This window comes from Hevea brasiliensis, chromosome 5 (assembly GCF_030052815.1).
Source record: "Hevea brasiliensis isolate MT/VB/25A 57/8 chromosome 5, ASM3005281v1, whole genome shotgun sequence".
Taxonomy (NCBI): domain Eukaryota; kingdom Viridiplantae; phylum Streptophyta; class Magnoliopsida; order Malpighiales; family Euphorbiaceae; genus Hevea; species Hevea brasiliensis.
In genome coordinates this window covers 14,032,423-14,104,511 of record NC_079497.1, presented here as the reverse complement: position 1 = coordinate 14,104,511, position 72,089 = coordinate 14,032,423, and the positions used below count along the sequence as shown (strand labels likewise).

General features: G+C 32.9%; 4 protein-coding genes and 1 pseudogene across 4 annotated transcripts; 1 reads left to right on the top strand and 4 right to left on the bottom strand.

Annotated features, from left to right (window-relative positions):
* Positions 1–15,474: 15,474 nt before the first annotated feature.
* On the bottom strand, positions 15,475–16,559 carry LOC110642350 (uncharacterized). Its single transcript, XM_021794359.2, has 2 exons — positions 16,071–16,559; positions 15,475–15,743 (listed from the first exon to the last, which is right to left on the bottom strand). Exons 1-2 carry the CDS (start codon positions 16,459–16,461, stop codon positions 15,604–15,606), a joined length of 531 nt encoding a protein of 176 aa, XP_021650051.2. The 5' UTR covers positions 16,462–16,559; the 3' UTR covers positions 15,475–15,603.
* A 5,589-nt stretch (positions 16,560–22,148) lies between these two features.
* LOC110672611 (fructose-1,6-bisphosphatase, chloroplastic-like) lies at positions 22,149–24,512 on the top strand. Its single transcript, XM_058147069.1, has 4 exons — positions 22,149–22,915; positions 23,328–23,552; positions 23,676–24,182; positions 24,275–24,512. The coding sequence occupies exons 1-4, from the start codon at positions 22,487–22,489 to the stop codon at positions 24,344–24,346; spliced, it is 1,233 nt and encodes a 410-aa protein (XP_058003052.1). The 5' UTR covers positions 22,149–22,486; the 3' UTR covers positions 24,347–24,512.
* A 722-nt stretch (positions 24,513–25,234) lies between these two features.
* Positions 25,235–36,809, bottom strand: LOC110642353 (nuclear intron maturase 4, mitochondrial-like; annotated as a pseudogene).
* Positions 36,810–38,099: 1,290 nt separating this feature from the next.
* On the bottom strand, positions 38,100–39,161 carry LOC110642357 (uncharacterized; the record flags this gene model as incomplete). The annotated part of the gene is made up of 4 exons (XM_021794366.2): positions 38,100–38,461; positions 38,559–38,615; positions 38,707–38,813; positions 38,926–39,161. Coding segments are annotated over 4 exons (453 nt in total), but the record flags the coding sequence as incomplete, so codon positions are not given.
* Position 39,162: 1 nt separating this feature from the next.
* On the bottom strand, positions 39,163–41,304 carry LOC131180079 (uncharacterized; the record flags this gene model as incomplete). Its single annotated transcript, XM_058147684.1, has 4 exons — positions 41,069–41,304; positions 40,726–40,984; positions 39,730–39,930; positions 39,163–39,626 (listed from the first exon to the last, which is right to left on the bottom strand). Coding segments are annotated over exons 1-4 (1,098 nt in total), but the record flags the coding sequence as incomplete, so codon positions are not given.
* Between the last annotated feature and the right edge of the window lie 30,785 nt (positions 41,305–72,089).

The window sequence follows — 72,089 nt, the reverse complement described above, 5'->3', positions numbered from 1 at the left end:
ATTCGTGGTAGCTTAGAAAATTACGATTCTTTTTGCAATAGCTTAGTAATATTTCTAAGGACTGCAGGGGCAGAGTTTTATAATTTTTAGAGCTTATTTGAGCGCTTTTGCAAAAATGATCAATTATAAGGACTAAATTGAAATTTTACATATTGTGATGAATGATTGATTTGATGGGCGGGAGGGCTGTGTGATGTTATTGAGTTATGGATATAGTGATTGTCAATAGAGAAGTGTGTTTTGAGCCCTATTGCAGGTTGGGTAGGTCATAGGTATAGGGAGATTCTCAGGATTTTCGTACGACTTAGGACGTATTGGGTCTTTTCTTGATTTGTATTGAGTCATTTGTATTAAATAATTGTAATATAATTGTCAGGTGAGCCGGGACAGCCTTCTTCCTCCGCCCAGCCGCCACAGTGATTGCCGTCAAGTCTGTGAGTAAAATATTAATTTTAATTGTAATTTCGATATTATTATATGTCAGCATGCCCATGCATCACTTATATGCATATAATTATGTAGTTAAACTCTAGGCACGATTTATGTTGCATTGATAACTGTTAAAGTGCCATGAATGTTATTGCGGTAATTTGGAGCAGTGTGCGTGCGTTGGCGTGCGTGTGATGTGGTGTGGACTATGGATAGGACGGGTAGTCACGGCTTGAGTTCTTCGCTGGGACCCTCGATTTGGTTATTAAGTGGAAGTCCGAGCTGAGTTCTTCGCTGGCACCAGGTTGGATTTAAGAGAGCTGTATAGGGGATCAGCTCCCATATATTATGATTGATGTTACAGGGTGCGTGAGTGCTCCAAAATTACCTTTTTGATGTTATGATGTGAAAATGATGTTGATGTTGCATTTCACTCTACAGGGTGCATTAGTTCTAGATAGTTATAGAGATTATGGTTAAAATTGATATTTTACTCTCTGAGTCGAACGCTCACTCCTGTTCAAAAATTTTTACAGGCCACAGGAGGATATTTTGTTGCAGGTTAACTCGCTTTTCTACCTCGCAGGTTGTTTATCAATATTGTGTAATTTTAATTACTCCTAGAATTTCCGCATGTGTTAGCAGTAATTATTTGAATTTGGTCTGTAATATTATTATCATGTTGGACCTGTAAACTTAATATTTTAAGTCTGTTTTGATGGATTGGATGAGGGAGCTGAGCTCCCATTTATTATTATGTTGATGAGTATGTGGAGGGTGAGCTGAGCTCCCCAATGGATTGTTTATTGTGTTTACAGGTCGGGTGAGTCGAAAACTCCCCGTTGGAAAGTCCATTTTATGGCCGGACTCTGTCCGTTTGTTTTCTTGAAATTGGGCCCAAATGGGCCTTAGAGTTGGGTTAATGAATAGTTAAGGCTTACTACGGGCCTCGGGGGCTTTAGGCTGGCCCAGGTCCTAGTGCCGGTCCGGCCCATAGGTTGGGTCGTGACAACAATAATATTGATTAGAGTTCTAATGTTAATTATATTTGTACTCTTGTAGCAGTTGAACATGGATTCTAGTTCTAGCGGGCAAAATGATCCAATAAATACAACTGATTCCAATCAAAGTGAATAAGAAACTGCAACAAGTTCAAAATCAAAAGTGAAAAGAAAGGCAATCAGGCCAAGGTCTACAGTTTGGGATCACTTCACCAAGTTTAAAACTGATGATGGCGACACCAAAGGCAAGTGTAATTATTGTAATAAAGAATTTTATTGTGATCCCAAGAGAAATGGAACCACTGCACTTAGGAATCATATGAATATTTGCAAAAAGCATCCACATGCCATTGAGACTAGGCAAGTGCTATTGGATTTGCAACCAAATTCAAACAATGTAGAGGGTGAAGTAGGCACACTTACTACTTGAAAATATTATGAAAATGCAATTAGGGATGCTCTTGTTTCCATGCTTATCATTGATGAGTTGACATTTAAATTTGTAGAAGGTGAGAGATTTCAAAAATTTATGAGAGTTATATGTCCTAAGTTTAAAATTCCCTCTCGTTGGACTATTTCACGAGATTGTTATTCAGTGTATGTTGAGGAGAGGTCAAAATTGAAGTCTTATTTGAAAAGAAATTGTCAAAGAGTGAGTCTTACTACGGATACATAGACATCATTACAAAAAATTAATTATATGTGTATCACTGCTCATTTCATTGATAATGATTGGAAGTTACATGAGAAAATCATTAATTTTTGTCCTATTACAAGTCATCAAGGTGATGCAAATTGTAGAGCTATTGAAACTTATTTGCTAGAGTGGGGGCAAGATAAGATATTTACCATTACAATTGACAATGCTAGTTCAAATGATATAGCCATTTCTTATTTCAAAAAAAAGCTTGCAAATTGGGGTGTTACTGTTTCTAATTCTGATTACCTTCATATGAGGTGTATGGCACACATAGTTAATTTGGTTGTCATGGATGGCTTAAAAGATGTTGGTGCGTCAGTGTTGAAAGTAAGAAATGCAGTGAGATATATTAGGAGTTCTCCAGCTAGGTTGAAAAAGTTTAAGGAGTGTGTTGAATATGAAAAAATTGATGGTTGTGTTTAGATATGTCAACTAGGTGGAATTCAACTTACTTGATATTGAATACAACTCAAAAATATAAAAGGGCATTCGAGAGGTATGAGTCACAAGAACTTATGTTTAGGCTTGAATTGGGAGAGAATGGGGTGCTTGATTTTCGTGATTGGTCTGAGTGTAGGAAAATGGCTGACATGTTATCTCATTTTTATGAGCTTACTTTACGTATTTCTGGTTCTCGGTATGTCACATCTAACATGTTTTTTGTCACACCCTACTCCTCGTAAGATGTAACATGTTCCCGTAGTACACCTAATGAATTACCGTACTTCACCTACCGGTAACCCATTAAATATACTACAAGGGATTTTAAAACAATTTTCGTTCATTTTGGAATTGGTGGGTAAAAATTTTTTTCAGATATTAAAAACCTTTATTTAAAGTCCAAACATAAATCAAATTTTTGGATATTTAAAATCTCCGCAATTTTTACAAAAATTTCGGCAGAGTGCCGTCTGTATTTTGAGAAAACAGTTCTTCAAAACCTGAAAATAAAAACACTCCCAATATTTTTCTCAATCACAACTTCATTTACAACCACCAAACTTCAAATCAACAACAATGGCAACACTTCAACTCAAAATCCAAATTTCAAATCAAAAATTAATAACTCAAAACATTTCATAAACTCATGCACATTGTATTTTAAATATTTAATTTACATCCACTATTAAATTTACAAATACAAAATCTCAAAAATAATATTATTACAATTTTATCTATACAACTGCTCAAACTACAGAGATACATATGCATACTATCATATTTACATCAAACTAAACTACTAAGGTATAGACAATACCCGTACAGAAATTCTTAAACCGTGCTCCTCTCTGACTGTAGCAGCTCACTCTACTACTATGTCCTTTTCTCTATCTGCGACAGCAAGTTAAAGCTATCGCTGAGTATATAAATACTCAGTGGTACACAATAAAGCATAAAATGCAAAATATAAAACATTTATGAACAAATCATCATTCAAAAATCTCATAATCGTATTTCACAAATTTTTTCTCAAATCACATTTATAACAAATCATAATTTTCAAAACTTAATATAGCACAACTTAATCAAACAATTTAATAAATATAGTGTTTCCAAACAATAACACAACTTAGGCCATGACACAGAATTTCCGAACATGCCGTGTGTACATCACGATAAGGCAAACACCCTCACTAATCGAAATCAATGAGGGAGGTGGCTAGCTAGCTAATGAGTACTCATCCAAACTCGCCCCTCAGACTGGGAAGCCAGAGAGGGAGGAAACTGATCAAATATCAAACTCACCCCACAAGTGGATGAGGAACATATTAATATTGCCATACCAAGTGTGAATTAAAACAACTTAAATCAAGTTATTCAAATATTTTATGTAAAACACAATCAATTTCTAAAGTCAAATTTTCATTCACAAGTGGCAACACCGTAGTACTTAAAACTCATAATTAACACAAAAATTTCACAATGCAGAAAATTAAACAAGCTTCATTTCAAATCTCCATTGTAAAATAGGTAGCACAACATTCTCGAAATTCATAATAAAATAAACATATTCACAATGTATAACAAATCAATTTTCATTATGAAAACTATAATTTATAAATTTTTGTGCGCAAACCTGATGAGTCGCCTATCGGCCTTGACTCGATTCCTCGGGTTCTTTCCCGGTGTTCTTTTCCACTGAAACACACAGTTTCACAGTGTTTCAGTATCATAACTTACCATAAATCCAATAATTAATTCATAAATACTTAATTCTAGCCCAAATATGCTTAAACTAACGTTCTTAGAAATTTTCATTTCGGGGTTACTATTCACTACACTGTTCAAGTCAAATTGTTGACTTTCTAAGGCTTAATAGGTATGGGAATTCCAACTTCACCCACATACCACATTTTGGTCACCAAACTTGTTGGTTTTGGTCATTTTCTCAAAACTTAAGTCCTTTAGGCAAAGTTACAAATTTTTAGTTTTGGTGCCTTAGGTTGTACTGTTCCATTGGTCACTTTACTGTTGGAATTTGACAAAACTTCCTTCATAGAAAATGTTCCTTATTGTCTTAAGTGTATTCTCATTTTTGGATCACCCCAATTGGAGTTTTGTAGCTCAAGTTATAGCCAAAATACAATTACTATTCACGTGCACTGTTCATGTTGAAATTTTGATTCTGGCAGATTTTTTATCCAACTTCGTTCAGTAATTTGATCAAGTTAAGTCTATAATTTGGTCTAATTTCCTTCATACAAAATGTTCTACTATATCTTAGGTTTCCATCGGTTCAAGAATCGCCTAAATCAGAGTTTTCTAGAGAGAGTTATAGCCATTGGAACTTTACTGTTCAAATGGAAATCTGCAGTTTTGCAGGTTCAGTAACTCAATTTTGCTCAATAATTTGATTAGGTTAATGGCATAATTTGGGTTAGTGTTCTTCATGAAAGTTTTAGATCTATATCTTATCTAATTACTGGTAAAATTTCAGGTCAATTTGACCTGTCTAGCTCGAGTTATGACTAAATAAACAAACACTGTTCATTTGGTCAATTTGTGCAGTGGCAGCCTGCTCTTATTCAACTTTGGTCAATTGGTTCACTAAGTTTTGGTCACTTTTTGGGCATGGTTCCTAAATGAAAATTATGTCATTTTATGTCTATTTTCATCCCCAATTGGTGGCATATCAATTGGACTTGTAAAATTTCCGTTTTGGTCCTTCAAAGTTGGCTTGGTCATGCTGCCAGCAGCATGACCATACAACCTCCGAATTTGGCTTCACTTCTAATAATTCAAACACAACTTATTTGGTCACAATTGACCATTTTTCAGTTCACAATAGGTCAAACATGCCCTTTACTCATTTCTTGCTTTTTTGGTTCACAAACCCTAAGTTCAAAATCCTAATTCATGTCATTTGTTGCATTTAGCTAATTAAACACTTATAAGCATACTCCCTTAACTCAATTAAGCTTCCAACATGTTTAGCTCAAACAAATTTATACTTTGTCCAACCAAACCCTAGCTGTCCAAAATTCTATATAATCCCTCAACAAATTTTCTTTCCATTTTAAGTTTATTTACAAGCATAACTTAACTACTTAAACATAGATTCAAAGAGAAAATGAAGAAGAACACTAACCTTAATTCTTTGATTTACAATCCACCAATTCTTTCACTTTCTTCTTTCTTCTTCTCCCTCAATCTTCTTTTCTAGTGTAGATTGGAAGCTTTTTAGGGTTTAGGGTTGAAATTTATGGGGAAGAACTAAGTTTTTCAAGCTTTAAAAGCTTGTTAATGGAGGAACCTTGGGAGAGAAAAGTGAGAGAGAGATAAAAACGTTTTTTGAAGAAGAAGAAATGATTTTCTTTTTTTTTTTATGAATTTTTAAGTCTTATGGAAGACCAAAAATGTAAATAAATAAATAAATTAATTATATTCTTTATGGCATCATGCATGAGGTCATGCATGATGTCATCACCTTTTGACTTTTCCATTTTTCCCATTTCCTTTTTTTTTTCTATTTATTTTTCTATTTGTTCTTTAATTTAATTCTCAATTCCGAAATTTTCTTTTGTCCAATTTTATTTGACAGTTAGGTCAGGAGTCAGCTCTCGGGGTCAATTGACCAAATTGCCCATCGCTGGTTCATCCCGGTTTGCAATTAATTCCATATTTCTTCCGGCTCCCTGATCTAATTATTTGACTGGCTTAACAGTTCTTTTTCATGATTTTCTCTTTTCCACTATGTTTATAAGGGTCCTAAGGACAACAGCGTCACATTTTACGGTTCGAAATTTGAGTTTAAAATGACTTCGCAGTCGTTCCCGAGAAGGTCACCCATCGCTGTGACTCTCGGCTCGTTTAACTTCTTATGTTCTGTTTTTCTTATTTATACTTAACTAATTGGCAATTACTAATTATTTGTATTTATGGCTTCTCTAGTTGTCTTAAGTATGGTTCTAATCCCCTCAGTTGTCCGGACCGACTCTGGTCACCGGAATAGTAAAATATACCAAGCTATACAAATAGGGGTGATTGTGTCCATTATTTGTCCTCAAATAGTTATACATGTTGTTTTCTCATGTTTTTCTCACATTTCTACATAGCTTTATAATCGGAATAATGGTCCATAACACTTTAACAAACGCTATTTACTCATCGATTGCTTACCTTGTGTGTCATGTTCCTTATGAGCTTCTGTCATAAGTTAGATTCAAATTCATTTTAATTTTAGAGGTAAGCAAATCTGTGTGCTAGTGGATCCGCTTTTCTAGGACCTCGTGTGATCCTATGGGTGAGAACTTAGTTTTACTCTTTTCTTATCAAATCTCTTAATCATTTGATGTAACCTTCAGTTTAGTTTAGAACATTTTAGTCTTTTCTCGCTGTTGTTTTAACAATTATTTTCTTTGTAGTCTTTTCTTCCTTGGCCATAGGTCCATAACCATTATCTTACCATCTCTATTTATGACCAAGGCCTATGTGCCATTTTGCACTATCTTGTTTGCTTTGGTTTAACTTATTTCTTTCTTGATAAAATAGTTCGGAATATCGTTACGCATCTTAAGTAAATTGCTTGCCTTGGTGGCAATTCCTCATCTAGTATTTTTCTCATTTCTTACTGTTCTATTTATTTTTATCTATCGATATTCTATAGTTTATTTTGCACTGATGTGTAGTTATTATTTTCTTTTGTACTGAACTATAACCTTTCAATATTCTAACTTTAGAGTTTTAAATCCCAGGTTAGGATTTTCAAACTCCTTTCCAATAAGAAAACTTTATCTTATCATAACTGTATCAAAACAGATGCCATTTGCAACTATTCTTATTCTTGTGTACTATTGGATAGTATGTAGCTCTACACAATAAATCCCAAGTCAGTACTGTAATCTGCAGCTTACAGCACAAACATCAAGAATATTGCATAGTTACTACGATACATCCCAATAGAACAAACTTTCCTATATCTTATTTCTTTTAAATTCACTAATATCTTGAACTTATTTTGATTATGGTACCCACTGACATCTATCAGCAGTAATACCCTTGCCCGCATCTAAGGTAGCTATATTACTATAACTTACTTTTAGGTTCTCTTTCCTTACATAATTAGGCTTACTAATTAATTTTACAAATTCTTGTGTGCTAGCAAATACCTTTCACTGACAAACTCTTCCAAAATTAATTTTAAAAAAACTAGTCACTAACATATCAAAATTGATTTTTTTTTTTATACATATTCATATCTTAGTCAAGAATCGAGAAAATACCAGGAACCATGTCAGAAGTTTCATCCTCGTCCCTCTGTCGCATAGTGTATACTCTCACTGGAGCATCACTTTGTCCTGGTTGCTTCATAGTACTCTGACTTCCAGGTGTACTACCCCTACCTCTGCCTCTGTCTCTACCAACTGTTGGTGAACTCTTCGGGGTAGAAACTTGAGCTGATCCTTTTGACGTGGTAAATGATCCATAACGGCGTGGACTTACGCAATCCTTAGCAAAATGACGAGTCCCTCCACAATTGAAACATGCTCCTACAGCTCTATAACATACTCCACTATGTGCTTTACCACAAGTCTCGCAAAGTCGATCCGATAGCATTTTTCTGCGTGTCTGTTGAGTTTGCTGATCGGATTGGGGTGGTTTCTGTCCAGAAGATCCACCTCTACCTGATTTGCGCGAGCTAGACCCTCCAAAATGTTTTCTTTTCCCAGAGCCACTCTCAGTAGCTTGACCAGTAACCTTTTCAGTTTTCTCTTTCTCTTGTGTACTCTTTTTCACTGCCCATTCCGATTCTATCCTTTCCAGTTCCAGGGCTTGTGAAATCAATTCAGAAAAATTCTGGTGTCGGAACCCTACCACTTGCATTCTCAAGCTAGGCCTCAACCCAGCCTCAAATCTCTTACACCGGTCTCTGGGGGCGGTGACTAAGCTTCCAGCATAATGGCTTAGCCTTGAAAAGTCCCGCTCATATTCTGCTACAGTTCTATCCCCTTGCTTCAAACTTAAAAACCCTTGCAGCTTCATATCTACATAAGTATCGGGGACCCACTTTTGTCGAAATTCCCTTAAAAAGTCTGCCCATGTGAGGACTGGTGACTCTACAAGACTGTAGGGGATGGTCTTCCACCACTCATATGCATCCCCGTGCAAAAGTGATACTGAATATTCGAACTTCAACTCTTCAGCACACTGTAGTTTTCTGAAAACCCGTTCCATCCTCTCTAACCACTGTTCTGCTTCCAATGGATCCACTGTTCCTTTGAATTCTGTAGCCCCAAATTTCATTAATTTCTCATATTGCCGAGCCGGTGACTGTGGTTGTGCTACAGGTGCTTGCATCTGAGCTTGGGGTGGCACACTTCTCGCCATTTGCTGAAAGAATGTAGCCATATGTCAGGCAACCGAAAGGTGAAATCGCGGTGCACGAGGAGGAGCTAGAGTGGCTGACCCACTCACATTCAAGAGTGCTGGGGCTTCTCCTCGGGCCTCAGCCTCGACAGATTGCTCTACGGAATGATCTCCCTCTTCCATTCCGTTTTCCAGAAATTTTCTACTCTCTGATAACAAAACAAGGAGGTTGACCTCCGTTAGCGCATATTCATGATGTAAATATGTCATATATATCAAACATTTGAGCAGTTGTATTTACCAACAAAATATTGCAAATTCACAGTTCAAAATTTATTTAAAACCTTTGCTCTGATACCACTAAACATGTCACACCCTACTCCTCGTAAGATGTAACATGTTCCCGTAGTACACCTAATGAATTACCGTACTTCACCTACCGGTAACCCGTTAAATATACTACAAGGGATTTTAAAACAATTTTCGTTCATTTTGGAATTGGTGGGTAAAAATTTTTTTCAGATATTAAAAACCTTTATTTAAAGTCCAAACATAAATCAAATTTTTGGATATTTAAAATCTCCATAATTTTTACAAAAATTTGTGAGTCAAATCTGTATTTTGAGAAAACAGTTCTTCAAAACCTGAAAATAAAAACACTCCCAATATTTTTCTCAATCACAACTTCATTTACAACCACCAAACTTCAAATCAACAACAATGGCAACACTTCAACTCAAAATCCAAATTTCAAATCAAAAATTAATAACTCAAAACATTTCATAAACTCATGCACATTGTATTTTAAATATTTAATTTACATCCACTATTAAATTTACAAACACAAAATCTCAAAAATAATATTATTACAATTTTATCTGTACAACTGCTCAAACTACAGAGATACATATGCATACTATCATATTTACATCAAACTAAACTACTAAGGTATAGACAATACCCGTACAGAAATTCTTCAACCGTGCTCCTCTTTGACTGTAGCAGCTCACTCTACTGCTATGTCCTTTTCTCTATCTGCGACAGCAAGTTAAAGCTATCGCTGAGTATATAAATACTCAGTGGTGCACAATAAAGCATAAAATGCAAAATATAAAACATTTATGAACAAATCATCATTCAAAAATCTCATAATCGTATTTCACAAATTTTTTCTCAAATCACATTTATAACAAATCATAATTTTCAAAACTTAATATAGCACAACTTAATCAAACAATTTAATAAACATAGTGTTGCCAAACAATAACACAACTTAGGCCATGACACAAAATTTTCGAACATGCCGTGTGTACATCACGACAAGGCAAACACTCTCACTAATCGAAATCAATGAGGGAGGTGGCTAGCTAGCTAATGAGTACTCATCCAAACTCGCCCCTCAGACTGGGAAGCCAGAGAGGGAGGAAACTGATCAAATATCAAACTCACCCCACAAGTGGATGAGGAACATATTAATATTGCCATGCCAAGTGTGAATTAAAACAACTTAAATCAAGTTATTCAAATATTTTATGCAAAACACAATCAATTTCTAAAGTCAAATTTTCATTCACAAGTGGCAACACCGTAGTACTTAAAACTCATAATTAACACAAAATTTTCACAATGCAGAAAATTAAACAAGCTTCATTTCAAATCTCCATTATAAAATAGGTAGCACAACATTCTCGAAATTCATAATAAAATAAACATATTCACAATGTATAACAAATCAATTTTCATTATGAAAACTATAATTTATAAATTTTTGTGCACAAACCTGATGCGAGTCGCCTATCGGCCTTGACTCGATTCCTCGGGTTCTTTCCCGGTGTTCTTTTCTACTGAAACACACAGTTTCACACTGTTTCAGTATCATAACTTACCATAAATCCAATAATTAATTCATAAATACTTAATTCTAGCCCAAATATGCTTAAATTAACGTTCTTAGAAATTTTCATTTCGGGGTTACTATTTACTACACTGTTCAAGTCAAATTGTTGACTTTCTAAGGCTTAATAGGTATGGGAATTCCAACTTCACCCACATACCACATTTTGGTCACCAAACTTGTTGGTTTTGGTCATTTTCTCAAAACTTAAGTCCTTTAGGCAAAGTTACAAATTTTTAGTTTTGGTGTCTTAGGTTGTACTGTTCCATTGGTCACTTTACTGTTAGAATTTGACAAAACTTCCTTCATAGAAAATGTTTCTTATTGTCTTAAGTGTATTCTCATTTTTGGATCACCCCAATTGGAGTTTTGTAGCTCAAGTTATAGCTAAAATACAATTACTGTTCACGTGCACTGTTCATGCTGAAATTTTGGTTCTGGCAGATTTTTGATCCAACTTCATTCAGTAATTTGATCAAGTTAAGTCCATAATTTGGTCTAATTTCCTTCATACGAAATGTTCTACTATATCTTAGGTTTCCATCGGTTCAAGAATCGCCTAAATCGGAGTTTTCTAGAGAGAGTTATAGCCATTGGAACTTTACTGTTCAAATGGAAATCTGCAGTTTTGCAGGTTCAGTAACTCAATTTTGCTCAATAATTTGATTAGGTTAATGGCATAATTTGGGTTAGTGTTCTTCATGAAAGTTTTAGATCTATATCTTATCTAATTACTGGTAAAATTTCAGGTCAATTTGACCTGTCTAGCTCGAGTTATGACTAAATGAACAAATACTGTTCATTTGGTCAATTTGTGCAGTGGCAGCCTGCTCTTATTCAACTTTGGTCAATTGGTTCACTAAGTTTTGGTCACTTTTTGGGCATGGTTCCTGAATGAAAATTGTGTCATTTTATGTCTATTTCCATCCCCAATTGGTGGCATATCAATTGGACTTGTAAAATTTCCGTTTTGGTCCTTCAAAGTTGGCTTGGTCATGCTGCCAGCAGCATGACCATACAACCTCCGAATTTGGCTTCACTTCTAATAATTCAAACACAACTTATTTGGTCACAATTGACCATTTTTCAGTTCACAATAGGTCAAACATGCCATTTACTCATTTCTTGCATTTTTGGTTCACAAACCCTAAGTTCAAAATCCTAATTCATGTCATTTGTTGCATTTAGCTAATTAAACACTTATAAGCATACTCCCTTAACTCAATTAAGCTTCCAACATGTTTAGCTCAAACAAATTTATACTTTGTCCAACCAAACCCTAGCTGTCCAAAATTCTATATAATCCCTCAACAAATTTTCTTGCCATTTTAAGTTTATTTACAAGCATAACTTAACTACTTAAACATAGATTCAAAGAGAAAATGAAGAAGAACACTAACCTTAATTCTTTGATTTACAATCCACCAATTCTTTCACTTTCTTCTTTCTTCTTCTCCCTCAATCTTCTTTTCTAGTGTAGATTGGAAGCTTTTTAGGGTTTAGGGTTGAAATTTATGGGGAAGAACTAAGTTTTTCAAGCTTTAAAAGCTTGTTAATGGAGGAACCTTGGGAGAGAAAAGTGAGAGAGAGATAAAAACGTTTTTTGAAGAAGAAGAAATGATTTTCTTTTTTTTTTATGAATTTTTAAGTCTTATGGAAGACCAAAAATGTAAATAAATAAATAAATTAATTATATTCTTTATGGCATCATGCATGAGGTCATGCATGATGTCATCACCTTTTGACTTTTCCATTTTTCCCATTTCCTTTTTTTTTTCTATTTATTTTTCTAGTAGTTCTTTAATTTAATTCTCGATTCCGAAATTTTCTTTTGTCCAGTTTTATTTGACAGTTAGGTCAGGAGTCAGCTCTCGGGGTCAATTGACCAAATTGCCCCTCGCCGGTTCATCCCGGTTTGTAATTAATTTCATATTTCTTCCGGCTCCCTGACCTAATTATTTGACTGGCTTAACAGTTCTTTTTCGTGATTTTCTCTTTTCCACTGTGTTTATAAGGGTCCTAAGGACCGCATTGTCACATTTTACGGTTCGAAATTTGAGTTTAAAACGACTTCGCAGTCGTTCCCAAGAAGATTACCCATCGCTGTGACTCTCGGCTCGTTTAACTTCTTATGTTCTGTTTTTCTTATTTATACTTAACTAATTGGCAATTACTAATTATTTGTATTTATGGCTTCTCTAGTTGTCTTAAGTATGGTTCTAATTCCCTCAGTTGTCCGAACCGACTCCCGTCACCGGAACAGTAAAATATACCAAGCTATACAAATAGGGGTGTTACATTTTTTGGTGAGATAAGTGACTTGGCTTTTATCTTGAATCAATGGGTGGATAACACTGATATTGAGGTGCAAAATATGGGGAACAAAATGAAGAAAAAATTTGACAAGTACTGGGGGGATATAGATAAAATGAATAAATTGATTTATTTTTTTGTTGTTCTTGACTCTCGTGATAAATTTGAGTATATGGAGTTTCAATTTTGTCAAATGCATGATGAAGAAAAGGGTGAGTAGTTGTTCCAGAAGGTGAAGTCATCTTTGATTGACTTATTTAACGAGTACAAGAAAATGTACCAAACTGATTGTGAGCAAACAAGTGATAACACTAGCTCACAGCTCTTAAATGGTAGTGGTAGTACAATAAATCTGAAGCCCAAATTGTACTTGAAGCATCACTACAAGAAGCAAAAGTTAGAAAAAAATGGAGGTTTAGATTCAAAAACAGAGTTGGAAGTGTATCTCAATGAGGCAATTCAAGAGGACAAGGAAGATTTTGATCTCTTAGAATGGTGGAAAATCAATTCTGAGAGATTTCCTAGCCTTGGAAAAATGGCAAGAGACATATTGGCAATCCCAGTTTCAACTGTTGCATCAGAGAGTGCTTTCCGTAGTGGTGGGAGAGTACTAGATCTCTTTAGGAGTTCTTTCCCAGGATTGTGGAGGTTTTGATATGTGCATAAGATTGGATTCGTTCCTCAAATTGTCCAATAAATGTTGAGGAAGATTTAGAGGAACTTGAAAAGCTTGAAGATGGTATGTAATAAATACATGTATTTAGATCATTTTTATCTTTTAATATTTTCATTTCAATATGGATTGATTTTTTTTTTCCATTATATAATTCAATTTTTAGTACTACCAAGTGTTGGCCTAACCCAATTAGGGGGATCAAGTTGTTCAACTCCTACCTTAACTCTTAAATGTAAGTTTGATTGTCTAAAGTTTTATATTGTTTTATGCTTTCATTAATTATTATATACTGATTATCTTTTTTTTATATATTATATTGTTTGTGCAGGTTTCCAAAAGCTGCTGCCTCCTTATTTGAGGATGTTTTTGGATTTGGTTGGACTGCTCAAAATCAAATTGTTGGAAATTTGATGGATTTTAATATTATGTTTAATTCTGTTGTCATTTGATGGATTTTAATATGGACAGTATTTAATTTTTATTTGGTTGGAGATTTGGTATTTTATTATTATATTGTTTTATTGATTTTAATGATAACTGAATTAGATTGTATTTAGAGTATGGTTGTCATTATTTTAGCTTTTATTTCAATTATGTTTTGTTTTATGGTTTGGCATTTGGTGCTTGGGTTAATATTTAATTTAGTGGTTTTATACTTTTATTTATTTTATGGTTTATTTGGCATGGTGGCATTTTATTAAATTGATTGTTTATTTAATACTACCCAATTGATTTTATATGAATTGTATAGTATGAAGTGTGAACAAATGTAAATATGCAATTTACGGGTCAAAGCAGGTTTGACAATAAAAAAAAATTAAAATTCAGTTTTTCATTAATCGAATCGAACCAAACCGATAATGACTGATTCAGTTTGGTTTGATTTTTCTTCAACAAATGATTCGGTTCAGTCTATATTTTATGAGATTTTCGGTTATCAGTTATTTTGGCCTTTGGACTTTCTTGTTTATTAGGGCTAATTTTCGGAACCTTGTTTTTGTATCAAGTCTCTTAACTTAGTTGGGCTTGTATCTTCAGTTGGCCTCCATAGCCTGATCTTTGTATCAATCTCTTTCACTAATGCATTCCTATAAAAGAAAAAAAATATATATATATATATATATATATATATATATATATATATATATATATATATTTATTGTACTATTGTGAAAGTTTTTTTTTTTCTAAATTTATTTTTACTAACATTTCGATTGAGGTGGTTACTCTTAAACTGAATATGGTTATATGAAATGAGATTAAACTTGTTACATGAAATGAGATTAAACTATGTTTACCCAACTAATTTGAGATTAAGGCTTTTATGCTATTCCTTTTTGAAATTGAAAGAACAATTCAATTATATGTCTGAAAATGTCATGGCGGATTATTTTTTTTAAGCTTTTAAAATTTTGATTGATTGAGAGATCAACTTAATTATCATAAAATTTCAAAGTTCGTTAAATTATAAATTATTGGGCAATTAACTATGCATAATAATTTTTTTTCGAAATTAGTAAAATGTATTGGATGACATGAAAATTGAAGCAGTTTGATTTATCAAAAAAATTAGCATAAACAACACTTTTCAATGGAAATTAGAATATATATATATATATATATATATATGTAATAGTCTTGAAACAAACCCAACAACAATAAATGGAAAATCTCAAATTGCCTCTCAATCCAAATTCTCAACTCAAATGTACTATTGATTTTCTTTAACTAAATAAATTCGAATAAAAAAAAATTATTGGAAACCATGATATAGTGTGATTAATTACATAGGAGCTGAAGCAGGGGCGCCAATAAAAGACTCGCTGGAAATAGGAGCAGGGGCTGCACCTGAGCTCATCAGCTGAATCATCGAACGGCGGGGATTAGTCCTCGCGGCGTCACACAGGTCTGGCAAGAATGCGCCTGCATGTGTTCAAACACAGTATAAGAATTAGATGCTATACACAAATTCCTGGACTTGAATGTTATTTGATCATCCAATTCAAAAGTTCATTGCAAAAAAAATTATTTAAAAAAAATAATTAATAGTTTAGAGAAAATAATCAAAAGAATGAATAGTTCAGGAAGGACAATTCTTTGATTGGAGGTGAAGTTCAAGCAAGGCACCAAAATGCTTTAATTAATTAATAGTTTAGAGAAAGTAAAAGCTAAAGTAAGAATTTGTTAAAAGGGAAAAATAAAAATCATATTTCTATGAAAATACATGAACAAATGGTAAGGTGGATGTACCTTCGCCAGCAGCCAAATTGAAGTAAAGGTCGACAATGTTGGGGCATTTCTGATAACAAGCAGGAGAGCAAAGCTTTGAAGTAAACTGAGGCTCAAGAAGCGCATCAGAAGAAATACCAACAGAGTTCCTATCGACCCCACAAGCCTTTACGCACTCATCGGTCTCTATATAATCTGCCATTCGCTCAACCATAACTTCTGATGTCCTGCACTGGTACTCCACCTTCCAATCTCTCGTCGCATACGTCTCCAACAAGCACCTCTTCCCAGATGATGCAATAGAAAATGCGCATACATCCTTTGGCAAATCCTCGCAAACAATCTCACCTACAGCTGCATGGAGGAAGAGAGAGGAAAGAAATAGAAGCAAAGCCAATTTGAAAAGAGCCATGTATTGGAAATTTAAACTGCGAGTGTTTTGCTGACAAAAAGGTTTTGTGAGGGAGAGAAAGAGAGAGAGCTAACAAAGGGTGGTTGTTTTAATAGGAAAAATGGTGTCAATGGCTCATATTTATAGAATAAGCAATGGGCTTTAAGGTCATATTCGATTCATAATTATTTGAACGGTCAACTTTGTGTTGGATACGTGCTGTCAAATTGAAACTTTGGAACGAAAAGACGTGTTTGGACGTCTGTTTAGCCAAATTGACAATCCTCCAAGCCAACTCTAACAAGTTTCTGATTTCACACCATGTCAATGCCTTTTGGTAAACCTATTCGGCTCAGCCCAAATGGAATTTCCAAATCATCTTCCATTTAGTTAGGCCAATAGACAAACTGACATGCCAACGAACATTAAACTATTAGAAAATGTTTTTCTGGGCGACGCTTGCTCGACACATGTCAATTAGCCGACGCTGACAGAAATTCACCCAGTCTTTCATGGAAGAAACGAAGAAGGCGGCGTTTTAAAGCATGAATTTTCAAAATGTCTCTAGAGTTTCTCACACGCAATTTGACCAGACCAATTAATAGTTTATTTTCATGCCAAATTTTGTATTTGATTGTTGTTATTTTACATTATTATGAAGGTTCTACAACTTTCAACCAATCTTCTAAATATATAAAATATTTATTAAAATGTATTGTTTTCCTCTAAAAACTAATAATAAGTCAAAATATCATTAAAAAATGTCCTAGCCAATATAATAAAAAAAAGTTTTATTGGGTATTCATAATTTCTAAAATATATATATATTATTCATTTTGTTAACATATATTAGGATCTTGCAGTTAATTATTATTTTTTTAAAATAAATTTTAATACAAAAAATTATCAAAATTTGTGAAAGTGCTAAGATTGGAGGCTTCTTTTTGGATGTTTGAATATTGCATGTAGAAAAATTAGAATGAATATTGAAACTATTTTAATGAGTCACTCTAATGATTAAATTAGAAATTTAAAGAGAATATTTGACAGATTATTTATTTATAGTCATTATTTATTTTTCTTTAAAAGGTTCTCATTCTGAGGTGAATAATAGGTTTTATCATTTCTAAAAGTTTTAACTTATATTTGTAGGTGAATATATTCTTAATGTGTCTTTTAACTCTTATGAATTAGGCATGTTTGTCAACTGTAATTGGTCCCATCGTATGTTCTTTAATTTTATGATTCAATGTTTGATCAAAATCGAGTGGCAATCTTACGTTACATATTTCTTGTGTTTATTTGGTGAAAGTGGTCGAATGTTTAACCTTCGACTAAGTCAATTCATGCTATATATTTATGTCGTTAACTTACATATTAAGTTTCTTGTGTGTTTATTTTTCTAAATTTTGATAATTCTATTAAAATGATACTTATATATATATATATATATATATATATATATATATATATATATATATATATATATATATATAAAATTTAATATTATAATTAAATAATAAAAAATATTTTTGTGAAAAATTTTATTAGAAAATTTTCATAAAAAATATTTTTTTATATACAACTTATTTTTTTCGAAACAAAAAGAGTTTAAGAGAGTATTTGTCTTAACTTATAAACTATCAAACTAGCTTATAATAATAATTTTTAGACTTATAAATTGAGTTTACAAGTTAAAAAAAAAAAAAGTTAAGGGAATATAACTTCTCATTTAAGTGCTTATAAACTTTGTGCTTATAGATTAGATAGATCAAATATTTTACTATATTATCCTTATTTAATTTTTAAAATTTCATCATAAATTTTATTTAATATATTTTTTAATTATTTTAATAATAAATATACTTATAAGCTATATGCACTTAACACATTAATTATTTATCAATCACTTATAAGTACTTTAACCCAATATATAATTATTTAAATTTTAAATATTTATAAATTTAAACTAAGTTAATTTTGATATACTAAGCCAAACATCATCTAAAGCAATGTTTGATAATATTAGTTGTTTAAATAATTATTAGTTATTTTAATAGTCGTTAGATATTAATTATTAGTAATTAATTATTTATATGATAATTTAAAATAAAAATATTAAATATAAAAATAATGATATCATTTTATTAACCGTAATTAAAATAACTCTATTAAACAGTAAAAATAAAATAAATAATATTTTAACATCAAAATTCTAAATGTCACCTCAAAAACTGTTACCAAACAGGATTAAATAAGTCATAGTTGTCCCCCTAAAAGTGGTAAAATTTAAAATTCAACCAATTCAAATTCTACCACTTGTCCGCTGAAAGGGGATAGGTGGATTTTTTTTTTTTTTTTAACAAATGGATAGGTGGATTTCAGCCTAAATAATTTAGATTTGAAATATAAAATATAAATTAAATATTTGGTTGGGTTAAAATAAATGGGATTTGCATTTGAATCAAATTAGCATATGGATTTAAAACTCAAAAAATGATAAATTTCAAATGATAAGTTAAAAAAGCATTATTTTGAGCAGATTTCGTGTCTGTACAGGGTTCCGCTGGTGGTTCTCGTTCAAATCATTCCCACTTAGTTCAATCTTGGTTCAACTCGATTTCGATTTTCATTGTAATACCCTGAATTTTTTAAAATTTCTTTTTTTTTTTAATTCAAAATATTATTTTAATTAAAATATATATTCTTATTGATTCAATTTTACTGTTATAGCAATTTTTTTTTACAATTTCTAAAATTATTAAAAGTATTATTATTAAAGTTTAATTTGAATGTATTAAACATTTTAGACTTACTTGAAGAAGACAGACCTAACCCCTTTTTCTCTCCCCCTTACCTCACCCTCTCCCGCACTTTCTCTCTCTCTCGTTTTCCCTCTTGCCAGTGAACCAGTGATGCCAATGGTGGACAATTGACCTCTAGCAACGACCGGCAAGCTCCACGGCAACAAGAACGGCAGTGACAACATCTGGACGGCGAGAAACGAAGGCTTGAAGGGGAGATTCAATGATGCTCTTTCCGGCGTCTATTCTGCAGTTTCTAGCGCTATATCAACAGTGGCGCTCGACCCTATGTCTCCAGCTTCCTTTTCTAATCTCTCTCGCAGATTCCATGGAGTTTTTTGACAAGGGAGAGAAAAGAGAGAAAAGTGTAGGCAAAAACTTCTAGGGCTGATTCCGGTCAATCCGACTATTAGATTAAAGATTCAAGTCCTCCGCTGAGAGCAATGAAACCTTCGAGATGGGACCAACCTCGCTCCCATCGGACAGCATTTAAAAAAAGCGATCATCGAACTGTCTAGATCACTCGATAAGATTTTTAAATCTTTTCGATTCCAGTAAATTAAAAATAATTATATGATATTAACAATTTATGCACTTCGTACAGGTGCGATCGGATCAACAATAGCTCACGGGGGCTCAAGACTGAGTTTTCGGCTTAGTCTGAGTGCTTGGCAAGCTGACCTAGAAGGTGGTCATATTTACAGTCGTTTATAGCATTTTCAAATGTTTTAGACGTGTTCCAGATAGCAGAATTTACAAAGGTAGTCTCAAACTTAAATTATGTAGTTTTTACCTTGCCTAAAATAGCTGATTGATCTGTAAAATATTCCTGATTTAGAAAAATTAAGTAAAATAAATTTAATTAATACAATAAAGATGTAAAGGATCTTCTAGAATATTTTTATAATTTTTAAAGTGTTAAAAATAATTATTTTTGAGTCTGACCTGTATTTTTCTTTGCAGGTTGTGATGCTTTTTAATTAGTAGCTTTTATTTTATTTATTTATTTATTCAATTATTAGAATTCCGCTATAACACCAGTATATACATTTATTGTATTAGTAATGAAAAATTAAATGGTTTACGCATGGTGATATCAGGGTTGAACTGAGCTTCTCTAATTATGAATTTTGATGATGATTAGGTTGAGCTGGCCTAAACTAATTTATAATATTTTTATTTTATTTTGTTCTGTATTTTAGGTTTTGAATTTGGGCCTAATTATAGAATTGGAAATAGTAAGGCTTACTATAAACTTCGGGACTTTTTTGTCAGTCCAAGTCTTAGTGCCGATCCGATCTATAAAATTGATTCATGACGTTCATTTTCACTTTTTATTTCAGTTATGGTCCAATTTTAATTATGGTTCTTACAATATTGAATTTTGATCCTATGTAGTTTTTATTTTTAGTTTTAAATCAACCCGATTCAGTTCTAATTCAATATAATTTATGTTTCACTTTTCAATTTCAATTCCGATTATGTTTCAAGTCTCATGAGACTAGAGAGTAGGCGGATTATTCAATGGAGATTACAGTTTCACTTCAAGGGTGACTTTGTTTTAAGGTCGATTCAATTCTAATTTTAAATTAGTTAAATTAAATTTTTGTAAAGAAAATAAATTTTAAATAATTGATTATTTATTAAAAATTTAATGAAAAGTTCAAAAATAATTAGTGAAAGGAAAAATTGAATAAAATAAATTATATTTTATTATGTAATTTTTAAAGGTGAAAGAAAAAAAATTCAAAATCGCATGCAAAGTGATTGCCGAATTTGATCGGACTGATCCAGCCAGATTCTAAGCCCAATTTGGCCTGTGGCCAAGCCTAGTGATAAAGTCCGAGGATTCATGAAGAATGATTAGTTGTCGTCTGATTCGAATCCGTGAACCATTAATCAATTCCAAATCAAGGAATTGCTCTCTCCCTCATTCCCATCCAATAGAAGATCATGATCGGAGCTAACAGTTTTTGAAAGAGGCGAATTTCCCAAAGGTAATTTTCTTTTTTATTTATAAATTTATTTATTTATTAAAAAATGTTTTTTAAATTAAAAATATAAACTTTAAACATAATCTTAATCTTAGTAATATATATATTTTTTAAATTATAATAATTAAATACATAAAAAATAAATTATTTTAATAAAAATAATAATATATTATTATTAGAATGAGTTGCAAGAACAGAGACATTCTCTTCGTCCTGCTCCGCACAATATTAAGATCAGAATGGGATTTAAAAAAATTAATTAGGTGCAAGATGAATCGAATAGAATTAAAAACAATTACCATTCCTATCTAAATCCTAAATTTAACAATGAATTTTGATTTAATTTTTTTTGTCCGAAATCATCTCAAAAATAACTTTATTATTTTATTAAAAATTTAAATTTAAATTCCCCTCCTAATTAAACAATTAAATTTTAAATATAAAAAATTTAAATTTTTTATTTTAATCAAATAATAAAATTTTAAATAAAAAAAATCAAATGAAGAAACTTTAAATGTTAAATTTTAAATTCAGCCATCTAAATGTAATTTAAATATATATTTTAATAAATATTAACATATATTTTTCTACACCAACAAATGAATAAAGTCAAAATTACATTGAAAAATGTTATAGCCAATTAAAAAGTGTTTTATTGGGTATATTAAACTTTTTCAAATTCCCTAAAAAGATCATTCATTTTGTCAACATATATTAGGAGCTTGCAAATTATTTTTTTTATATATAAATTTTTAACACGTATTTACTTAGATAAGTAATTTAATTTATGAGAAATATGTATAAACAGAAATTATAAATAGTACGTATAAAAATTAAGATTCTATTTTATAAATATCGAGTTAATAATATTCTCCTCTGAGGATAGTAAGCGAAGATTTTGGCTCCATATCCCTGATCCAGCAAGAGAACTTGCGCTGGCTCAACTGTTATGTACAGTGTGCACCATAGCCCTCCAAAAGCCATTGGGCCAAAAGGGTATCTAATTTCATAGGCTCACCCAAGCAATTGGACCCTTCAACGAATCATGATCACAGAAAAGGCACTACAGGGACGATGATAAGTGGGTCCTCAAGGCAACGGAAATCGTTACCCACCACCTCACAATGCCTAGCATAATCCAAGCATACGCTGCTCTCAAACAAATTAAGCTGAACAAACTAAAATATCAAAAACAAGGCGGAGGAGGCTGAAAAAAGCAGTGAATCATAAGAAGCTCGAGCCATAGCCATGGTTGCTGTGACAAAACCATCATCTCACCTCCTCTTCTCAAGTTCACAATCTCTTTCTCGCCTCTCTCCTTTCCAATTATGTGTCTTTGACACCAAAACGCTAGTCTCATTCCCCAGCAATAATAGCAGTAAGAAAAAACATGGTGCTGGTGCCGTCAAGTGCATGGCTGTGGGTACAGCCTCAGAGGCAGAGATAAAAAAGAAGAATACGTTCGGGATTCAAACGCTCACAGGTTGGCTGTTGAAGCAGGAACAAGCCGGTGTTATTGATGCTGAACTTACTATTGTGCTTTCTAGCATTTCAATGGCATGTAAGCAGATTGCTTCTTTGGTGCAGAGAGCCAGCATTTCCAATTTAACTGGTGTTCAGGGTGCTGTTAACGTTCAAGGGGAGGACCAGAAGAAGCTTGACGTCGTCTCTAATGAGGTATACAAATAGAACATTATTCCTACTTTCATAAACCACGTGTTCCTAAATTTTAATATATGAAAATTGAAGTTATGAAGATGATCTCAAAATTATCTGAATTTGCAGCATCTTTTTGTTATACATTAAGTGTGAATGCTAGCAAAGTTGGAATTATTTATTTGTAAACTGTAAGTATGCTAAGCCATCACCCTGTGCTCTTTCAGCAACTTCCATAATCTCAAAAATCAATTCATTATTGTTAATTCCTGACTTGTATTTCAAAAATAATATTCCATTCTAATATGCACCATATGATGACCCAGTCTTAGGCTTCCTACCATCTCATTCTTGAATAGAACATCTTTTTGGTTTTAATCATCAGGCACAATTATTTTATTTAAATTGTTTATTTTGCAATTTGCACTTATAGGTGTTCTCTAACTGCTTGAGATCAAGTGGGCGGACAGGGATCATAGCATCAGAAGAAGAGGACGTACCAGTGGCAGTGGAAGAAAGTTACTCTGGAAACTATATAGTCGTTTTTGACCCACTTGATGGATCATCCAACATTGATGCTGCTGTGTCCACTGGATCCATCTTTGGCATATATAGCCCAAATGATGAGTGCTTAGCTGATATTGGTGACGACAACACTGTAAGAGAAAATTCATGGGCAATTATTATAGTGTTTCATTGTGATTGTTATCAAACAAAAGAGAAGATAAAATCATAAGAATATAGCTAATATCCAACTGTGTGATAATTTGGTAAATTGCAGCTTGACAATGCAGGACAGAGATGTATTGTGAATGTGTGCCAGCCAGGAAGCAACCTTCTTGCTGCTGGCTACTGCATGTATTCAAGCTCGGTAATTTTTGTCATCACTATTGGAACAGGCGTGTTTGCCTTCACCTTGGATCCAATGTATGGGGAATTTGTTTTAACTCAACAAAACATCCAGATACCCAAGGCTGGAAAAATCTATTCATTTAATGAAGGAAACTACCAATTGTGGGATGATAAGTTGAAGAAGTACATTGACGACCTTAAAGACCCTGGCCCTAGTGGCAAGCCCTACTCTGCACGATATATTGGTAGTTTGGTTGGTGACTTCCACCGGACTCTGCTATATGGTGGCATTTATGGGTATCCTAGAGACAAGAAGAGCAAGAATGGGAAGCTAAGGCTCTTGTATGAGTGTGCACCTATGAGCTTTATAGCGGAACAAGCTGGTGGAAAAGGATCAGATGGCCATCAGAGAATACTTGATATCCAACCAGTTGAGGTGTGCTCAGTTACATGTATCTTCTAATTCATATATTTTCAATTCTTCAGTTTTAAGTTAATAACTGGGGATTTTTTTTTTTTTCTAACCAGATACATCAACGTGTTCCACTTTACATTGGGAGCCAGGAGGAAGTGGAGAAGTTGGAGAAGTACTTGGTTTGATTGAACTGTAAAAGCAAAGACAATAATTTTGTTTGGAAGATAAATGACTCTTTGATAGTTTTTGAAGAAATAAATTATTGAGAGTAAGAGAGACGAAGTCATGTATTTAATATCAAGCACTTAGTTTTGTGCAATAGAAATAAATCGTTCTGGATTTAGCAAAGAAGCAAGTGGAAGAGTCAAAATAATTCTGAGCTAATTGTTTCTCAATCACGTCTAGAATCCAAAAAAATAGTACACTAATAGCAGCCCCATGGCCACCAGAATCGCTTTAGGTTTGCAATTTTAAGTTGAGTTCAAAAATTTTATAAAGAACCAGCTAAGGATTCAAAAAAGTGGCACCAGTCAAATGAAACAGAGGTGTAGAATACCACCATCTTTCTTTAGGTTGCTCGAAACACCTGGTCTATTCAAGTAATTGTTTCATCCAAACTGCAGCAAGCTGGAATTGGATTCAATTCTTAAAACTGAAAATTAAATTCAGTGTGAGAAAATGAACCATGGAAGTACTGACAGCATCCTAATATCAATGCAAGAAAGAGGCATCTGCAAATATAACATAGGGTCGGATTTTCCAGAGGCTTATCCTGCATTCCTGGAGAGGATGATACAGCAAGTGTTTGAGTTTCTGAGGAAGTCCAAGAAGAGATTTTCAGGGCACACTTGCATAGGATATCTATAATTTCTAGGCCTGTTCATGGGTCTGCAGACCTAAAGTTTGATTTTTCGAAGATATCATGAGAAGCTTCTAAGTGTAGAGGCTAGTTATCAGTAACAAATTAACACTTATAAGAGTTCAAGGGAAAAAAAATCCTAAACAAGTATCAAATATAATATATTAGCAAAAACTTAGTAGATACAATAAGATTAACGAAATACCAGAGATGCTCCCCCCTCCACTTCATCCACAAGCAGAGGCCATTTATCAGTAACAATAAGTTCCTTGAAAGTTGGAGTTGGGTTAATGCTGCCCCTTCCCTTCAAACAAAGTTAGATGAGATATAGGCAAACACAACCATCAGTAACTAGATCATCATAAAAAACAGCAACTAATGAAGAAATCTTTGCCATCGCATTTCTCAGAGAATACCCTATCAGCACTACATAGCAGCAAATGCTAAAGAACCCAGACTCCATGAGTTTGATATTAAAATGCTGAAAGAATGCCCTCCTGGAAACTTTAGTCTGAACTTACTTCTTTGCCACAGAATATTGCTAGCTTTTTAAATTTTGAAACAAAATGTTGTTGTTCCACGTGTAAATATGCAAATATAGACATGCCAACTTAAATGATATTGAGAGGTTGCAGCCGCATAGCAAATTCATTCCGAAGATGAAGAAAAAGCTCTAGTTGATGACCGGCCATCTTAATTTTATCGAATATTGAGCAGAGAAAGGAACAAGCAAGTTAATGATGGCAAGAAAATACTGTGTAAACAAACATCGATGTCATTGAATATTGGAGCAGGGATAAAGAAAACAACTATACTCTTCCATCTTCTTGTTATTTTACTGATGAATGAATGAGTAGGTTTTTGTTTACTCTTCTTGGATAGCCCTTCAGAACAAGAGATTGTACCCCGCAAACCCCTTTCTTGGCCAGTTTAATTGATACAAGCAGACACTGGCCCAAATGATGAGAAAAAACACAATAGTATGTAAATAGCAGACTAGATTGGAATTATCAAATTTTGACAAGTCCCGGCCCTGGGGTTATATCACAAAATTTAATCATACATACGGGACCAGTGGATTACAAAGTAATCAAACAAGTGATAAGTAATGTAAAATCACACTTTATATAAGTTCCAAACATATATGCAAACTTTTAAAACTTACAAATAAAAACACTAACCTGAAGATGGATTTGCAAAAGGCTTTCCGTGTTTTCGGCACAAGGTGGCCCAAGTAACATGCTGGAAAACATCAGATTTCCTGCACAACACTACAAATTTGGTACACCTACCTAGTTCCTTTGCAATTGGCACCTAAAAGCTTTGACAACAGCTTCCCTGCCTTCTCAACAATAACTCAATAACAGGCAAGCATCTATCTGCTCATTTTCTGTTACAAACTAATGAAAAGCCTTCATTTCCATGAAATAAAATCAATGGACTGAAGTGATATGCCACCAAGATAAAAATTCTTTAACTGCTGATTATACAACCCAATTCACCTTCCATTGAAGTTGGGATGCATACAAGCTGAAAACCTGAAGATGGAAAAGTTTCCAAATAATGGACTGTACTGAAACTATTGAAACCTCAAGTGATATGCAAACATTTAAAGCTTACAAATAACAATACTAACCTGAAGATGGACTTGCAAAAGGCTTTCCATGTTTTCAGCACAAAATGGCCCAAGTAACATGGTGGAAAACATCAGAATTCCTGCACAGGAACCACAAATTTGCACATCTACTGAGTTCTTTTGCAACTGGCACCTGAACGCTTTGACAGCTTTCCTGTCTTCTCAACAATGCCTCATTAACGGCCAAGCATCTATCTCCGTATTTCGTGTTTCAAATTGATGAAAAGCCTTCATTTCCATGTACTGAAATCAATGGACTGAAGTGATATACAACCAGCATAAAACTCCTTTAATGCTGGTTACACTACCCAATTCACCTTCCATTCAGGCTGGGATGTATACAAGCCGAAACCCCTGTGTTCCAGCCAGGAAATTTCTGTATTTCCATCGCATGAAGAGTATAAACAATTGGTGCTGTAGTCAAGCACCCCAAAACAAAACAATTGCAAGGGCATGATAGACTTACCAATCTTACTAATGATAGCAAACACAAGCCACATAAGAATTTCTATACATGAATGCTTCATCATTTTCAAAAGCCCGAAAATTTGATGCCTCATTTTCTATCCCTTGCTCTATCTCTCAGGTCGAAAGGATGCTACTCAGCTCTAAATCAAAATGTTTCTCCAGTCTCCACTTCACTTTCATGAATTCTATACTTCGCTGCTAAATTATGAATGCAAGATTTCCAAACTTGATTCTTAATTATGAGCTCTATATCAGCAAAGTTCTCACAATCATCATACCATCTATTCTAATGAAATACCTGAAAACCAGTCAATAATCTGATATTTATCTTCTAAAATAAGTTGAGGATTCACACAGGCATGTCCTTCAGATGTGGTCAATCCATATTGTAACAAACGTTTCTTAATGACATTAACAGGAGCAATAATCTCAGTGACGATTTCACAGCAGGAGCTGGAATCTGGCAAAAGAGCAAGAGTCATAGCTGTCTCAGAATTAATGTATTCTTTTGCACGATTTTGAAATTCATGAAAGGAATCTCGCAATTCCTGTGGAAGGTCTGGCTCTGCAACGTGCTTAGATAAGATAAATTCCTCACACTTTGCTGTTTTTTGCTTTCATTTCATGTATCCATATTCTACGTGCGTGAAATTGGCTCAAAATAGAGCTACTATCAGCTAAATGCTAGATTTCTGACTCTTTGACCTTCCTCAAACCATGAGCCAGCCATTTCTTCCCAATTCTGATTGTCCCAGCATTCCAAGCCTCAAGTTTTTGCGAAGCAAATATCTTGACTTTCTCTTCAACTTGTGAAAAGCCGTTATAGCAGCACTGTCTTTCATAAGTCGTCTAACCAAATTGCCTAGAAAGCGAATTGCTTGATGTCCTGCAGAAGGTACTATTTCTTTTCACCAGAAACATTTAACAGCAAAGAATTCTGAAAGTAACCCACAACAACAGACTTGAAACCAAGAGCAACATCTTTGGATCCAGCTACTGCAAAAAAAACAACTCATTCATGAAGCGACGACAATGAATTCTTGGACCAAAATTATCCACGGCCATTGTTTTAAGATCATTGACCTTAAGCTATCTCCTAAACCAGCTGCACAGCTTGGAATTGAAATGCTCTCCCTCAAGATGACAACCTGAATTAAGAGCTTCATATTTCATTAAAAGTCTGTAAAATTCATGGTCAAATGCATTAAGGTGTATGTTCATTAGTATAGGAGACAACACTCCCTCTTGTGAAAGACCATGGCCTTTTGGGTAACCCCCAAACTCCATGTTGAGTACCTAGGCAGAAGACAAGCCTTGAATCATACCCAGCTTTTTACTTATAATTAATGTAAACCACCAACCAGAATTAGAGATCCCTTTGCTGTATTTTAATGCTGAATGGTGCCCCCTTCTGCTTCAAGCCTTCAACAACGATAATATCTTAGAAAAGTAGGGCTTATAAACAACTTCCAAAACTATTCTCATCGCTTCTAGAACAACCTTCAACTTCAGTTTAGGAAGGACAATGATTTCTTTTTTTACATCCCCAGTTGAAAGAGAGAAAGTATTTGCACTGATATCAAAACTCCCACTAGAACAGATTGTCATTAACCAATGCTCTATATCAACGCTAGAGTTAAGCCTAATACAATTGTAAGCATCTTGAAAGGTTTCTGGATTTGCAATCATTCTCATCATTAGATCATGAACTACCCATTCAAATATTGCACCTTCACCCTCTTCTTTATGTGGAGTTCAAGAGACCACTTGAGCTCCATTCTGCTTGGGTCTTCTGTCATTAAGATTGGAAGATTCCTCAAGAGGAAAACCTAAATTTTTTTGCCAGTGTTGTTGTTATGGTGCCCATATCGATACTATCATTAACTTCTGTAAGAGTAGAATAATTTGTGCAAGTTTGCAATCTTCCTGTTGCCAGATATAAAGACTACAATGTACTAAAGAAATCGTAGATTTATGAAGACCAATGATGACAAAAAAGATTTGAAGCCAATTCAGATCCCTCCATTTTCCATGTAAGTGTTACATAACACTGACCAAGAATCCCATTAATGAAATAGTGGATTTGTGAAGTGATGCTTTAGTGAAACTTTTCAAAGCCAAATAAATCATCAACAAGAGATAATTTGAACCTATAAGGAATTGAAACAATTCGTCTCACTTCCATTACTTTTATATCCAAACCATCAGAACAACTCTTTACAAAAAGAAAAAAAAAAAAAAAAAACCTATTAAAATACATGAAACTGGGGAGCCTGGGTGCTACTTACATATCCCAGCCTCTGATGCTAAGTTTGCCCTTTGCTTTTTTAGAATAATGTTATGCAGCTTGGTCTTTGTCCAAAAGGGGATTTTCCTGGATTAGTAAACATTTGAAGGTTAATGGGCTCAAACAGGTGTTACTTTTCCTAATCCTAAACCATGAGGCAAGAACCAAGGTAATGATATGACAAGATGCCGCAATTTTCACAACCAATCATGTCGTAATAGAGGCGCAGAATGTCGTTGTATACAGCAGACTTGGTACCTGGCAGGCGTGAAGTGGCGCTGTTCATCGTTGCATGTGAGTTGCGTAGGAGTCGGTTTCCAGAGAAGTGGTGGAGGCGATGTTTCTCGCTGCTGTGGAGTCTCCCATGGGCACTAAGCAGATAAAAGGGCGAAGAGAGTTCAGCGGAGGTGAGAGAGGCGCGGGATTGAGGTGGGTGCAATGCATATAACTTGAGAAAGCGGCGAAAGTGAATTCCATTGAGAAAAATCTTTAGTTCCACGTATGACTTCAGGGATATCTAACATCGGATCAACTCCTTTCTCCTAGCAGCTGGTCATTGAATCCTTATTGGGTTTGATGATGATTTTGATGATAGAGTAATTTGTGCATTGCCTTTTTGAGGGCGTTAGTATGGCTTATAATTCAATAAATTTATTTATAATTAAAAAATTATGGCTTGGCTTCATTTAATTTATAGGTTAAGAAATTATTTTAAAATAAATAAAAATTTTAAGTAAGATTTATTTATTTATTTTAAAATTATATTATTAATAAATAAAATATTATATTATCTTATTATTTTTTAAAATATCAATATTATTTTTATCTTAACAATCACAATTTTAATGATATGTTTTTTAAAGTATTTTTAAATAATTTTTATGGAAAATTTAAATTATTTAAAAATTAATTTTAAATAATTTTATTAAATAATTAATTTTTTATTTTTAAATTAACTTATAAACGGCCAAGTCAAACACCATATTAGTCATTTTGAGTATTATATAGGACAAAGCAGGAGATTACCTATTTTGTTTAATTGTTGAATAATTGATGATAATTGATGATAGTTAATTTATATTAAGTATTTGGTAAATTTATATTAAGTATTTGGTAAAATTATATTTAGTTTTTGTTGTTAATATATGAAATGACTAATAAGGGTATATATTATATAATTTATTTTATTATTAAAATAAATATAAAATTATAAAATTTATTATATTATTTATTTTATTATTAAATTAAATATACAATTATCATATTAATATATTATATCATTTATTATATTATTAAAATAAAAATATAATTATTAATTTATTATATTATTTATTTTATTATTGAAATAAGAAAATAATTAAATTATTTTAAAAAATAAATAATTTTAAAAATATAAATAAAATAATAAAGTAATTATTATTGTTGATAGATATAAATAAATATTTTATATTTTATGTTATTAATAAAAAATATTTTAACAAATGTGAAATGTGTTAATTAAAATGTTAAAATTATAAATGAAAAATATAAAAATATTAATAATATTAATTTTTTAAATTAAATAACAAAGGATAATATGATCAAAATAAAAAATACAATCAAATCAGCTATCTGCTGATGAGAAACAATTCTAAAAATATAACTGATACAAACTGCAACTGATGGACTATCAGATTTAATTTTTTAAACTTATCAAATACTCTATCAGTTGCACCCAACAGGTGAACCAAACACCCTTTAAAAACTCTAGTCTACTATAGGGGTGTGCAAACAATCGGTTCGGTTCCGAACCGAACCGAACCGACAAAACAGAAAATCGAAAATCAAAATTTTTAAAAATCGAACCGAACCGATTGATAAGAGAAAATCAAACCGAATCGAACCGATAAATGTCGGTTCGGTTCGGTTTTAAACCGATCAAACCGAAATTTATAAAATTTCATATTTTTAACATTAAATCTAAATAATAAAAACATAAAAACAAAAAAAAATCTTAAGGTTCGGTTTTCTTTGATTTCGATTCGATTCGTTTCGGTTCGATTCAATTTGATTCAATTTTTTTTATTTCCTATATATATTAATAATTTCGGTTTGGTTCGGTTTTTTTTTTATTTTTTTATGAAAATAACCGAATCGAATCGATTAACCGAAATTATCAAAATTATAAACCGAACCGAACCGATTAAATTTTAAAACCAAACCGATTGAACCGAATTAATCGGTTCGGTTCAGTTTTTCGATTTAAACCGAAAACTGCTCTCCCCTAGTCTACTATCTCCATCCATTTAATATTTAAATTTATTATAAATCTAATTAATATTTATTTTAAATTACTTAAATTCAATTCAAATTTAATTGTTATTACTTGAACAATATTTGAATTTATTTATCAATTTATATTTTAACTAATAATATATACTTTTATTAATAATTTATATTTGATATCTTTTTAATTATAATTCTCTAAAAATATATATAATTCAATTATCTGATGTATATTAAGTAGTAATATTTTTAAATTATTTCAATAACTCAATTTTTTTTATCATAGACTTTATATGTATAATTTTTTTATTATTTAGGATTTAATAATTATGATTTCTGTTAATAAAAAAGTAAATGGAATTAAAGTTACAAAAGTTTTTTTTCAAGTAATGATATGTTTAATCATTATGGTTGTCATTTTCTTAAAAATATGCAAGCCATTTATATAATAAATTTCTTTGCAATATTTTAAATGTTTTTTTAAATTGCATATATTTTAATTATACTTTTCTATTTTAATTTATATAAAATTTTGGCAAATTAAAAGATTATAAATTTTTTATATTTTTTTAAATTTTTATGCATGTTATAAAAGCTATCATTTAGGTCCATCTAATAGCTTGTAAACTGCTGCCATATCTTTTCAGAAGTGCCACGATTTCTGGACTACAGCTGCAATGCCTGAGGGAAAAGCAATCATCCCTAATTTTTCTTTTTGGTTTGTTTTCCATGGCACTAGCCAAATATCCACTCCATTTTTTTTTATTCTCTATTTTCAAATAAAAAAAAATATTGTAACAAAAAATTTATTAAGCCATCATTTTGTATCATTATAAAAAAGAGTTTAGATGAATAGCAAATTACTTCTTTGTATAATATAGCATATTTACATTTATTATTTTACAAAATTATTTTTCTTTAATTTTTATTCTATTCTTCTAATTTGCATGCATTATTTTTGTTCTCTTGATAAATTATTGTTTTATATAATTTTTTTTTCATTTAAATTAAGTAAAATATTTTTTTTTTTTACTCACTAACTCAATTTCTTGACTTCACCCTGACTTGAATAAGAACTCCCCAAGAATTTAAATCCTCCATGTTGACAAGAATAGTGTCACAACCTTGACTAGATAGTAGGAAAAGTGACTCTCATTCAATCCAACAAGCTACATTTGTCTCATATACATGTGAGAAAAGAGAAAGAAATGGAGGCGGGAAAACAATAACTAAAATTGACTTCAACAGCCACTCAGCACCTAAAAATAACTAATTAAGACTGAAATCTGCTATTACAAAAGCAGTCAGAATTAGTTAACTAAAATAAATAACTTTATCAGTACTGAATGCTAACTCTTCATTCCTTTGAATCTTGCACCACCTGATAAATAGCTATCTTCAGAAATGTAAAATCAATGCACAAGGAATACTATTGAACCAGACTGTTAAACTAGTCGTGCTTTTAGTGTAAGTTATTATTATAATAAGCACGCAAATCTAAGTCACACAGCATAATCACACAGTATTGAAAATATAAGAAGAATAACACAGAATTTAACGTGGTTCAATCGTACGTCCACAGGCAAGACAAGAAAAAAAATTTTACTAAGATGAAAAGAACGTGTTTACCGAATATCTTACAATCAATTAGAATTCTTAAACTCTAACCTCAGCGTATTTCCCGAATATCTTACAACTTTATTGTAGAAAGAGATGATTCTCATTGATTTCAATTAATCTGTACATGGGTATTTATATACAATTGATTCCTATAATTGTGTTATACTAATTAGGAAGAAATCCTAAATAAGAAATCCTAAATAGGAATACAGAATACAAAATATACACAGAAATAATATAATGATTGACTTTCCATAACACTCCCCCTCAAGTTGGAGCATAGATGTTAATCATGCCCAACTTGTTACAAATGTAGTCAATCCTAGCTCCATTCAGAGCTTTTGTGAAAATATCTCCTAACTGCTCTCCAGTTTTGATGTCCTGTTGAGATGATCTGTTGTTGAATCTTTTCACGAACAAAGTGACAATCAATCTCAATATGTTTGGTCCGCTCATGAAATACCGGATTAGAAGCAATATGGAGAGCAGCTTGATTATCACACCACAATTTCGCAGGCTGGGGGGTCTTAAAACCTGTCTCATCTAGTAATTGAAATATCCACATTACCTCACATACTGATTGTGCCATGGCTCTGTATTCGGATTCAGCACTAAATCGAGAAACTACACTCTGCTTCTTGCTTTTCCAAGACACCAAATTTCCTCCAACAAAAATGCAATATCCAGTAGTTGACCTCCTATCAACCTTAGATCCAGCCCAGTCGGCATCTGAAAAACATTCAACATTCAAATGCCCATGATTACCATATAACAAACCTCTTCCTGGAGCTCCCTTGGATAGCACAAGATTTGTCCCAAGGCTTCCCAATGAGCAACGGTTGGGAAGACATAAACCGACTTACCACACTAACGGCATAAGCAATGTCGGGGAGTGTGATAAAGCGATTCAATTTTCCTACCAATCTCCTGTATCTCTCTAGATCTTCAAACAACTCACTATCCCCTGCTAACATTTGTAAATTTGGAGTCATTGGTGCACTACAAGGCTTAGCACCTAATTTTCCTGTCTCTGTCAATAGATCGATGACATATTTTCTTTGAGACAAGAAAATACCCTTCTTACTTCTCATAACTTCAATACCCAAAAAATACTTTAATAATCCCAAGTCTTTGGTGCAACTGGGTTTGGAGGAAGGTTTTAAGAGATGAAATACTGCAGAGTCACTCCCGGTGATGATAATGTCATCCACATAGACTACTGGGAGAATTAGACCACCTCAGTTGCTTATAAAATCTTGAGTGATCACACTTACTCTTTTGCATACCAAATTCTGTCTTGCTTCATTGAATCTCCCAAACCAGGCCCTAGGACTTTGTTTCAAGCCATAAAGAGACTTCCGAAGCCTACAAACTTTACCCAACTCCCCCTGAGCAACAAACCCAGGTGGTTGCTCCATATACACCTCCTCCTGAAGATCACCATGAAGGAAAGCATTCTTGATATCCAATTGGTGCAGGGCCAATCATATGTAGTGCTAAAGAGATAAACAAGCGACAGTAAGTTTAGCTACGGGAGAAAAAGTGTCGAGTAATCAACCCCATATGTCCGAGCATATCCTTTTGCTACAAGGCGTGCTTTTAACCTAGCCACAGAACCATCAGGGATTTACCTTTCGTAAATACCCATTTGCAACCAATAGCTTTCTTACCGGTGGGCAAAGGCAACGATTGCCATGTACCATTAGCATCTAAAGCCTCCATTTCCTCTTTCATAGCGACACACGGCCCGGGATGAGACGGTGCCTCACCAATGATATTAGGGATAGGAGCGAGTCTAAAGAAGTAACAAAACCGAGAACAATAAGATAATTGATTATAAGAAACAAAAGAAGAGATAGGTTAAGTACATGAAAGTTTACATTTACGAAGAGCAATGGGTAAATCTAGATCGGAATCATGATCGTATGAGTGCAGGATCTCCCAACGAAGTAGCTGGTGGAGGATCCAGTCGGTAATCTCAATCTCTGGAATAAACATGAACAACGGGAGGCCGAGTAGGTCTAGAGACGGAAGAAGCAGTGTGAGAGAGGACTAGACATTGGTTGGACAGTATATATTAAGATATCATCCTCCTCCCCCTGACTCTCATACACAGATGATTGAGAAAAAAATGGAGTGGACTCAAAAAATGTGACATCTGCAGAAACAAGATAACGATTAAGAGTAGGAGAGAAAGCAATGTATCCTTTTTGAATCCGGGAGTACCCAAGGAAGACACATTTGAGAGACTTTGGATCCAATTTAGTAACCTGCGGACGAACATCACGTACAAAATAAGTACAACCAAAAATACGGGGTTCAACAGGAAACAAATATTTTGTAGGGAACAAAGCAGTATAAGGAATATCCCCATTAAGGACAGAAGACGGCATACGATTGATCAAAAAACATGCCGTAGAAACTGCATCCGCCCAAAAGTGTTTAGGAACTTTCATATGAAAAAGAAGAGCACGAGTTACCTCAAGAAGATGCCGATTTTTTCTTTCGGCCACGCCATTTTGGGATGGGGTATCCACACAGGAAGACTGATGAAGAATGCCATTTTGTGTCATGTAAGACTGAAATTGTCTTTGAAAAATATTCTTTAGCATTGTCACTTCTTAATATGCGCACAGAAATATTAAATTGAGTTTTGATTTCATTACAAAAGGCACAAAAGATAGAAAACAACTCAGAACGATTCTTCATTAAATATAACCAAGTAACACGAGAGTAATCATCAACAAAAGTAACAAAATAACGAAATCCAGTTTTAGAAGTATGCAGAACAAGGACCCCAAACATCGAATGAACTAACTCAAAAGGGGATGAAGCCCGTTTATTGACTCTAGACACGAAGGCAAACGATGATGTTTTGCAAACCGACGACTCACATTCTAGTCTTGATAAAGATCAAATCGAGGACACAACTTCTTCTTGGTAGAAAAATATGTATTACCAAATCTACAATGTGCTTCAAGAGGTGTTACGTTACTGGAGCAAACAAGCGACCGCGGTACATGATTTTCGAATGTAGAGACCACGACTCACGTCCTCTACCAATAATCGCCGTCGTAAGATCACGAAACAAACAATGATCGAAAAAAGGAAATAGAACAATTTAAGGTGCGAGTAAGTTTACTAACAGAAAGTATATTAAAAGAGAAATTTGGTAGACACAAAGCAGATGACAAAGAAATTGTGAAGTCGGATTCGCGATTCGAACCCATGACACAAGAAGTAGAACCATCACTAAAGTAATGAGAGGAAGTGGGATTAGACTAAAAGCGGATAGAAGACTAGAATTACTGTCATGTGATCTGTTGCACGAATCAATAACCCATTTGGATGAGGAAGACACAAGGCATGTAGTGGATTTACGACTCGTGATCGCGATGATAGGGGCTGGTAGGCTTTAGAGATGCACGATCTTTGGGAAAAGCGTGCAAAATCCTCTGCAGATACCAAAGCAGTTTTCTCGGAGGAAGATCTTGTAGAATCCTCTGCCGCCATATTTGCCATATGTGATCGCGATTTTTCCTCTGAAGTTGCGGACAATTATATTTTGTATGGCGGTGCTCATGACAATAATAACAAATGACTCCTCTTGAGTCTGATTAGAACTAGCCTCTCCATTCTGATTACTTACATTGCTGTAATTCCTCCTCTACTTCCTCTTCTATTACCACTGTTGTCCATTTGGATTACGGCTAATAAGAGCACTCTTGTGTTTGTGAAGATTGGGTACTCTGCACGAAGGACCCGTGTGAATGTTTCATGCAAAGAGGAAATCTCGAGCGGAAAGAATCGAGATTTAGCGATCTCATACTCTGAAGGAAGGCACCAAGAAAACTCATATGACCAGTTGCTCCGTTGGGCTGCTGAACTTTCACATCAGAACTAAAAGGCAACAATACATTAAGTTCCTCATATACCCGTTTAAAATCCATAAAATAAGCCGTGAGAGACTTATTCTCTTTCTCAGCACGGTAGAATGCCTTACAAACATCATAAATACGGGAGATATTCCCTTTACCAGAATACAGAAAATCTAAGTAATCCATCAATTCCTTAACAAATTCACAGTGATTAATTAAACTAATTACCTCACTTTGTGAATCGAAGTCATTTGCAAAAACAACCGAGCATCCTCCCTTAGCCAAGTTTGTTGTGTATCATCAGTAGGTGGATCTTTAGTAAGGTGATCATCCTTATCAATGCTACGCAAATAGACCCTAACAGTCTTACTCCACTCCAGGTAATTCGAACCATTAAGTTTGTGTTCCGTGATCTTAGTCATCATCGGAATCACATCAGAAATAACATTCTTATTGTCTGCCATTTGTTGAGACAAAGAAAACTAACCGAAACGCTAATCCAAAGTCTTGTGACAACAAAATAATCCAAAATCACAAATCAAGTAAATACGAAATAGGATCGAGAGCCAAACCTCGAAGCCCTTTAATGGTGTCTTGGATCGAGCAACAAGACACACGGTGGTGGAATGAGGGGATTGAGGCGACGGCAATATTGATCGGTCGAAGCGGCGGTCGTGGCCAAGGTCTCTCCTAAGCGGTGGTGAGAACAAATAGTCACCCTAGATGGCTGCTCACGATACCATGTAGAAAGAGATGATTCTCATTGATTTCAATTAATCACACATGGGTATTTATATACAATTGATTCCTATAATTGTGTTATACTAATTAGGAAGAAATCCTAAATAAGAAATCCTAAATAGGAATACAGAATACAAAATATACACAGAAATAATATAATGATTGACTTTCCATAACATTTATCATAAATGGTATCACCACATATCTTACTTTTTATACAATCGTATCGCAACGCGAAACTTTCAGGTTGAATAACAATTTGAATCCATTAAAAAATATATCTAAATTTCAAGCCACAAAAATAACCGTTGTCTTGCCTAGCTTGTGTGGGTATATTTTGGGCCTTCGAAACATTTACTTGAGAAATAAATTATTGATAAGATAATGAAAGACGAATACATGATTTTGGAATTGTTAGGTCAATTAAGAATCCATCTGTAAGTTCTGTGCCGGTTCCAGGTCACGTCAGGTGTCACCAGAATCTTCAAACCTTTCAGTTTATTGCTACATGATTCTCCTGCTCCATAGAACTCCTATGGGCTTTTGCTGCAATTCAAGAAAAACTCATGAATAATCCACAAGACTCCCAAGTGAAAAAACAGGAAGTAGCACAGAAAAAGGAAGAGAGATTGTGAGAAATTACCAGGGCTTAAGATTATGCATTTTCTTATAGACTTCACAGCAGTTAGATTATCTGGACCTGAAACAACAAATGTTTATTCAGCCACATGCACAATATTGAATTAGTTTCCATCAATCATATCCATGAATTCCATTCATCACGACATCACCTTGAATGTTCACATCTTTTTCTGAGCTCATCTCAGTCACAGTTGAGGAAAATTCTGATATGACTTGATCAACGGCCATGTTACCATCCTTAGATTCCTGTGAGGACCTGTACGCATTACAGGTCACAAGATATCACATGAAAAGAAAATTTGATACTAGTATGCGGAAGAGTATAATCACAAATATCTGATTATAGAACATGACAAAAGAGAAAATACCCTGAAACAGCGTCTGTAGAAGCACCCAAGATTGGCTGGCAAGGACAACCTATCCCTTCAAAGCCAAGATCTAGATCAACTAACAATTCCGAGAAGAAGTTAGCTCCAAATGCATCTAAATTAGGCAAATCTATGTCAAAAATATTTCCTTCCTTGTCAGACTCAGACGTTGATATCTCATCAATAATTGGGTTATCCAAGTTTGCAGTCTCATCAGAACCATCAAAATCGAGTCTTCCTTTCCCTCTTACTCAGCCTCTTGAAGGTTGTCTTGACAGGTGAGACTGAAGAAATGCAATGGTTTCTCTCCATGGCGTATGCCACATGTTTGCACGGGCTCACAATGACTCTTTCTGATGTAATCACAGTGCAATTGATAGGAGACTCTTGAGGAGTATTGTTATTACTGCAGTGAGCAGAGGAAGAGATACCAACTGGAGAAACAGATTTATCATTGTAAGAGGAAACTGCTTGCGGTGGTGTTCTGGGGCCAGTTGAATTAGCTGGAGAGGAAAACGATGGTTGATTGAACAAACTCTTAGCAACACTAGATCCTTGAACTATTGGACCACTAGTTGTGCAGATATAATGTGATGAACCAGTTGCAGGCAAACGAGCTGTTTCTTTTGTAGTGGTTGCTGCATAATCAGGTTGAGAAATTTCTTGAGTAGTTGCTGCTTCCTCAGATTGATTATATGTACCTAAACAGGAAATGCATAAAAAACAATCAAAATTTCCGAGAAGAAATTTAAAAGGCTGTGAATTAGACACATAAGTTATAACTAAACTCCAAATAACGTTTGCCTTTATTAGGTGTTTTCATGGATGTTAACATGCAACGAGATTTCTTAGCAGCTGGAGCGGCTTCTACAGCAACCCTTGAACCCTGTCTCTTCCTCGTTAATGGGCAATTTGTGACTGATGAAGATAGATTACCATTCTCCTTAATGACATTGGAGGGCACGGTGACCGGCATAATAGTTGGTGAAGTGTACATAGAACATCCTAAAGAGAGCATCAATAGAGAGCATTACTAACGTGTTAAGTCCACAAAAAAGACAGGAAAGAAAGTTTACCCAAAGCTCTCATAATCTGCCAAAATAGATAAAATTTACAATATTTATACGGATTTGTACTGCATGAGGCATTGCTCCTGCATTTCGTGCCCTCCACTACCACTGTAGACCTTGCAATATATTTCAATCAAGTTGCACCGCAAATTTTTATCATCAAGTCATAATTCGAGCGCATAAAACCATATCTAAAGTTCAAACCACATCATAATTAGCCAACTTTCTGGACATCTGTTATTGTTTATCTTCATTTTGTGTATTTAATTTCCTTGCAGCATTAAGAGAGAAGAAGGCATACAAGAATCTCTAGGAAAACAAAATTATTGATCTATGACTTTGAGTTTATTGTATTAATAACTATGCAACTTCAAATTGATAGTTGAACAAACATTTGTGTACCCATATTCGTCACAATTACCATGAAATGTTAAATTCCTAAAAAAAATCCATTCACCCGATAATCCCCTCTTCCAGAGGCATTAGAGCCCAGCTATGCCTAGAGGAGTGGGGCTTGCTGCATCATGTTATTTTTATAAATCCATCCTGACAAACCAATTAATTTCTTGATCATACGCACATTTGTCATTCACATATACATCATTTTGTGGTATGGACTTGTATCAAACAATTACAGAACCACATCTTATTTCAATCGCTGAGACTAATTTCCAGGCAGATTTCAACTAATTATGTTAGCATATACATGAGGAGGGCTTGTGGGTTTCACCTGCTGGAGATCCATCACTGAGGCCTAGTTGAGGAACCACAGCCGCAGGTTTTGTTGTAGAGTTCTTGACCATGGTTGCAGGTGCAATTCCACTAGCATTATAAGCATTCATTACTTCTTGCATGCCCTGTAGAAGGGTCTGGACCCTGAATCTTTCTTGCTCCAAACGGAACCTTTCCTGATCCACCATCACCTTCTGCTCCTTTAAGCAGATATATTCATTCAACATAGCCCCCAAACTCAACAAACTCTTGGGTGCCTAAAAATTAAAAACACAGATTTTCAAAATCTCAATCCAGAAGGGGAGAAAAAGCATATATGAGGTGAAAGGCCTAGTGAGTACCTCTTGAACTGGGGATTTGGAGATGAGAGAAGATGCCTCGCTCCTGAATACAGAGCGTGTTTCGGAGAAGTTGTTATGGGAGAGATATCGATCCACGATAAATGCAATTTGCATCGGCGTCACTTTTCCCTTCCCTAAGGATTGGGTTGCTTTCGCTTTGGTTTGCTTCCCCATTTCTGCAATTGCAAGCTTGTGGTTGATATAGCTGAAAATTAAGAATAGCAGAGAAAAGAAAAAGGAAGGTGTAGAGAAGTGGATGAAAAATGAGACGTTACCTAAAGAAGAGAGGGACGCTGAGGAGTGAAAACGGCGGGAGTTTTGAAATTTTAGCAGTTTAGCGGTTAGTTTGGCTAAATTGCATTCACATTTGATTTTTTTTTTATTTAAAAAAAAAATTGATTTCTTATTTATTTATTTTTTTAAGATATCAATTTTTATTATTTGAGAGAAAAGATTACTATTTAATATTTATGTTTTAATAAAATTAATTTTTTTTATTTTAAAAATACATAGTCTTTACATTTTTATTCTATTCATATTTAAAAATATTAGCGGTTAGTTTGGTTATATCACATTTACATTCTGTCACTTGCCCTCACCCTCGGGAAACTTTAATGCTTTTACGCAACTTGATTTCTTATTATTTCAAAAAAAATATATAATTTTATTAAGTTTTAAGTTATAAGAATTTTAAATTTATATAAATTTTAAAATTAAATTAAATAATAAAAAATATAATTATAAAATATTATAAATAATAAAAGATAATTTAGATAAAGTTAATGTTTCCCTCCCTTTATACATTTATATATTATATAAATATAAATATATAAATGTGTTGAAATTTATTTATTTATCAATGGTTGAAATAAAATTATAATTAATTAAAAAAGATTTAGTAACAACTAATTACATAAAGATGGAGGGAACACCTTTTTAAAAATTATTATTATAAATATAATTGTTATCAGAGGATATATGCACATATTCTCTCTCTAGTCTTAGAGACAAAATTTTCACTTTTTTTTTTTTTTTTTGTTCTTTTACCACTTTTGTTGGCAGTTAGAGGTTTCCTCTACCCCTTTTAAGTAGGTAGGATCGTTCACTGGATGGATTAATCCCATCGAACCAATCGATCCAAACTGAAAATTCGGTTGCACTAATAATAATCGGTTGGTTTGAATATTTAATTTAAACTAGCTTTTCTACAATTGCGTTACACGTTGTTATTCTCATGATTTAATTTTTTATATATAATTTTTTGTAAACTTTTTTACATTATACAATATCATCATAATATTATAAATATTATATTCCAATATTTATAATTAAATATTAATTTTAATGCTATTTTAATTAATTATATTGATAAAATATTAATTGATTTAAAATTATTTTTGTTGGATCATATTTTTATGAAACTTATATGTTATATATAATAATAACATAATTATAAACTTAAATGTAATATAAAAATAAATTAAAATAAATTAATAAAAAATACAAATTAACTCATTGAATTAAATTTATTCAAACTTTATTACTTTACTTTGAAAAAAATTTAATTTACCTATATTATATTTTTTTATAATTTAAAATAATATTAATTTACATAATAAGGTTGCATAATTAAATTAATATGAATTTATTTATAAATTAAAAGATAGAATAATTTTTAAAATGTATTATATAGTTTAGTGCAGTATCATTATAAAATTTTCATTTTCATTATACTGATATCTTAAAATTTTATATTATAATATTATTTAATACAAATAATTTTAAAACATATTTAATATATTTAATAAGTATTTTTATTTTTAAAATTATAGATTATATTATATATATTATAAATACATTATTGATTAAAATATAAATATAAATTTAATCATAAATTTCAATTAATTTATATTAATTATATAATTAATACTATTAAGCCGTCAATTTTTTTCTTGTTTTCCTTTTTGTATTTTCCTTTCATTTTTATTATTTTAGAAATATAAAAATAACAACTTAAAATTAATATTAAAAAGAGCATATCTTTTCATATAAATAAAATCAAAAACATAATTGGGCTTTGTTATAATCTTATGGTTAAAATCAATAACCTAATTAAGATTGACTAATAAATTAAAAATAAAAAATATGTTCATGAACATTAGGATATTAACAAATTAAAATTAAATTACATTTACATTAAATAGACTTAAAAAAATTAAAATCTCATACAATCATATACAAAATATACTTTTTTTGTATAAAAATGATATTACTCATCCCAAATAGTATACAATACATCAATATTAAAAATAAAAAAAATTAATTTATCTTAATCTATATAAATATTATTGAATCTATCATTGAATTTTTAAGGATATTAATTTCATTTGATATTAATAATAATAACAAAATCCTAGTGATCATATTTATATGCAACTACAGTCACAAGAATAAAACATGTGACATAAAAAAACCTAAAAAATTAAATACTTATAAATAGAGTTTGTTCATTAGAGAAAAAGATGACAAAAATGTAGTGAATAAAGAAAAAAATTCATATTATAAGTCAAAATTAAGTAAGCTTAAATCTTATTATATAAAAATAGAGTATATAAATGTAAAAGTCTTCAATTACTAATTAAAAAAAAAACTATAGATTTATAACAAATAAAATATTATCATTGAATATGATTACAATTTTTTATCTATAGATATCAATACAAATTTTTTATTTGATTAAATAGATAATTTTTATTAATAGCTTTATAAATATGCTAATTAAATAGTTATTTTTAATAGTAATTTTATAATTTAATATTATAAATTTATAAATATTTAAAATAATTAAAAATAAATTAATATAAGTAAAATTCGGTATTTAATGTATTAGTGATAGAAACACTATTAATAAAGGTAATTAGTGATGAAATTTCATAACTAAATCTATAAAATAAAATTATTATTTATTAAAAAATATCCCTGTATAATAAATTAAAAAATTACCTATTGTGACTATTTTTATTATTATTTCTTTTTCTTTTAATTATGTAATATTTTTATTTAATTTAATATATATATATATATATATATATATATATATATATATACTTAAAATAGAATTTTAGTAGAAAAGAATTTCTTTTCGTTTCTCAACGATTTTATAGTTTGATTAATTTTTAAAATTTTTTAATATCATAAATAATATAAAGAGAATTCTACCCATTTTAAAATTAATTTTAGTTTCATTAGTCAATCAAATTTAGTTATTTATTATTATAATTAATTTTAAATTGCATAGCCAATTAAATTTAATCCTTTATTATTATAACACCAAATTACTATGAGTGTTTTTGAAAATCCTAATATTCCCATCTCATTCACACATTTATGTATATTATAGTTCTTTTTCACTATCAGGTCAGTTTTATCCATACAACACCCGAAATCTAAGTCCTGATTCTACAATCTCTCATCCTCTCACCATAATCGACGGTAACAGAGGTCTTCATTGTTGCCAGCAACTCCTCTAAAATCTCCATCTTTGCCGCCAACATCCCTTTTTGCATCACTAGTTACTCAGGTTTGTTCCTGTTTCTCCTTATGTCAAGCCTTTTAGTTTTCATTATTTTTTAGTTTTCTTCTTTCTGTTGCCACATTCATGTGATTTCTAATTCTATTTCTGCTATTTAATGGTTATCACCAAGTTTTTATTTTTTATTTTTGTCTTTTTCCTCTTCTCTTTTTCTGTGATTTTTGAAAACCCAACATGAAAAAATATGATTTCTGTGATTTCATGGTATGAAAGAATACGAAAACCCATATGGTGATAATTTACGAAAACCCTTATTGTGTTTTTGTGATTTTCTCTTTCATGTTGGGTTATTAGAAATTTTGTATGAATACACTCAATTAATCTGTGATAAACTCAAATCACATGAGTTTTCAAAATTTTGTATGAAATACATGAAATTTCTAATGCGAAAATTTTCATAGTTAACCATAAATTACTTACTTGACCCACATCAGATTGTGGAGTCGTCGTGCACAATTCTTTCATGCATGTTGTGTTATGCTTGTGATTATAATAATACTGAAGAAACAAATTAGACAACACATATAGTTATTGACTAGTAGGTTCTTAATTATTGCTTACTCGAGTATATCTCAAGGAAGAATTGAGTTGGATTTAAATTGATTGACAATTAATTAGTGTTATATAAATGCATTTCATTCATGCTTTCCTCCACTTCCACAATTTGGATTTCTCATTCCCTGCAAATGCTAGCTCAAATTTATTATCTTTGTAAAGTTTCTTTAAATTGATTTGTTATTTGTACATTACAACTTCAGTGAATTCTTCTAATCCCATGATTTGTTTTATGTTGAAAATTTTTACTTTTTTAAATGTGAGCTGATGAGCATATCCTTTTCCTGTTTATCTTATAGTTTTCCTTGTTTCTTTGGCTGTTTAGTTGCTTATGATTTGAGTTAATTATGATATGAATGATATTTAGTTAATTATGATTTAAGTGATCTTTAGTTAATTACTGAAAAAAAAAATCATAAAGACTAAACACATGGATACAAATATGTGGGTTATAATATATATTCAAACAACCCTAAGATCTCCAAATTTATTTCATTAGTCAACCATATAATCATATAAATAACATGAACTACCTAGATTAACTACAGTCTAGATGTGTACCTTATTTACAGAATAGAAATGCTCCAATTGAATATTGAATAAGAGAGTTTCCAACAAGTTAAGAATCAAGAAGCTAAAACACTTGCACTCTTCTCTCTTATAGCCATTATTTCCTTTTGAAAAAACGGAGTGTCTTATACGCACGTTTCTTTCTTGTAATTGTTGTAAAAAGTGTATTAGGGGAATAGACATTTTGGCCTTGTATAGTTTTGTGTTGCAACTCTTGGTTAGATTGCATGGAAGGTAAGGCCACCTTTGGCCAATAGTTATGTCTTTTAGTATAGCAATGTAACCATGGGATAAAGCCATGTACCCTTTGGCTTTATATGATTTTGCATGGTTGCACCATGCAATTTTATGCTCTTGGGTTTTGGCCCTTTTTTTTTATTACAGTAAATAATCACATGGATTGGTGTTGACCCATCATGGGTAACTAGGTCCATATTTCTAACATCTCCCACTCACACATGATGGATCTATTCTCATCTTAATGTGAACCTCAAGAACGATGCCTTGAAACCCATGAACAGGTTTGGTTTATAATCCCAAGAAAGCCAAAATCTAGTTCAAACACCAAAGAATACCTTGACCTATCAATTATATAGAATTGAAAACCAAGATAATTTAAAGGTAGAATTAAGGATTCTTGACCCAAAATTTATAATCAAACAAGAACGAAGAATATAAAAGATTATTAAATCCTACAAGATTAATCACTCTTGACGAATTTTAATTAGTTCAAGAAAGAACTTAAGAAAAATTCCTCTCTTGTATTAATTTTATCAAAAGTAATATTCCCCTCAAAAAGTATTAAGTTAGCCTTATATATACGGCTGAAACTCTAATTCTCTAAGCTAAAAAGAATAAGATAAAACCCTAAAAACTAATAAAAATGCTTGACTGGGCTGCACTCCTACCTAAGGCCCAAAAACACATAAATAAGGCTTAAAACACATATTTGACTAAAAATAATTAAATAAAACCATTCAGACTTGTCCTAAATTAAAAAAAAAAACATACTAAATTTGCATAAAAATCCATCAATTTTGTCCAAATATTTCTTGATCATCTCCCACACAAACTTGGATCAAATTAAGGCACTTTTTTATCTTCTTGGAACCCTAATTTATTGATCGTATCTCCATATTTAGCTTCTTGTGCAACCGCTTCCTCAATCAATTCTTGCATCTTTTTAACTCTAGTCCTTGTGATTGGAGCTTCTTGTGCAATTGCATCTTGAATTATCTCATGAGCATTCCTAGGATCTTGTTGTTTTTGTTGATTTCCATCATCCCTTCCCTCTTCAAAAGGATTCGTCCTCAAATCTTCACCTACATCAAAAGGGGAAAGATCAGCAACATTAAAAGTAGCACTCACATTGTATTCACCGAGGAGATCCAACTTATAAGCATTGTTATTAATCTTGGCTACCACTTAAAATGGACCATCTCCTCTAGGATGAAGCTTAGACTTCCTTTGAATTGGAAATCTTTCCTTCCTTATATGCACCCAAACCCAATCTCCTGGTTAGAAAGTAACTAGCTTTCTTCCTTTATTAGCTTGAACTACATATCTCTTATTCTTCTTCTCAATGTGTTGTTTAGCTTATTCATGGATCCTTTTAACCAATCCAGCCTCTTCTTTCCATCTAAACTTAATATCTCATGCACAAGCAAAGGAATCAAATCTAATGGAGTTAAAGGATTAAGCCCATAAACAATCTCAAAAGGTGAAAAACCAGTAGAAGAATGCACACTTCGGTTATATGCAAATTCAACAAATGATATACATCCTTCCTATGATTTCAAATTCTTTTTAACAACAGCACGCAAAAGAGTTATTAAAGTTCTATTAACTACTTCGGTTTGTCCATCAGTCCGTGGGTGACATGTTGTAGAAAATAGCAGTTTAGTACCCAACTTACTCCACAATACTTTCCAAAAGTAACTTAGGAACTTAACATCTCTATCACTAACAATGCTCCTAGGGATGCCATGCAACCCCACAACTTTCCTAAAGAATAAATCAGCAATATTTGTGGTATCATCAGTTTTATAGCAAGGAATAAAATGTGTCATCTTAAAAAATTTATTCACTACCATAAATATAGAATCTTTACCTTCCCTAGACCTAGGTAACCCCAAAATAAAGTCCATAGACAAATCAACCTATGGTTCACTAGGTATAGGCAAAGGGGTATATAAGCCTTGAGGTATGACCTTGGACTTTGCTTTCTTACATGTGATACACCTAGAACACAGTCTCTCCACATCTCTCTTCATATGAGACCAAAAGAAGTGTTCTCTCAATGTATCCAAAGTCTTAGTAACCCCAAAATGTCCCATGAGACCACCACTATGTGACTCACGCACAAGTAACTCCCTCATAGAGCAATTAGGCACACATAATTTATTCTCACGAAATAAAAACCCATCATGCCTATAAAACTTTTGAAAAGCAGTTTTCTCACATGTATTATAAATAACAACAAAATCAGAATCCTTAGCATACAACTCCTTCACATACTCAAAACCTAACAATTTAGCATTAAGAGTAGAGATAAGGGCATACCTACGTGATAGTGCATCAGCAACTACATTTTCCTTACCTTGCTTATACTGAATAACATAAGGAAAAGTCTCAATAAATTCCACCCACTTGGCATGCCTACGGTTGAGCTTGTTTTGCCCTTTTAAGTGTTTCAATGACTCATGGTCAGAATGAATCACGAACTCCTTTGGCCACAAGTCATGTTCCCATGTCTCCAATGCTCGCACCAAGGCATAAAGCTCTTTGTCATACGTTGAGTAGTTCAATACTGCATCATTCAGCTTTTCACTAAAATATGCAATAGGACATCTCTCTTGCATCAAAACAGCACCTATCCCAATCACAGAAGCATCACATTCTATTTCAAATGTTTTTGTGAAATCAGGGAGACTCAGTAATGGGGGAGAACATACCTTATCTTTAATTAAGTTAAAAGTGTGGTTTTGTTCCTCACCCCATGTAAAGCCAACATTCTTTTTAACAATCTCCGTCAAGGGTGCAGCTAAAGTACTAAAATCCTTAACAAACCTTCTATGAAAGCTAGCTAAACCATGAAAACTACGTACCTCAGTAACAGATGTAGGAATCGGCCAGTCATGGATAGCTTTCACCTTCTCTTCATCCACCTCGACACCTTTGGCACTAATCACATAACCCAAAAACACAACTCTTTCTATGCAAAAAGTACACTTTTTAAGATTAGCATAAAATTTCTCTTTTCTAAGCACTTTAAACACACACCTCAAATAACGCATATGTTCTTCCATGTTTTTACTGTACACTAATATATCATCAAAGTATACCACCACAAACTTACCAATGAATGCATGTTAAACATGGTTCATTAATCTCATAAATGTACTAGGTGCATTAGTCAATTCAAAAGGCATAACTAACCACTCATATAAATCATATTTTGTTTTGAAAGCAGTTTTCCACTCATCTCCTACTTTCATCCTAATCTGGTGGTATCCACTTTTCAAATCAATTTTCGAAAAGACACAAGCACCATGCAATTCATCTAACATGTCATTTAGTCTAGGAATGGGATATCTATACTTTACCATAATCTTGTTGACAGCTCGACAATCAATACACATCCTCCAAGAACCATCCTTCTTAGGCACTAATAGCACTGGAATTGCATATGGACTCATGTTTTCTCTCACATACCCTTTTGCCAGTAACTCCTCAATTTGCCTCTGAAGTTCCTTTGTCTCCTCAGGATTACTTCTGTAAGCTGGTCGATTAGGAATTATTGCTCTAGGAACAAAATCAATCTGATGTTCAATCCCTCTAATAAGTGGCAACTCATTAGGCATATCCTCAGGAAAGACATCTTCAAACTCCTATAAAAGAGAAACAGCAAAACTAGGCAAAGAACTGTTAAGGTCAACAAGATTCAAATAAGCCTCCTTATACATAAGTATAATCATTAGCCTTTTAGCGAAAAAGGCACTCTTAACATCTCTTTCTTTTGCAAATAAGCTCATTTTTCTCTCTTTGCTCTCTTTTTGCGCAGGATTCACTTTCTTTCCAGTCTCACTCAATGACTTGTCACTCCTCTCTTTATTTTTCTCTTTATTTTTACTCTCAATCACTCTCTTCTCCTCATTAGAACTATCAGCCTCTCATTTTTCTACACTTTTACTCTTAGCCTCACTAGTGTTTTCCTTCTCAATTGATCTCCTCAACTTCACTTGATACTCATATACTTGTCTAGGAGTTAATGGAGCCAATGCTATCTTTCGACCATCCTTTTCAAAAGAATACCAATTTTTGTAACCATCATATACCACTCGCCTATCAAACTACCATTGTAATGCCCTCGCTTTAGGTAGTCCGTACATTCTACTGTTTCGATGACTAACGTCTGTTCGGACAGTCAGGATGTCTGAAACTATACTTAAACTAGGGTGAGAAGACATAAATTGACTGAATAGGGACCACAAAAAATTCAGGAAAAATAAAAGAAATGAAGTGCAACTCGATTAAATGAGTCGGAAGTCATGGTGATGAGTGACCCTGATGGGAAACGACTGCAAAGATAGTTGCCAACCCCAGACTCGTTGGGAAACCCTGTAAAATAAATATTGGGGATTAACTGGGGAATTTATAAGGTCTAAATGACAATAAAAATGTCAAAGAAAATATAAGAAAATTTAGCCAATCGGTAAAGGAAATTATAATTCGATCAGTTCAATGAATGGCATTTTGGTCATTTCACTCTTAGGGTTGGATTTTGACCTAAATGTCAATTAATATGAGAGAGATTAAAATACATAAAATAAATGAAAATTTTGAATTTGTGTAATAGAAAAGAAGAAAGGAAAAGAAAGAAAACGAAATAAAATCTCATTTATGATATAAGCATGACATAAGATGACATAATTAAAATTTTAAGCCAATTACATTTAAACATATATGTATATAAGAGATAAAATAAATCAACTTATCCTTATCATTTTGCATCTTCTTCTTCCTCTTTTTTAAGCTTGGCCAATTTCCATGGGAGAGGGAGAGCTCCCTCCATTTTTAAGCTTTTAAGCTTGATTTCCCTAAGCTTTCCACCCCAAAACCCATACCTCCCTTCATAAAAAATTAATCCCACACCTTGAGGAAGATAGTGGCAGCCAAGAAGTAAAGGAAAATTGAAGTTTAGTCAAGGCCACACTTGGCTCCAAAGAGGTTAGTGCACTATACACACCCTTACTCTTCTTTAATTAGTATAAGCATTCTAAATTAGGTTGAAATTCCATGAAATCAAAAGAAAATCATTAACAAGTAGGAACCCTAAAATTTGGCAGCCATGAATTGAGTTGAGGTTTGATGATTTTGATGAAATTAACAGAGTTTATTAGTATTATTGATGAGTATATATGATGATTAAATTGATTGGCATGTGTTTGCAAGATATTGTGAATTTGAGTTAGGGTTTTTTATCTAACTTTGGGGAAATTTGTGTATGATTTGAAATTGATGAGTTGAGACCAATTGTTTACTCTTAGAAGTGCTATGAATGTGAATTGAAATTTGGAAGTTGGGTGGATTTCAAATAGGGAGTGCCGATTTTCATGTAGGATGTTTGTACCCATGAGTCTAGTGTAGTTTTTAAGCTATAAGTAGAGTTGTGTTGCTCTAATTGGTATGAGGCTGTTTGGAGATGAACCTAGAGTCATAATGCCCCATTTTTCATGGAGAGACCATGCCCAAAAAATGTCTCTACCTTGACCTAAAATCTACTTGAATCTGGGTAACCTTAATCTGGAACTAGAAAAATGAACAATAAATGTTCAAATGGCCATAACTCACTCTAGGAAGGTCAGAATGACCTGATTTTTAAACCATTGGAAAGGTTAGATATAGGAGCACATTTTTTATGAAGATCACAGAACCCAGTTATGACTCTAACCAAATCAAATTGCTAACCAAAGTTAGCTTATCAAAATTGACAGAATCAAAATTGCCCAGAAATTCTGGACTTGAACCTATCCAACCAGTTTTTGCAAAAATGCCATAACTTGGTCTAAAAAACTATAAATGTAGTGAAACTAAAGCCAAAATATCTATAAGACTTAAATATAAAACTTTGATGTTTTGACCAAAACCCAGAACCTAAGGGAACCTGGTCAATTTGCTAGGATAATTCAGCATGTCAAAACTTGAAATGGAACCAAATAGTCACTTGACCCCAAAAGAGTTTTTATATCATATCTCCCATTAGGAAACTCCAAACTGTTCTGGAAACCTAAGATATAGGGATCCAACTTTGATTCAAGAACCTTCTTCAAATTTTATGTGTATGAACCCTAAAATGGGAGATAAACCCACTGACCTGAACCTGGAATCCTGATGGCACAGGGTACATGGGTCCAGGCTAGTTAATTGACTATAACTTATTCTACATAACTTGAAAAATCATAATTATTAATTTTGAGTGATCCTAAGACATAGTGTAACAATTCATGTGAGGAACATTAGGCCTAAAAATGGCTATAACATGCCCAAATAATTAGACAAAGTTGGACTCCAAAATCTGCCTAATTCTAGAATCAGAAAGAGATAATGAACCAGTTTTGGTTATTTGACCATAACTTGAGCTCTGAAACTCCAAATAACATGATTCAAAAAGAAAAACAAAGATAAAACATAGAAGAACAACTTTTATGGAGGAAGTGTAGCCAAATAGTGGCCACATTTTGGCCAATTTGATAAATAAAGTTAAGGCACTAGTTCTGAACCTAAAGAAAGGTTCGTGAAATCATTTGATACATAAAATGTAAATTACCTAAATGGTTTGCTAAACACATAAGTCATATGAAAATACACTTGGAACCTATGTTTTCATCATATATAAAATAACAATACTATAAATATGTATAGTACATAACATAAAATAATGAGAGTAATAAATACATAAGTTATATGAATATGTACTTGGGACTCATGTTCCCATTATAAATGACATGAATATGTACTTAGGACCTATGTTCCCATTATAATGACATGAATATGGTATAAAGCATAGATAGTACATGAAGTGAAATAATAACATGTTATGAACCCTTAATAGTACATAGCATGAAATAATAAAACTATAAGTGCTTAATAATACTAATTTGCCCAAAGTATACCTAGACTTATGTATATAGCTTGGATCGATTGGTATACCAATTAGAAACTACAGATTGTAATACTGCCCACAGGAATGATCATTGATAGACAACACCTGTCTGATATGGTTATTTTACAGGCTTCATGCCTGCCTATTGGCCATTGTGCCTATTATGATTTCCGGTTTCATGCCTGCCCGTCAGCCTTGTGCCTGACATGACCGTTGTATACTTGATGGACATATGGATGTCTAACTAGTATACTCCCGTGTATCCAGTCTTTATAGTCTGTCATAGGTTACTTAAGCACAGATATTAGTAATAAACCTTAAATTTAAATAATTACCTGAAGAGATCACAGATATGAGTAATAAGACTGAACATGGAATAAATGAACAGAAAAGATCCTGATTAACTTAATTGCTTTCAAAGTTCTATAAATATGTAAAAGACTATAAACTCATGAAATCTATATTTTTTTATAAAGTTATACATGGAATAATTATTTCAATTATTTAGTTATTTTTATTTCAATTTATGAACCACTAAGCAATATGCTTAACGCATTGGTTCTTACCACGCGTAGGAATGGAAGACTAGTATCAGCAACAGCAGTAGCGCTTAGACAGGATTTTGATCAGATCTGCTACAGTGCAAGTTGTCATCTTAGCAGTCCATTTTGGTAGGGCTCATGTAAATTTAGATTTTGCATTTTGGTTATTGTATATAAGTAAAAGATGTAAATCATTTTGTGATTGTAAATAATTTGTAAATTATTGTATCTGAATTTTATATTAATGTATGGATTTTATATGAATGAAATGAAATTATTTTCTTGAAAACTATATAAGCTATGATATGATATAATGCATGAAAAATTGATATGAGCAATGAGATGATATATGAAAATATGAAATGGATATAAATTGTTTTTAACAAGTAAATAGTCTATACTCGCCAAACGCTAATAAAAATAGAGGGGACTCTATTCGGGTCTCTATAAAAATGAAAGGTGATAAAAAAAATTTTCTACACATTGGATAATATAATTAAATGGACATCAAATTAATATTGCACATGACAAGACAGGATAGGGTGCTCTGGCATCAAATGTGACTCGCCTTGCTCAGCTACATTGTAGACGGGTGAGGGGCATCACAGCCATGGTCTACCAAGCAACAGATGACCTGCATGCATAGGCACTACATCACATATAGCCTCATCATGATATCTAACAATGGAAAAAGCAACTAGTGCTTGCTTAGTCACCTTAACTTCTCCACATTCATTCAACCATTGTAACTTGTATGGCCTAGGATGTTTCAAAGTCGGCAACTTCAATTTCTCAACTAGTAGTGTACTAGCTACATTGGTACAACTACCTCCATCTATTATCATACTACATGCTTTATCCTGAATGAGGCATCTAGTATGAAATATATTTTCCCTTTGCTCCTCTTCACCAACCTCTCCTTTCACTTGCATATTCAATGCTCTTCTAGTGACTAATGCACTACCCTCTACAGCATACTCCACATCAGTAGCATCTTCTAATGGAGGCATATAATCACTATCTTCATCACTTTCAATCTCTATATCCCCATTATCCCTTAAGATCATTGCCTTTTTATTGGGGCATTATGAAGCAATATGACCTGTCCCCAAACATCTAAAACACTTTATATCCCTATTTCTTTGAGATTGGGAAGAGTTCATACCTTTATCTTTGTTATACCCATGAGGCTTACTCTTACTTTCTTCATGCTTAGGCTTAGAAATAGCCTTATCCTCCTTCTTAGGCCAATTTGGTTTCCATGAGCTCTTAGGAACTGAACTTGTGCTACTCCCATACCTCGACATCCCTTTCCTCCTAAGCTGCTTTTTAATTTTCATGGCCATATGCACCATGTCCTCTAGCTCCACATAATGCTACAACTCAACTAAATAAGTAATTTCTTTATTCAAACCACTTAAGAATCAAGCCATTGTGGCTTCTCTGTCCTCCTCAAAATTTGCTCGAATCATAGCCATCTCCATCTCCTTATGGTATTCTTCCACACTCATTGTCCCTTGTGTGAGTCTCTGCAGCCTCTGATGTAATTCTCTGTAATAATGGTTAGGGACAAATCTTCTTCTTATGATAGCTTTCATCTCATCGCAGGTATCAATAGGCCTCTCTTTGTTTCTTCTCCTGCTTAAAATCATTTGATCCCACCATACAAGAGCATAGTCAGTAAATTCAACAGCAGCAAGTTTTACCTTTTTCTCTTCTGAATAGTTGTGACAGTCAAAGACTAGCTCAGCTTTGCGTTCCCACTCAAGGTAAACATCTGGATCATTCTTCCCTTGAAAAGATGGAATTTTCATTTTGATGCTCCCAATGTTTTAATCAACACTATCTCTACCCTTGTCATCTCTCCTCGGCCTTCTTTCATGCCTTTCTCTCCTCTGATAAAATCTATCCTCATTTATGATTGAAGTCTGATCATCATTATTCTCATCTTCCTCATCCTACTCATCTTCGACCTCTTCAAGGGGAGGGTTATTATTGTTGTGTCTAGCTTGCCTCCTAGCATTAGGCCTTTCCTTCTGTAAGTTACCTATAGTAGCGTCTTGACTATTTTGTCTAGCCTCTTGACTTTCCATTTGATTCCTCATGTCTCCAAGCATCAAAGTCAGTTGCTCATACTGTTGTTGAATAGCTTGCATTATGAAGAATTGATCTGATTTCTCTTATTCACTATTTTTGTGTGACATAATTGGAAAACCTGCAAAAGAATGTTAGCAAATATCCTCACAATGCTCCCTCACGTGTTTACACTCAATCAATGTCACTCCACTCGTGTTTCACACAATTTAGGCTTTTACCCTCTTATGTGCTCACACACTCTTGCCTTTTTCCACTATTTAATTTTTCCTTTTAGCTCTTTAAGGAACTAACCAAACTCACTCAAAGTAACAAACTTGTAATATTCAACAAAATTAAAATTTAAGATAAGACTGAAGATACGAAATAAAAATAAGCAACAGAAAGACGAATACAAAGATAGAATGATAAAGGACTCTAGAATTCAAAGAAATGGAATAAGATACCAAATTATTAGAAATTGAAACAAACGAAACAGTAAAGAAGCAAAAGCCTAGGTAAAATTTAATAATTTAGGGTGTGTAGTGAATCCTAATTGTGCCACACCAAATCTGCCTCCTTCTGTTTTTTTTTTTTGGCTTGTTGCAGACCTGAAATTCTGCAGAAATTTTTTTTTTAAGCTACTGTGCAGATTTTTAATTTTTGCAAAAAAAAAATCTGCAGTTTTTTTTAAACTGCTGCAATTGAATTTTTTTTTTCTTCAGTGGCAGATCTGAAATTCTACAAAAAAAAATTTTACAGTTTTTTTTTTGGCAGTAGAACTGAAATTCTGTAGAAAAAAATCACAGTTCTTTTTTTTTTTTTGCAGGACTGTAATTTTGTAGAAAAAAAAATATGTTGTTCATCTTTTTTTTTTTTATACTCAAATGGAAAATCTAAATTTTTTTTTTTGAAACAAGAGACACAAAAGGAAAGGAAAGGAAAAAAAAATTCAGATTAAGAATTACCGAAGAAAACGCAAGACATAAAAGAATGAGGAAATCGATGAACAAGTCAAAAAATGAAATAGTACGATGAATAAATAACAAAAAAAAAAAGAAAGCACAAAAGGATATATAGAACCCAATTTGGAGCCAAAGCTCTGATACCAAATTTGATGTGAACCTCAAGAACGATGCCTTGAAACCCATGAACAGGTTTGGTTTATAATCCCAAGAAAGCCAAAATCAAGTTCAGACACCAAAGAATACCTTGACCTGTTAATTATATAAAATTGAAAATCAAGATAATTCAAAGGTAGAATTAAGGATTCTTGACCCAAAGTTAATCAAACAAGAACCAAGAATATCAAAGATTGTTAAATCCTATAAGATTAATCACTCTTGAAGAATTTTATTTAGTTCAAGAAAGAACTTAGGAAAAATCCCTCTCTTGTATTAATTTTATCAAAAGTAATACTCCATTCAAAAAGTATTAAGTTAGCATTATATATACGGCTAAAACCCTAATTCTCTAAGCTAAAAAAGAATAAGATAAAACCCTAAAAACTAATAAAAAAGTTAGAGTGGGCTGCACTCCTACCTAAGGCCCAAAAACACATAAATAAGGCCCAAAACACATATTTGACTAAAAATAATTAACTAAAACCATTCAAACTTTTCCTAAATTAAAAAAAAAAACTAAATTTGCATAAAAATCCATCAATTATGTCCAAAAATTTGTTGATCATCTCCCACACAAACTTGGATCAAATTAAGGCACTTTTTATCTTCTTGGAAACCCAATTTATTAATTGTATCTCCATATTTAGCTTTTTGTGCAATCGCTTCCTCAATCAATTCTTGCGTCTTTTTAACTCTAGTCCTTGTGATTGGAGGTTCTTGTGCAATTGCATCTTGAATCATCTCACGAGCATTCCTAGGATCTTGTTGTTCTTGTTGATTTCCATCACATCTCAATTATGTAATATTCATACTTCACAAATAGACAGTGTGACCAATGCATATCTTGAGAGCTTGATTACTATATATCTGTTAGGATAATATAGCACCTCGACTGATAGAGTTTAAAGTAGATGTAGTATGCAGCACCCTAGATCATTTATCACATTCAAATTTCTTACGATCTCATTCACATATCTTGAGTTTGTAATTATGTCTTTATTGCAAAAAATTGCCTAGCCTATGAACACAGACTAATGTGATAATTCCAATGATCTTTCTCTTTTTATAATACTCTTAACTTTAATTTAATTCACTTTTCTAGTAAAGTTCCATTAGATCATATCATTAATGATCCTTTGGCAACACCCTAAGATAACAATTATTAAACTAAGTCTCGAATAACTTATTGGAGTTATAAAGGTACTAGGTAAAGATTACTTATAACATTTAGGGTCTCATATAATATCAAGTAGATATCACACTTGTATTCCCCTTAATGGACACAAATCACACATGTGCTATGAATCACATGCTACGGTATTTACTCCTTTGCCATGAAACATATGTCTTTATTAAATACTATATAAATGATAGTTCAGACAACCCAATATGTAACTTTGAGTTCACATGTCTACTCTTTCACATAAAAACTTACATTTGTAATTTAAAACAAATAATGTGACTCAAATCGCATATTGTCAATGCAATTACTTAGCTTGCAATGACCCTAGTTCCTTGTCTCTTTTCTGAGGCGAAATTTCATGTTATAAGCTTTGAGCTCTTTATTATTACCACATAAACAATAATAAGCTTATAGTTCTCTCATCCCCATCAACTACTAAAGTTATGGAGGTGATTGCCTATGTGAGATGGCCAATCTTTTTATTTGTCTAGCATATTTTTTATAACATCCACGAAGTTCTGATGTCAGAAATTCTTACCTATGGAGGAACATCGATGGAATCTAGGGTTTCGAGGATGAGTGGACGTGGTGGTAGTAGTTTTAAGTGTGTTTTAAGTGTATGATTAGAGAGTTGGAGTGTTACAGTAAGTGTTTTGGCAGGGCAGAGTTTCTTTTAGAGGCAATAAGACTTTCAGCTATCGAAAGTCACACTTTTGGCTAACAAAAGTTCCTCTGAATCTATGGGTATAAATAGACCCAGACAGAAGAAAATTTGAATAAAGCTTTCTAATTTTCTTTGTTAGGTATGATTTATACCCCAAGTCTTTGTTTCCTCCCATTCCTCCTTTTTTAGTTATATTTGATCAATTGGATGTTTCTTATTACATCTTTGCAATGATTGAACCATATAATGAGAAAAGTTCATGTTAATAGAAGGCGAAGTTTAAATCTTCAAAGAGCTAAGCTTTTTCCTTGTTGCATGTAAGATTTAAAAGTGGATTTTTCAAATTCTAGTTCCAAATACGGTTTTCTATGAATAAAAGTAGGATTTCAAGCTAAGAGTAGGAAATGTTTCAAATTTTATATGGATTTTGTTATAGTTGGAATGCATATGTTTTTAGAAAGTTTTTGTTAGTTAATTAACTCATTTTTTCTCAATCCTTAACTTTTGATTGAGATTTTAAACTTTGGAAATGATTTCTTTTTTGTGGAATTGAGTTTAAGTTTTGAACAATTTGATTAAATTATGAGTTTTAATTTTAGTCAAAGTATGTTTTGCATGTGACTTGAATGAAATGTTCTAAGTTAATGAACATGATGGGTATGTGTTATATGTCTTGTTTGCGTTTTGGAGTAGTAGGAAAAGTTGGGTTGTATTGACAAGTTGCAATTTTGCAAAGTTGAAATTGGAAATCCTAGAAATTCCCAAGTTCGACTACCGAAAATCCTAATTTCGATAGCTAAAGTTGCCACTGTTCCTCAGGGACATTTTATATTTTGGACTTCAGTAGCCAAAGTTGCTTCTACCTACCTTGGACTCATGACCATCCACACGCAACATTTCATGATATTATTAGGTTGTATGTATCTAGAATAAAAATATGTTGCATTACTGCATAATTAATTATTGATGCTCGATATATGTTGGATGACCCATTCCCCTAAGATATGGATATGATATGATCATGCACAATATGATGTGGTAAGACAGGGAAAGGCCTAATAACCCCTAACTCACTATTTATGATAGAGGAAGTCTTGAAGAGCTTTCTAATGAGCTGGGCATATTGGTTATGTTATATAATAAGAGGAAGTCTTGAGGAGCATTTTTATGAGTTGGACAAATTGGTTTTGAGAAATCACTTTGATAAGTCTATCTTATGTGAATTTTTTGTGATGTGTAAAATCATATGCTTTCTGCATTCTATATGTATGAGATGAATGAAATTAATAATGAATAAATGTTAGTTTACTCACTGAGCTTTCCAAAACTTACCCATTTCCCTTAATCCCAGGTGAAGTATTGTAGGATTAGAGAGATCAACTAAAAGGCTAGAACAGAATAGTTTGTATGTTTGCTTAAAACCCTAAACACTCTTTTAAGATCATGTACAAATGGACGAACTATACTTTAACATTTATGAATGTTTTTATAAGGCTAAAAAAAATTCAGAGCCCATTTGAAATGAAATGTTTTATGCTATGATGGAAATGCTAAATTATAATTGCTTTTGATTTGCATTGGGTTTTGGTTTAAATGAAATCAAGAAATATTTTTATCAAGTTTTAGGCATACAATGGGTTCTAACAGCCTTAAGTTGACCTATTTCCTAGCGTCGGTAATAGCCCCTAGTGAGGTCATTACACTTCTCAAGTTCTAATATATGTTCCAAACATATATACATATACATGTATATGAATCAACAAAATAATTTAGGTATATGAATATTTTTGGGAAAAATACATAATACAAGTACAACAATATCTACACAAATCCAAAGATTTAATATCCCTATTGTGAACATCTTTTACAACAGGTTTCATAAAAGAGATTTGCTATCAAATCATACATAGATAATGTACTTGATGTTCACCTATTTCTTTGCAACTATGTCCCTTAAAAAATTATGTTTAATATCAATATGCTTATAAATACCTTTATATCCTTTTAATTGTTTTCTAATGTTGATGTCCTTAACCAACTAACAACATAGTAGATATTAAGTCTAGTATGCATCATAGTGTGCATCATCATAGTGTGCATCAAACTACCATCTCTTCTTCCATTGCCTTAATCCATTCATCCTTGGCAAGGCACGTGAGGATATGCTTATAATTACCTCTTTGTTTATCTCGTGGAGTAGCTATAAATACATGTACGACTCAATTATCGTGGTTGAGATTAATAAATTGACTCATCAATGTTTATGTTACTCCCACTAGGAACAGCAATATCAAATGGATTCACTATAAATTGTATCTTGATGGCAATTGAAACTCGTTTCATTGTTAGTTGAAATACTCCTACTGGGAAAAGAATCCATTTGGATTTATATAGTACAAGTGGTCTACTCTGCAATTTCACATAGAGATAGATCTTGACTTATCTTGCCCCATCAAGAAAAATCGTTCTCTAAAAATGTGACATCTTGTGATTCAAATTCAGTTACCATACCACTATCTTGTTTACTTATAAATACATGTCCCTTTAACTGTTAAAGTATCTTATAATGATACATTTCCTTCCCCTTGGATCTAATTTTCTAAATTTATGAGAAAGATCGTGAAAAAAAAGCATCACACCCTAAGGTTTCAAAAACACTTAAGTCAGGTTTTCTATTTGTCCATATGCATATGGAGTTGTAGTAATTGATTTAGATGAAACTCAGTTAAGGACAAATGCCATGATAAGCAATATATTACTGCAATAGGTAATAAATAAATTAAGAGTCTCTTACTCTTTCAGGACATATGGGATTTTTATATTGATAGATAAGTATAAACTAATATGAGATAATATGCAAAGGAGCCTAAATTCATTTACATAAATATCTTATACAATAATTAATTACACTAACACTTTTTTCATATTAGACCTAAAATTTAAAGTTCACTAAATTTTCAATCATCATCTAAAATTCTAATGTATAACAAAGTTAACATAATTAATAAGGTAAGAACTATAATATTAAATTACTCAAATTAAAGATTAGACAATAATATATTTAATATCTAATATTGAAATATCCAATAAGACACACATACACACATGTATATGTCTCGTCTCGAAAGCAATTATATAAAAATAACTAAATGTTCAATACATAATTATAAACAAAATAAATATAAAGTACTATATATATATATATATATATATATATGTTAACCTATGCAATCTCAAGAAAGGCATATAATGAAGAAAATTCATGTATAGGTCCAAAAGCAGTTTGTAGTCAACTCTAAGCACCATCAATCTCACCATATTTTGTGTCTTACTATCCCACATAGACAGTCTAATGGAATGGCACACAGTCTTCCTTAATACACAATTAGCATATTCTTTGACAAAATCTAGAACCAATCGCCTATGGGATCCACTAATATTATGATCCAACTTATGCTCCAACATGTCAAGTATTCCCTTTAATTGGGTGTTGGTAAAGTTGAAGTGGCTCTACATTTTTCTACATCAAGTTATTAGACCTCATGCCATATTGCCTATTTACCCTAGTGATATGCTTCACTAATCATCTCAAGTCATTCCCTTTAACATTCGAGTCTATAGGCGAATTACTTAGATTATATATAATTAGATCACTCTATCTTACAATTATAGAGTGAATATCCTTTTGGGTGTCTTAATAATACACGTCATAATTTTTAATAACACATACAGAGAAAATAGATCAAAGAAAAAATATTTATTTTCGCAAAATAAATAATTTGAAGTAATTATAATGACCTAAAATTAAATAAAAAAATATGAAAAATTTTCAGACAATATTTACAATTTTTGGATAATTAAATAATTTTCTATGAATTTAAAAAAATTCACAAAAAAATTGTCCAAAAATTAATTTTAAGTAGTAAATATTTTTTAAAATAAATTTTGGATATGCTAGGAATTTTTCAGATGAAAAATCCACACCAAAAGTCTCATTTCAAAGTTTGAATGAATTAGTCAGGGTTTAAATGTTGGGTCGATTAGCATAAAATTATAATTTTAATTGAACTAAATAAATTAATTCATATCCTAATTAAATTACTATTAAAATAAAGGTAAATAAACAAATTTAATGGCAATATTATAATTTTTAATTAAAATTAAGGATAAAATAACCACTAATGGTTAGCTATCATATGCATATTATAAAAGTAACTTCCAATTGGAAGTTATGCATAATAACCCACCAAAATGGCCAAGTGCCATTTCTTTGAAATTAATGGAACATTGTTTCCATTTGATAGCCATTAAAAAAAATAAATCGATTTTTTTTTAAATTTTAACACAAAAGGAAATTGATTTAAAGAAAATAATAAAAAAAACAGCGGCCTATCTTTTTTTATAACATCGCATGAGACTTTGTATCAGTGGACGATAAAAATTGAGTGCAATAAAAGACAAAAACTTAGTTTTCTTACATGAAGAAAACAGTAGCCAAAGTGAAAAGTTTTGCTTGTTTCATCATCCTTGAAAACTCTCTCAAATTCAATAAAATTGTGAACCAAAGATTTAATTCATGTTAAATAGTTTGATTTTCTCATGACTAGGAAACGAATAAATTAGCTCTGATATCAATAAAGAAAATTATAAAGACTCAACACATGAATATAAATATATGCATTCTAACCCATATTCATATAATCCTAATATTCTATTTGGGTTGAGATGAGATAAAAGTAAAATAAGGTTTTTTTTTTTTTAAGGTAAGTTTTTTAAAACCAAGGTTTTTCAAGTTTTTTTTTTTAATTTTATAATTTATTATTTGGAAGAAAGGTAAAATAAGGTTAAATAACTTATAATGTTTGGTTATGACCTAAAGTAAAGGACGCTTTTTATATGCTAATGACAAAAATATCTTTGTTATTAAATTTAAAATTTATTAAAAAAAATCACTATTTTCTTATTATTTACAAATTAATTAAAATTAAATCCATCCAAGATAAATTAACATCTAATAAATGGATTTAGTTACCTATCCTTGTACCATGGGGTGTGCCAATTTTTGTAGACTTTTTGAATAAAAATAAGAGCATATTCTACGTATGATTTTGTGAAATTAAACTTTAAAAAAGTCAAAATAAATCAATAGATCTTTACATTTTTGTTTGCAGAACTATAACTGAATTGCAAGTATTCAAACCACCTGAATATAATGATTCAAGTAGCTTTCCTAGTAAAAAATTCCAAATATTATATAAAATATTTTATAATTTAAAATTTCATAAATAATAAATTATATATGTAACACCCCCATACTAAGTAGGCTATACATTTTACTGTTTCAGTGACTAGTATCTATCTGGATAGTTTTTATGTGTAAAACCATATTTAAGTCATCTAGAAACTCCATAAAAAAAAATTAATAGATATCACATGAAAGTGAAATGGAAATAAGAAAAACAAAGTATAATCGATTAAATGAGCCGAGGTCCCAGAGATGGATGGCCGAACCGGAAAGTGACTGCGAGCTCAGTTACTACCCTAAATTCGTGTGGGATCCTGAGACACCCCAGGCCTAGGGATAATTGCGAAACTAATAGTAATATGAAAACCACAGAAAAGAATAGAGAGCAAATTCAAATAATCGAATCAGAGTTCAGGAAGTAACCTAGCGCAATCGGAAAAATTAATCGGACCCGATAAGGGGCATTTTGGTCAATTCACTCTTAGATGTGACTTTTGACCTAACTGTCTATTAAAATGTGTAACACTAAAATATTGAAAAATAGATTAAAAGGGAAGAGGTATAGTGGAAGAAAAGAAAAATTTAAATTTAAAGTGTTTTATGACATCATCATTATGTAAGCATGACATAATAAAAATTTACAATTGAATTAATTCATTTTTGGATAAGTATAAAAGGGATAAAATGTAAATTAAAAGAAAAAAAATTGGGTCTTCTTCCACCAAGATAGCCGACTCTCTCTCTTTCTCTTTCTCACTCAAATTTTCCTCCATAGCTAATCATACTCAAGCTCTTTAACCCATTAATCCACCCATAAATTTCACCCAAAAATTTTAGAAAACTTGGAAATTGATAGTGACTAGAAGATTTGAAGCAAAGAATTGAAGAAAATTGGAGAGGAATTTAAGATAGAAAAGCCTCACAAGAGGTAAGCTTCTTTCAAACTTAAATCCTCTCTTTATTCATTGAATTGAGGTTAGTTAAGGTGAAATTACATAAGAAATTAAAAAAAAAATTATGCATATATGGAGGGACAAACTTCTGCAACCATGGAGTATCTAGGGCTTAATGGTTTTGAGTGGAATTAAACATGTGTTCAAGCTTAATTGATGAAGTATATATGATTAGTATTTTTGAATGACATGATTTTGTATGAATTGTAAAAGTTGGGAAGATGAAAATTAGGGTTTTGGTGAAAAATTAGGGTTTTGAGTGTTGTTGACAAATTGATGTGTATAATGCTCAATTTTGGTCATTTAGTATGTTTTGAATTGGGAATTGAGGAATGGGATTGAAAGAATTAAGGATTGTGGAATTGTTGAATTCTGGACCAATGAGTCCAGCAAGGTTAAATGGCCATAAGTAAAGTTATGTTGCTCCAATTAGTGTGAGGCCAATTAGAGATAAAACTAGGGTCATAATGCCATATTTTTTATGAAGAAACCCTACCCAAAAACTAACCATAAGTTGGTATAAAATTGGCTTGAATCCGGAACTGGTGTTCTGATTCTAGGCAGAATTGACCAAATGAACAGTATATGTTCAAATAGCCATAACTTTGTGTAAAGAGGTCCAAATGACTTGATTCTTGAACCCATGGAAATATTAGACATAGTAGAACAACTTTTATGAAGAATAGAAACCCAAATTCTGATCATTACTAATCAAATTGCTAACCAAATTTAGCTCATTAAAACTGCCAGAATCAAAATTTGCCCAAAAATTCTGGACATGGGCCAATCCGGCCAGTTATGGAAAAAATGTCATAACTTGAGCTACAAAACTTCAAATGGAGTGATTCAAAAAGCGAATTAAAGTAGAGACATTAAGGAAAAACTTTAATGAAGAACGTTTGATCAAATTTCTATTGTAGATTGGTCCAATGAAACAATAAATATGGGTGACAAAAATTGAAATTTTGAAATTACTCCTAGAAACACTTGAATTGTAATTGGCAACTAATGCCAACAAGTTTATAACCAAAATGTGGTACTAGCATGAAATTAGAATTTGTATACCTATTATTTATGAAATAGTCAAAAATTTGCATGAATAGTAATATAAATAGTAACCACACTAACATCAAATGCAAATAACTCAAACCTTATGAGACTTTATAAGTAAATTAAGTATGTAAAATTCAATTGTTGGATTAATTATTAGAAATGATTTGGATGGATATTGAAACACTTTAATTATGTGTTTCAGTTGGAAAGGAGCCCTCCAAGGAAGGAGGAAGAGTAGATTAACTCAAGGCAAGCAAAAGAGGTTTGTGCAAAACAAATTTTAAATTCTTTGTTTCTACTTGAAAAGCTATTTGAATAAGTGTTGTGAATAATTTTTTATTGTCATGACTTGTGAGAATTTTATTTGAGAAATAGTGTGCTGCCTACTTTGTAAATGAGAATTTGGAATGAAATATAATTTGTGAATTGTATGAGATATTTGAATGATACGGTTTTGAATTGGACTTTGAAATCACAATTGGCATGACAATTCTATTGTGTTCCTCCTCCATCTATGAAGTTGAGATTGATTATGTTCCTCCCTCTTTGGCTTGCCAGTTTGGGATTGAGTTTGGATGAGTACTCATATAGCTAGCTACCCACCTCCCTCATTAATTTCGATTAGTGAGGTTGTAGATTGCTTTGTCGTGGTGTACAACACGGCATTGATCGTGAAATTTTGTGTCTTGACCTAAGTTGTGGTAATTATTGACAACACTATTGTTTACAATTTAATTTGATAAATTGTTATTAAAAATATTAGCATCAGCTTTGTGAACTATGATTATGAGAATTTTTAAATTTTTGCTTATCAATGGATGATTATATTTTTAGTGATTTTTAAAAATTATTACTGTGCACCACTGAGTAAATTATTCAGCGATGGTTTTTTCTTGCTATCGCAGATAGGGAGAAAGATAAAGCAGCAGAGTGAGCTGCTTATACCTGCAGTTGAAGCAATTTTGGAATCTTTTACGGGTATAATATTTTATACCCTTATAAATTTCTTTTTGATGTAAATTATTTGTTCATATATATCTATAAAACCAAATGAGCAGTTGAACAATAAAATTTGTACTAATATTATTTTGTTCTCTTTTTCTTGAATTGAGAATTTTATATGTGAATTGAATTGAATTAAATGATACTAAGATTGCTTGAAATTGTATTGGTTGAGATTGGATTGTGTTGGGTTTAAATGGAGTTGTGGATATTATACGTATTGGGAGTGTTTTTAACAGGTTTTGAAGAACTATTTTCTCAATTTGTAAATGGAACTCTACCAAAATTTCTGTAAAATTGCAAAATCCCGAATTAATCAAAATTTCAATCCATGACATAAACTTCATTTAAAAGTTCTTTAATAATCACTTATCACTATTTCAGAATGTGAAACGAATTGAATTGGTTTAAAATTCCTTGTAATATATTTAATGGGTTATCGGTAGGCAAAGTTCGGTAATTCATTAAGTATACTACGAGATCATGTTATGCCTTACAGAGGGATAAGGTGTGACAATATAAAAGTCATTAACTAAACCAAATGACATTCTTAAATAAAAATATTAATATAATGTAAATATATTATCCTGATTACAAAATGTCCCCAAAAAAAAAAAAAACCTAATTGCATTTCATTACATTTATTCTGTAATGGTCGGGCTCTAACCGCTAGAGGAATTGTCCGCTTTGGCCGTAAGCCTCACAATTTTGTCCCATAGGTAGAATTGAGAACTTCCCAGGAGGTCACCCAACCTAGGATTTCTCTCAAGCGAGCACGCTTAACCCTGGAGTTCTTCCAACTCTCTAGGCCATTCCACCAAAAGGTGCCTCTAGTGATTTGTTCCCCCATTTTATATATCATTACTTTTTGAACCCAAGACCATCTCTGTGCTTTGCCGATGTGGGATTTTCCTAAGGGACCTTTCTCCCACAACAAACTTAAAATTCTTTGTTTCTACTTGACAATTCTTGAAATAAATGTTGTGAATAATTTTTATTATTATGGCTTTGAAAATATTGAAAGGTCCCTTAGGCAAATCCCACATCGGCAAAGCACGGAGATAGTCTTAGGTTCAAAAAGTAATCATATATAAAATAAGGGAACTAATCACTAGAAGCGCCTTTTGGTGGAATGGCCTGAAGAGTTGGAAGAACTCCAGGGTTAAGCGTGCTCGCTTGAGAGAAATCCTAGGATGGGTGACTTCCTGGGAAGTTCTCAATTCCACCTATGGGACAAAACCGTGAGGTTTATGGCCAAAGCGAACAATTCCTCTAGTGGTTAGAGCCGGACCGTTACAATTGGTATCAGAGCCGCTCGCGTGTCCTCTTGGGCGATGGTGGGGCAAACCTCAGCGAGGACGCTGAGTCCCGAAAGGGGGGGAGAAAGGTTCCTTAGGCAAATCCCACATCGGCAAAGCATGGAGATGGTCTTGGGTTCAAAAAGTAATGATATATAAAATGGGAGAACTAATCACTAGAGGCGCCTTTTGGTGGAATGGCCTGGAGAGTTGGAAGAACTCCAGGGTTAAGCGTGCTCGCTTGAGAGAAATCCTAGGATGAGTGACCTCCTGGGAAGTTCTCAATTCCACTTATGGGACAAAATCGTGTGGCTTACGGCCAAAGCGGACAATTCCTCTAGTGGTTAGAGCCTGACTGTTACATATTCAACTCTCAACTTGACTAATTTCATGGTGCATTGCCATCAATCATGTCTATCAACATGTCTTTGAGATTTTCCCAAGGACATCCAAGCAAAGCTCTCAATATTCTAAGCTTTTGAATAAGAAAAAGATAATAAGTAGAAATGTGATTTTGTTCAACTCCCAAATCTACTAAAAGACACCACACGTCACTTTTTGATATTGGAAGCTAACTAGGTTTTATCAATTCAAAAGTTGAATTCATAATAGCTTGTGACATTTTATCAAGTCCTTCATTGAGTAACATTGCTGCATCATCAATAGGTTTATTCTTAGCCTTCTTATGCATATAGGAATTTGCATCCTCAAAATGAGCTTGAGATCTCACAGTTGCTTCAGGAGATGTCAAAATTTCTACATCATCATTACAATTTTGACTATTTTTCTAAATTTACCTACCGTTGAGATACCATGAAATCAATGCTATCTATGGTATCCATTGATTGAAATGCACCTGATTGTTCTCCTCTCCCCCACCACCCCCCTCCCTCCCCTCTTACTGTTTGTTTTCCTTCACCATACTTCTGATGCAGTTTCAGCATGTTCTCCTGTTAAGGTGGAGAAAGGCTTCTGGTTTGAGTTCATGGCTCATGGTTCCTTGCACTAGCATCGTCATGGGAAGAACAAGGCATTAAAAATAACAGCTAAACCAAAATTTATTTAATATTAATTTTTCTTATTATAAATTAAAACTTTTTAATGATTCTTTGTTTATTTAAATTTTTGATAAAGACATTTGTTTATTTAACTTTTTAATGATAATCTTTTAATATTTAAATGTTAGTGGTGCTTTTTTTTAACACAAGTTAATGGTTCTTAATATGTTAATATATTTAAATTTAGTAGTGCTTAATATGATAGAGTATTAATATGCTATGGATTGCAACTTCATCCGATGGACCAACTAACAAATTACCACATAGGGTTGGGTTGGTTTGATTTGCAAATTCAATTTAAAGTAATTTAAGATGGATAAGGTCGGTTGGATGCAAAATTCATCCAAATCGACCTGTGAACAATCCTATAGGTAGGGGAAGGTCTTCCCCTGACCAAATGTGTGGATTTTCCTCCCCTCCCTCCCACCCACCCTGTCACGACCCAACCTATGGGCCGGATCGGCACTAGGACCTGGGCCAGCCTAAAGCCCCCGAGGCCCGTAGTAAGCCTAACTATTCACTAACCCAAATCTAAGGCCCATTTGGGCCCAATTTCAAGAAGTCAACCGGACAGAATCCGGCCATAAAATGGACCTTTCAACGGGGAGTTTTTGACTCACCCAACCTGTAAACACAATAAATACTCAATTGGGGAGCTCAGCTCACCCTCCACATACTCATATCAACATAAAAATAAATGGGAGCTCAGCTCCCTCATCCAGTCCATCAAACATGCATGTGATAATAATTTTTACAGGTCCAAAATAACAATTTATATTACAAACCCAAATCAATTAAATATTTCTAACACATGCTGAAATTCTAGAAGTTTATAGAATTACACAAACATGAATAGACGACCTGCGAGGAAGAAAAGTAGGTTAACCTCAAAAATATCCTCCTGTGGCCTGGAAAAATATTGAACAGGAGTGAGCGTTCGACTCAGAGAGTAAAATATCAATTTCAACCATAATCTCTATAACTATCTAAAGCTAATGCATCCTGTAAAGTGAAATGCAACAACAGCAATAAATTCACATCATAACAGCAAAAAGGTAATTTGGAGCACTCACGCACCCAATAATATCAATCATAATACATGGGAGTTGATCCCCTATACAGCTCTCTTAAATCCAACCTGTGCCAGCGAAGAACTCAGCTCGGACTTCCACTTAATAACCAAATTGGGGTCCTAGCGAAGAACTCAAGCCGTGTCTACCCCGAAGGACCGGGTCCCAGCGAAGATCTCAAGCCGTGTCTACCCGTCCTATCCATAGTCCACACCACATCACACGCACGCCAACGCACGCACACTGCTCTAAATTACCACAACAACATCCATGGCACTTTAACAGTTGTGAATGCAACATAAAACGTACCTAGAGTTTAACTACATAATTATATACATATAAGTGATACATGGGCATGCTTGAACATATAAGAATATCGAAATTATAATTAAAATTAAGATTTTACTCACAGACTTGACAGCGATCACTGTGGCGGCTGGGCGGAGGAAGAAGGTTGTCCCGGCTCACCTGACAATTACATTACAATTATTTAACACAATTGGCTCAATACAAATCATGAAAAGACCAAATACGTCCTAAGTCATGCCGAAAATCCGGCAGAGTCTCCCCTACACCTAGGACCTACCCAACCTGCAAAAGGGCTCAAAACACACTTCTATTTTCACAATCCATATATCCACAACTCAATCACATCACACAGCCCCTCCTGGGCCCATCAAATCAGTCATCCATCACAATATGTAAAATTTCAATTTAGTCCTTATAATTGATCATTTTTGCCAAAAATTGCCCAAGTAAGCTCTAAAAATTCTAAAACTTTGTCCCGCGGTCCTTAGCAATATTACTAGGCTATTGCAAAAAGAATCATAATTTTCTGAGCTACCACGAATATTTTATAGATTTTTAATCCTATTTAAGCACTAAAAAATTACGAAAAAGCAAGGTTCGGGTTTACCTTTGTCGATTTCGACTTTTGGGACACGTTCGGGACATCTAACAATGGTGGGGTAGCCAAAACCTTGATCTAATTTGGAGACTTTTCCAGTAATCAGTTTGTCTGGCCGGAAATTGACAGACTCGGACAACTGTCGAATTTCCGTGAATTGAAGATACATACATGAAGCCCACATCACGGGGGTTAGTACATAAATTTTACGAAATTTTTTGAGCTCATTTAATACTCGAAAAAATACTACGAAGTTCCGTGAGACCCACCAAAAAACGGTGTCGAAAAAATTTGAAATTTATATCGTCGCGAAGCTCTCGATGAGCGGAGCGCTCTGGTACTCTCAGTTTTCTCGTGGGGTTCACGGTTTGCGAGAAATCTAGCCCAAAAGTCAAAATGGGCTAAAACTTCCCGAGAAAAAATTGGACAAACCACTCGATGGATTTCGGTGTTCTTGGTGTCTATGGAAAGCTCTCGACGAATAGATGAGTTTAGACACAAGACCCAGTCCGATTGGTGGCCGGATCGGCCGAATTTTGGCCGGAAAGACGAAGCGGCGCGCTTGCGCGTCGCGTCGCTTTGCTTTGGGAGCCTTTTTCCGGCGTTCCAGGCGGCGGCCGGTGGGCTGTGACGGCTGGGGATGGGCGCCGGCGGGCTGGGGTGGCAGGGGAGGTGGCGGTGCAGCAAGGGGAGGAGGGAGGAGAGAGAAAATGGGAGAGAAAGAGAGGGAGGAGGAAACGCGCGCGGGAGAAAAAGAGAAGAAGAAGAAGGGGCCAGTCCGATTCTACCGGTCCGATCCGGTCCGGTTCGATTCGGCCGGTTCGATTCATGATACAAAATTTTGAATTTTTACTCTGCCTTGGGACCGAAAATGAGGCCCAAAAATTCTAAAAAAATTCTAGAAAACTCAAAAAAATTCATAGATTCCAAATATATTTTTAGTTTTACCACGTGGTCTTTAAATTAA

Coding starts and splice junctions, on each gene's coding strand:
- LOC110642350 (XM_021794359.2), bottom strand. CDS start 16,461: ATGGCTCTTTTCAAATTGGCTTTGCTTCTATTTCTTTCCTCTCTCTTC. Junction 15,744..16,070: donor CAATTTGGCTGCTGGCGAAG/GTACATCCACCT, acceptor GAACACATGCAG/GCGCATTCTTGCCAGACCTG.
- LOC110672611 (XM_058147069.1), top strand. CDS start 22,487: ATGGTTGCTGTGACAAAACCATCATCTCACCTCCTCTTCTCAAGTTCA. Junction 23,553..23,675: donor ATATTGGTGACGACAACACT/GTAAGAGAAAAT, acceptor GGTAAATTGCAG/CTTGACAATGCAGGACAGAG. Junction 24,183..24,274: donor TTGATATCCAACCAGTTGAG/GTGTGCTCAGTT, acceptor TTTTCTAACCAG/ATACATCAACGTGTTCCACT.